This window comes from Hypomesus transpacificus, chromosome 2, assembly GCF_021917145.1.
Source record: "Hypomesus transpacificus isolate Combined female chromosome 2, fHypTra1, whole genome shotgun sequence".
Taxonomy (NCBI): Eukaryota; Metazoa; Chordata; class Actinopteri; order Osmeriformes; family Osmeridae; genus Hypomesus; species Hypomesus transpacificus.
Genome location: NC_061061.1, coordinates 7,344,753 through 7,416,841, shown reverse-complemented (window position 1 = coordinate 7,416,841; position 72,089 = coordinate 7,344,753). Strand labels below are relative to the sequence as shown.

The following is a 72,089-nucleotide window of genomic DNA, read 5'->3' as shown; positions in this document are numbered from 1 at the left end:
TAATTTTGATGTCATCTTAAATTAAGTGTCTGAACAGGACTGGGTGTGCAGGCACGCATGATTAGTTTCCCCTCCGTCTTGAACCTGATACCTAGATTCTTGGTTAGAAATGTTGCCAGTCAGTTACCAATGACCAACGGTTCCTACGTTTTTCCAGCAAATTCAAGTCATTCCAGTGTTGTCCTTTTACCTTCAAATTTGTTCAACCCAGACTTAAGCAACTGGAGTGGGTTGCACCAACTAGTCTTTGCTAAGACTGTCATAAGTCCTAATTCAGTCTTTGATAAAGGAGACATGACATGAAAACTTCATTTTATGAGGTTATTTAACATTAATATGAGTTCCCCTAGCCTGCCTTTGGTCCCCCAGTGGCTAGAATTGTCGATAGGTCTAAACAAAGCCCTGGGTGTTCTTCTCCGCCTTTGACAAAATGAAGGCTCAAACGCTCTGTTTGAAAATCTCCAAGTGACGTAGATACGAGAACGGTTACCTCCCCTCTCTCTGCTTTGCCCGCCCAGATCATCTGGCCCACCCATGAGAAACTGAGCTACCACCGTGCAAGGGCAGTGCGATATCGTTTTTTCCTGGAGAGACATCATGGCGAGCAAACAAACGAAGCACAACAGTTGCTCAGTGCTTGGATGTACAAATGCAAGCACAAATCTTTATTTAATTCCTTCATCCGAGCCTCTGCACAACCAATATCTCAATTTTTTTTTCGCTGGAAATGCGCCGACACAACTTCCTAAAGTTTTGCATGTCTGCGTCAAACATTTCAGCCACTACTGTTTCCTCAACTTGAGTCAACTTAAAGCTGGCCTTGCTGAAATTAAATTCTGGATCATTACTAAATCTCCTTGGTCAAGCTACAAACCTTGGACAAGTAAGATAACTAAAGCTATGTCAGTTTGTTGCTTTACTGTAGCTATATGGTTACCTAGCTTGCTACCCTTAGAATGTGGCTGTAACATTAGCTCTGCAGCTAACATAAAGATAAATGGCATCAAGTGTGTGTGTGAATACAAACGCTGTAACGCCAGTGTTGTACACTTCTTTGTTATTTGGATAACCGTTATGCTGTTGGTGTTATGGTGTGCGCGATATCCGCCTTTCCCCTCATTGAAATTATTATGAGTGTGCACCTCTGCAAACCAGGGTGATCAGATGAGAATGGGCAAATTCAAAGCATTTTACAGCAACGGGGCTACGAGCCAGCTGAGTTACTGTCGCTAATGTAAAGGTAGATGGCATCAAGTGTGTGTGTAATACAAACGCTGTAACGCGAGTGTTGTACACTTCTTTGTTATTTGGATAACCGTTCTGCTGTTGGTGGATAACCGTTCTGCTGTTGGTGTTATGGCTCGCGATATCCGCCTTTCCCCTCATTGAAATTATTATGAGTGTGCACCTCTGCAAACCAGGGTGATCAGATGAGAATGGCTAAATTCGAGGCATCTTACAGCAACGGGGGCTACGAGCCATTGCGATACATCCGTTGTAAACATTAGCGCATGTTGCCGCCCCTCTCCTCCTCATTAGCATTTAAAGCTACAGACACAAACAGCGCGTTGTGAGGAAAGCTGATTGTGGGACTACTTGTAGTGGCTATAATTCTGCACCATGGCTGAATTTCGGGAAAGAGACTTCAGATACAGTATTAGGGGACCACTAAGACCCATATAAAAGCATCCAAAAACAGCATTTCATGTCTCCTTTAAGAACGGTCTTAGGCCCATATCTAACGCCTGTTGCACCAACAGAATTTATGCGCGGTCATGAAAGTGCCCATGGAATTCTAGAATGGAACGTGCGTTGCCATGATACCCATACATTTCTACCATGATGATACCAGGGATGCCAGACGCCTGGCGGAAACGCTGCTTGACAGTGATTGCCTCGGCCTCGTTAGGCAAGTTGACATAATGCGGTAGGCATTACTCAGTGCCAGCGAGACCCTACGAATAACTCTACGAGCTGTAGATTTATGCACGCCGATCATGTCCCCCACGGTGTTTTGAAATGCACCGTTTGCATAAAACCTCAGTGCAATTAAAAGCTGTTACAGCTTGGCGTCAGGGCAGCATTTCGGTCTGCCTGAAAGCGCAAATCGTCGGACAGTTCGTCCACTAGAGAAAAAATCTCAACCCTACTGAAACGAAACCTCTGAAATAACTCCTCATCATTGTACATATCCAGCGGGTTAGTTCTGTCTCGCACTACTCTCTCACGTCTTAAAGTGCGTTCATTATACAATCTATAAATTAGACGCGCCATTGTTATAGGCTACTTGTTGTTTTAGCTGCACTCAACGGTTTTGTGAAAATTAGCCTACTATAGAAACCAACACAGAAAACGTTCAATGTTTTAACATAAGTCTCCTCTCCACAGGTCGTAACATTTAGGACTAGACTTGGGGAAAAAGCAGCTTAAGTCAGCGTGGTGCAACAGGCACAACATCATTTTAGACATAGAACGTTGAGTTACGCCAGTCTTAGCTTAAGACTGGTCCTAAATCCTGTTGGTGCAACCCGCTCCAGGTTTTATGCTCAATTTTCACATTTTCCTGCAGCTCATCTTTCTGAAATTTTCCCCTTTTTGTTTAGGATTTTTCTTCTTCTTGTCTATGTTTTCTGCCTTCATCTTGCTCCAGGTCCTTTCAAAAATACCTTTCACAGCAGTATCTTCCAACTGCCAGTACTTTTGCATTTTTTTCCTCTTTTCTATACCTTTCTGCCTTCATCTTGCTGCAGGTCCTTTCTAACATACATTTCAGGCCTTTTGAAACTCCAGCAAATAATTTTCTGCTAAATTTTCACATTTGTATGCAATTTTTCTCTTCTTTCTGATTGTTTTCAGTTTTGTTTTGCATTTTTCTTTTCTTTTCTGTAGTTTTATGCCTTCGTCCAGCTCCAGCCCCTATATAAAATACCTTTCGGGCACTTTGAAGCTTCAGCTTATAACTTTCTACAAAATTTTCATTATTTTCAGCTTTTTTAGCATGGTCAGCTATCTCCATTCAGGTTTTCAGCATTCTCACTGCTGTTTCGCAGGAACAGCCTTTTCTAGTTATTATTATATCAACTTCTTAGTTCTTCCGCCGTCTTTTTTGCCTTTAACTACTCCTGCATACTTTCACCGATTCCTACATTTTTGGTATCAAAACGTTCAGCTCCTTCAGGAGATGTTGGCTATGACTTGTGGTATTTCTCACTTTTATACCTTTTAAAGAATTAAGGTTTTTGTGCAAATTATTGTCCCATTAAAAGTAATGGTAAATGATTTCAAATCATTAAAAAGCTTCCTCCTCTTTCAACTTTAACTACTTCAGCATACTTTCAGCTAGAGACACCATTCAACCTTTAAAATGTTCACAAGACCTTCAGCTATTCCCAAATGATTCAGCTTTTTCAAATATTCAGCCAATTTTGAATCATGACAGTTTGAAATACATGAAACATTTATTCTTGCTTCTTCTTGATTTTTATGATTGAGCAGCCAGCACACTCTGCTGGCTGCTCTTTTTCTGATATTCAACTAAATTGTCAAACAAATTCCTCTGACGTTCATATAGTTTAACTTGCAGAAACACATTTTACCTTAAAATGTAGGTAGGAAAACTTGTCCTCTTTCAGCCAATTTAACTACTAAAGAGCTCACATTTACAGATTTTTAGCTTTGAGCCTTGAAGCGAGAGCAGCCTTTCAAATTCTCTCACTAACTTCAATGGAGAGGTGGGTAAAATTCGTCAGAGAATTTCGAAAGTAGACGTGTTTTTAAACTGCCGGTAGAGTCGTATTTCTGACCGCACAGACATATTAAGGACATCTCTGGTTTCGGCAGAGTCTTGGGTCTCGTAAAATATCCTCGTTTTTTGTATTGGACGTATAGTTTTGCGTCTAGGTTAACTTTTTTGAGGTGTGGATGCTAGGTAAATGTTGGTTATTCTCTCTGCCCAGCTCATTAGCGAGCACAGCTGCTCCATTGCCATGGCAAACAAACAAACACACACCAGGAAACCAAAAGGAACACGTTTTCGAAACTGCAGGTAGTGTCTATTTCTGACTGCACAGACATATAAAGAATATCTCTGGTTTCGGCAGAGTCTTGGGTCTCGGAAAATATTCTTATTTTTTGGATTGGACGTACAGTTTTGCGTCTAGGTTAACTTGTTTGAGGTGTAGATTCTAGCTTAATTTCTGTTATTCTCTGTCCTCAGCGCGTTGGCAATCATAGCTGCACCATCGCCGTGGCTTTCACACTGCCTCTTTTGTGGGATTCACACATTTTTTTAATTTATTTCAGCTTTCAGCTTGCGGGTATTTTCTCATTTCTGTATTTTCAGCAATAAAAAAAAAATCGTATTTCAAAAGAAGTGTTTTGGTATTTCTCACTTTTATACTTTTTTAAATATTAAGGTTTTTGTGCAAATTATTCTCCCTTTAAAAGTAATGGTAAATCCTTTCAAATCAATAAAAAAGCTTCCTCCTCTTTCAAACTTAACTACTTCCACATACTTTCAGCTAGAGACACCATTCAACCTTTAAAATGTTCACAAGACATTAAGCTTATAACTTTCTACAAAATGTTCACTATTTTCAGCTTTTTTAGCATGGTCAGCTATCCCCATTCAGGTTTTCAGCATTTTCACTGCTGTTTCGCAGGAACAGCCTTTTCTAGTTATTTATTTATTTTCCCACCCCTAAAACTTTGACAATATTTGGACTACATAGGCAACCTTGGTAGCGATTGAGTTGCTTGTATTGGGATTTACGTTCCGTTGCATGGTTTAGTAGAAATTACGTTTTTGTGGCGAAAAGTGAAGCTAACGGTGGCTAACTTGCTAGCCCCAGTCACTGACGCCACTAACGTCACTAACGTCACGAAAACTCGCCTGACTATCTCTAGCAGAACATTAGTTAAGCAGCTCGTTAACTTCTGGGAGATGGCTAGGCTAACTTCTTTACAGCAAGGCAGCTGCAAAAACACCACAAGCAAAGAGGCCTGTATGATAACTATTTGCTCATTTTACTTGTGATGACACACAATTGTGATGTGAAATGTACAATATAAGGTAATATTATTAAGGAAGTACATCTACTTTCGGAAACGGTAGTCTACAATTTCACTGAAGCATTAGCATCATGACATTAGCCTTTGTTGCCCGGGCAGCACATACTACAGCCGTCTATGATGCATCTGTTTTCAGTCGTTAAAATAAACATTCCTCACAAATACATTTTCGTTGTAGGATTTATTATGACATTAGATTACAAGTAAACGATTTGTTGGTAAAATTATCATTACCTGTGGTTTCAAACCATTGTAGCTCACTGCAACGCTGTACTGTAGCCCAGTCTAGTAGCTAAAAAAAGACATCTCCACAGCCCTTAACAGTTCATAGGATGTCAAACGGCGGCAGATAATCGGCAGTACCCTTACTTCAATCAAAAGTCTATCAATAGGTGAACCTATCTGACTAGTGACTATTAACCTGAACTCCATTGCCAGAGCCTAAACGTTGTCAATCTGTTCATGAAAATAATTTATTTCAGCCTAGACCGTACAACAGAAGTAACATTAAATCAAATTCAACCAACACAATCGCTACCAAGACAGTCTAGTAGTAGTAGTAGCCTACAATTTACCGGGGCAACTTCTCCACACAGCAGGGCTATATCGCATTTTGCCTTGTTACTGACAATGATTGCTACCACTGACATTTTTATGAATGAGTGATTTCCCCCTAAATAAATGTCAAGCTTATTTACGTTTTTCGGGGGACATTTTCAGTTAGCAGATGGTACTATTTGAATTGTGATTCCATGTGAGATCGCTACTGCTGGTAGCGTTGTTGTTAAAATTAGGGTGACCAGATTTGAGTTTGTAAAAAAGAGGAAACTTTGTTACGGTGCACTTCGCATCATGACCATGTGAATGCATAAATGTCACAACATGGCTATATGATCATTTATTTATACCTTAACAAAATTGCAAAATACAAATGTAAACAAATCTTTTTTGTGCCATTTAGTCCAGTGCTTCTGTGGCTTTCAGTGGTTGTTTAATGTGTCTTGGCCATATACTAAAGCAATAAATATAACAAATAATACATTATTTATATAACCACATATTAAAATAAGAAAATAAGGACACATTTACATTTCGGCATGGCTGCAGATGTCATGTGCTGTTGTAAACAATGCAACTAGTGGAGGCGTTAAGGTGCTCAGTGTTGCCAGATTGGAAATGCCTAAGTATCGTACCAAAGGCTCAAACTGATCGTATTTGGAGGATAATGGTCCTGCATCTGGCAACACTGAGAAGGCGGTCAACCAATGGCAGTTTTCTCTAGTCAAGAGCTTGCGCAAGAAGGTGGAACGTAAGGGACATACACTTTTCAAAACTTGTAAGGGCGTAATAATTAGTTTGTGAAAGACATGGACATATATGTCTATGGTAAAAGACCCAGAGAAACACAAACATCCGACGAGACGAAATCCCGGACGTTTTTGGAATCCCTGCCGGACGCAGTTTTTAGGTCTTGAAAAGAGGACATGTCCGGGTAAAAGAGGACGTCTGGTCATCCTATTAAAATAAGCTTCAAAGGGGGTTCTTTATTAATGAATGAATGCAATATGAGTAGGCTAAATGCATGAAAATATCACGAGAAGGAAAAAACTTACAATGACATTTAAGTCATAGAGATTAGGTACATTTTTACACCGGTCTGTCAAATGTTTTCGTTTTGATTCAACTATGAGGTTGCTGATCACCTTTCCCTCTTGCAGGGGAAATGAGAAGACAACTATTTCATTCCACTCTTCACTCTTAGTATTTTGAGTTGCAGGGGCGAATCTAGGTTCCCACTTTTGGGTGGGCTAAGCCCCTAGATAAAACCAATTATTTTTCCTGTGACCCAGAAGACATTTTTGAAAAGATACATTTAAATAGTGTCCTCTAGTGGATTTTAGGAGGAGAAATGAACACATTTAGATTTAAAATATGAACAATGAAGTTTTTTATTTTTTATATAAAACATTTGGGGGGGCTAATGAAAGTTTTGGGGGGTGCTCAAGCCCCCCCAAACTAGGGCTAGATACGCCCATGTTGAGTTGTAAATGAGCAGAAAAGAATATGCTTTTAAATCTATGTAATCTTTATAAATAATAAGAAGGCTATACATTTTTTGATAAATTATACAGAAATATCAGTTGTAAAATGTAATTTAAATACGGACCCCTGCAACCAACGCAAGCAAGCACACCCTACAATTTCCCCAGAAATTGTACCCTCTCTAGTTTATATTAATACAATTTTTTTAACTGCTTATCGATCTGAGTGTTAATCAGGTGCGGAGCCATACGTTGTAAACATTCGGGGCTTAGCCCAAACCAACAACGTATTCTGGGTTTGATTTGCTAGAAAGGAATTCCACAATGCGAGCGTGCGAAATGTAGTACATTATTACGCAACGCTGCGCACCTCCACGGTCCTCTTCCACATATTAAAATAGTGCTGCTGCCAACGAATAATGCACATAGTAATATGGTTCCTGCAGTGCCATGGCGGGCCGGACCAAATAATTTTGGGACGTTCCCCACCCCTGAATTAGATCATGGCAAAAGGTTAGAACATTTAGATTATAATTTAGAGCTGGGTCCTCATTACAGGTCTGCGCTTTTCTAAATGCACTTAAACTAACACACCAGTTTACAAAATCATATAGAATGTTTGGTACATATTTGCTGCACTGGAGAAGGGAAAGCTTATCACTGCTTATGTAGAATTGAGGCTCATGCTCAACCTCTTCCATAGTTTTCCTTAATATACCTGCAGCCTGGTATAGGATATGAGTATCATTGAGAGCTTCTGTTCACTGTGGAGGCATTGTCTCCCTGTCTTCTGTTTGTTTTTCTCTGAGGAGGGAGGCTTCTTTCATTGCATGACCAACAGTAATGCCAGCAGAACAGATCAGAACCGATTTTCCAGGACGTGCAATGAAAACAAGCGTCTCTATAATGTTGGATCAACTTTTCTTTGAGTTTCCATGATTTATACATTATTGATTCTTCAGCTATACTTAGCTTTCTTACATAGCTCTCGGTTACAGCGCTCAGTTTTGTGACAGCCATATTCTTCGAAAAAGCAGTCTCATTTAACTCTTGAGTCAGCTCAATGAAAGCTCTTTCGTGTTTGTTTAACTTCTTTTCTGACTGATGCTTATTTCTGTCTGCTGAAATATAGTGTTCAAGGCAGGTGCTGTGATACTTTGCATCATAAGCAAATAGATCTTGATGGATCAGCACACAAAGATGTATTATTTCGTCAAACCTTTCTGAGGCGGTATTGAGGACCTTTGACCTTGTACTTTCACCTGTACCAGTACTTATAGGGTTCAGGTCTTCTCTCCTTGTGGCTTCCTGGCTGCAAATGAAACATTGACATTCTATAATGGTATACCTTTTCTAGCTAGCTTCAGACTAACTATTAATAACATAATGTAACACAGTACAACATGTTCTACAATCTAAGAATATATATAAAATGAAGGAATATCATAGTTAGACATTTGTTTAACCTGTTATCTGTCATTACAGTGGTGGTTTCTTTTTTTTCTTCTTTTGTTCCTGGCACATTTCATATTTCTCCTCATGTGAGCCAGATATGATTTGGAATTAAAAACTGCAACTTTTTTTTGGGCCCCATAAAAAAAAAGACAATTTCTATTAGTTTTTCTATTTTTTGGGGACCCTGTTGAGGATAGATCAATGGGCTGGGAAGGTTCAAATCCAGCCATAGTCTTTTGGCCTGTCATTTTGTTAGTATCTGTTTAGTTAAACAGGATGACATCATTCTGAAGTACCATACTTAATTTCACCTTGATATGTCAAAATATGTTTGAATTACAGCTGTAAGTTGTTTACAGCTCCAAGTTTTTTCCTCTCCAACGTACGTTCACTGTGCAATAAAATGGACGAGCTTCAGCTACTGATGGTGAAAAACAGAGACTTTCTTTCATCTTCGGTTTTGTGCTTCACGGAGAAGTTGACACCGCGTTACAACTGGCAGGCTTTCAACTCGTGAGAGCTGACCGGAACACTGCACTCTCTGGCAAAACGAAAGGCGGTAGTATTTGTTTCTACATCAACAGTGGCGGGTGTGTAGATGTGACAGTGATTCTGCAACCTTGTAGCCTGACGTTGTCATACTCATAATTCTAGTCAGAATATGAGTCTGAAACCGCTCCGTTGGGCTGTGGGTATGGGGCGTGTTTCAACCGAACCCGGAAAAAATGACTCTTCGCTAAATTGGATAGACCTACAACCAATCAGAGCAACGTATTATGTTGTTTGTTGAAAACGATTCAACCAAAGCACTCTTTGATGACATGGTTGATTACGTTGCTGTTGATCATCTGTCCATCATCGTATAAAGCCCGCCCTGACAATTTGATTGGTCCAAACAGCTCCTGTTCGGACAAACTTTTTCCCAAATCTAGCAACCCCAGACCCAACTTCCCGACCAAATTTTTTTGTGGGCGGGGCTAAGTAGGGCTGTCAGCCTGGTGTCAAAGAAAATTCCTAGCGGCACTGTGTAGATTTGAACATAGTCAAAATAGCGGTTTCAATATAATTTATTTACTTTGTACAAACTTAAGATTTAACAAAGTACTTTGTGATCAGTCATTACGAAGGGTGTGCTAGTCACAAATCGTTCGCAAGAGTGATCGCGAACAACCAAAAACACTACATTATATAAACTGTAGATCAAATAGCATTCTATAAGGTCAATCAATCAATGTAGCAAACTCTGTGATTGGCTCACTCAAGTCAGTTTCAGTTTGAAACAATACATCTCCATACCAATTGTCCCACAGTTCTTTGATGTCACAGTTCTCTCCAAAGCAGTAGATAATAAAGCCACAGGGGATGGCCAGCCAAATGGTCAACTGTCTTTTGTGTGGTCATCTTCAAACAATACTTTTAATTAACATAAACAATGAAACAGGACACCAACATCTGTACCACACAGGCTAGCAACATTGTTCTCCGGATCTTGAATCATTTTTTATCATCTGTAAGCCTTTTTACTCACAACGCGAATTCGCGTCGCTCATTTTGGGCGGAGTTTACATGGCGCCGGGTCCACAGTCTAAAGAGGCCCAACGCATGCTCGCTGACCAGATTCTGAGTGTGGAGCAATCAAATCCGGACTCCCTTGTTATTGTACTCAGAGACTTTAACAAAAGTAACCTTAGCCACGAACTGCCTAAATACAGACAATTCATCAGATGCCCCACCAGAGAAGGGAACACTCTGGATCACTGCTACACTACAGTCAGTAGAGCCTACCACGCCGTCCCTCGTGCAGCACTGGGTCACTCTGACCATGCCATGGTCCACCTGATTCCTGCATACAGGCAGAAATTAAAGCTCTGTAGACCTGTTGTGAGGACATCAAAACAGTGGACCAGTGAGGCTATGGAGGATCTGCGGGCGTGCTTGGACTGTACTGACTGGGATATGTTCACGACTGCTACCAATAGTCTGGATGAACTCACAGAGGCTGTGACATACATCAGCTTCTGTGAGGACTGCTGTATTCCAACACGTACCAGGGTGAACTTCAACAATGACAAGCCCTGGTTCTCAGCAAAGCTCAGAAGGTTGAGGTCAGAGATGGAGAAAGCATTTAGGAGTGGGGATAGAGACAGATTCAAGGGGTCGAAGAACAGGTTTAGCAAGGCTGTGAAAGAGGCTAAAACGACTGTACTCAGATACACTGAAGCGCTAGCTCTCTGCTAACAACTCTGCTTCTGTCTGGAGAGGGCTCAGGCAGATTACCAACTACAAGCCCAGAGCCCCCCACTCCACGAACGACTCCCGCCTGGCCAACGACCTGAACGAGTTATACTGCAGATTTGAAATACAATTGGACTGTCTTGATCTACCCACTCCCACCCATGTGGCCTCCCCCCTCCCCCCCTTTACAGTGAAGACTCTCTTCATTCAGGAGGGTGAAGTTAACAGACTTTTCAAGAAGCAGAACCCCCGCAAAGCAGCTGGGCCGGACGCTGTCTCTCCTGCCACCCTCAAGTACTGCGCTGACCAGCTGTCTCCGGTGTTTACCAACATTTCTAACACCTCCCTGGAGACATGCCATGTGCCAGCCTGTCTCAAGTCCTCCACCATCATCCCTGTGCCCAAAAAGCCAACGCCAACAGGACTCAATGACTACAGAACCGTCGCCCTGACCTCTGTGGGAAAGAAGTCTTTTGAGCACCTTATGCTGGCACACCTCAAATCCATCACAGACCCTTTCCTGGACCCCCTGCAGTTTGCCTACAGAGCCAACAGGTCTGTGGATGACGCCGTTAACATGGCACTCCACTTCACCCTACAGCATCTGGACTCTTCAGCATCCTACGCCAGGATCCTGTTAGTGGATTTCAGCTCTGTCTTCAACACCATCTTCCCCGCCCTGCTTCAGGACAAGCTCTCCCAGCTGAATGTGCCCAACTCCACCTGCAGGTGGATCACAGACAGGAAGCAATGCGTTAAACCGGGAACACAAGTCTCTGACTCCCGGTCCATCAGCACTAGATCTCCTTGGGGCTGCGTCCTTTTCCCTCTGCTCTTCTCCCTGTACACCAACAGCTGTTGGTGTCCAGTCATCTGTCTGTCAAACTTCTGAAGTTTGCGGACGACACCACCCTCATTGGGCTCATCTCTGACAGGGACGAGTCTGATTGCAGGTGGGAAGCTGACAACCTGGTGACCTGTGGAGCCAGAACAACTTAGAGCTCAATGCTCTTAAGACAGTGGAGATGGTTGTGGACTTCAGGAAGAATACAGCCCCACTCACCCCCATCACCCTGGGCGACTCCCCAGTCAACACTGTGGAGTCCTTCCGTTTCCTGGGCACTATACTTCCTACGGCAGCTGAAGAAGTTCAACCTGCCAAAGACAATGATGGTGCACTTCTACACAGCCATCATTGAGTCCATCCTCATCTCCTCCATCACCATCTGGTACGAGAGGAATCAATTACTCCAGCAGCAGCCATCTCCCAAACCTTGTCTTCTGCCACCTGTCGCTTGCCGAGGGCCAGCCGGTGAGGCCGCAGGCGGATGGGTTTGGCGGTACCGGTGTCGATGGCATGCTTAACCAACCCCGTCTGCCTACAGTCCTCATAATTTTCTGCAAAGATATCTGCATAGTCCTCTAGGAGGTGCCTCAACTGGCCGCACTGCTGTTGGTCAAGGGCATCACTGCTGCGTCGGCAGAGTTCCCTCAGCCCCTCAGACGTCTCCGCCGATGTATGGTTGGCAGGCTGACCGGGCATGGAGTCACTGGTGGTGGCTATTTGGCGGCTGGCTTGCCGGTCTCTGACCTTCGTGTTCTTGTCCTAGCCGGCCTGGAGCGCAACAGTCTCCCCACCAAAGGTGATGGCTGCCCTCGGGACATCAACATAGGCACCCCAATGGGACAGCAGGTCCAGGCCGATAATGCATGAGTCCTGGATGTTAGCGAACCAGAACTTGTGCTCCGCCTCCTGGTTCCCAGCCTGGATCCGCAGCTGGTTCTTCCGCTTTGGAGTGGCCTTCTCCCCCGTCACCGTCACCAGGCTCGTGTCCGACTTTGCCCATGCTCTGGAGAGCGTTCCCATGGTTCCTGGAAGGACGCCAGGACGCACCAGTGAGACGGTAGACCCTGTGTCAACTAGAGCATAGTTGACACAGAGCAGTCCAAATGCAGTCCCCTAGTGTGGCCTACACGACCAATCAACAGTTCTTGGCTCAAGGGAGGGGCCAACAATTGAAGTCACTGCGCCACCCCCCCCCCGTCGTTTCCCGTCTGCTGTGGTGCCCTGGCGACTGGTGCTGGGCAGTCACGGGCAATGTGACCAGAGGCCTGATCCATAAAGCGAGTTAACCGAATAAGCCAGACTATGTCTAGCCTAGTTTGTGATTTGAAATGTTTAGGCATCAGGCATAGGCCTATCTCAATTTAAATTATCCGAGTATAATTATCATACCTATATAGTTGTTCACAGTAGTCTACAATTGCAAAACAAACCTAAATCCATAGGCTACATGCTCCATTCTCCCGACACAACCATTTTAAAAAGATAGACTACTGGGTTATGTTGTAGCGGGGTCTCGTCGTGTTAAAATAGAAATACTTAATTTATCATAAAGTTCGGGGCACCAACCTAATATTGGTTTAGGACATTAGGGAATCCTATATTTAACATGTAATAATCAGTCTCATCTTTAGGAATGAATTTGTTCTAAGTGTAGAGCCAATCGTAACATCAGTGAACACGCACGTCAAAATATCTTTACAATGAATTTATTCAAGTAAGGTAAACAGATCTTATGAACAAGTTAGATTATGGGTTTGATATGAGTTATTGGTTTCAATGAACAGAATGAAATGGACTAACTTAAAGAAAGACATAAATGGTAAGTCAATGATTACATCCTTACAAATCATAAACAGAGCTCACGCCAATGCCAAGTCGGGGAGGAAAGAGCGTTAGCCATAGTTACGTTTGATCAGGGGTTGATCAATGGGGTTGAAGGCGGTTTGCACCAAAGGTCCATTTGAAGAATCGGAAGTGAAAGCGCGGCTGCGCTGCCGGGTCATGTGGCTGAATCTGCGGGATCTCAGTCAAGTCGCAATGATAAATGCGTTTTTGGTTTATTCTTTTCGTCCAGATAGTGTCGTGATCACTATAAAGTTGAATCTCAGGAGAAGCTTGGGGACGTCCTTTTGAACGCCAATCCCGATGGCGTTCATGCCATGGTTTGTTTCGCTGGAGTCCGAGATTGATGGTCATCTCAGATATTTATCCAGTTCAGAGTTCGAGGGAGGACCTGTCTGGGGTCAGACTGGGTTGTCAACTCCCCCCTCCTTCCTTCACACCTACCAAAGGTGTGATCTGGTCTCTGGCTGGTTCAAAAGATCATTCAAATATTGTTCTGGATATCTTGGTACAGTTACAAAATATAGTTGAATGATTGTTTTATTATGAGAGCTTTGTGTAGATACCAAGAATGACATGGTTATCTTTCAGGAAGAAGGAGTAGTTACTAGAATCAAGATTTCAGTGAACACAACATTAAAACAAAGTAACAAACATGACACAAATATCCCTCTCATAATTCTCCACCTTGTACTCTTTTGGTAAAGGTGAAGTCTGAAGAACTTTCCTCAAAAGTTCTGATTAAGGTATGTTCTTTGTTCAACTGCCGCCAAAACAGATACAAATGGTTGCTGGAGACGTGTTGTCTCAAGCAGGCCCTTTGAAGCTTGCAAGCTGGCAGGAGGGCTGAGATTGGGGAGGTCCCCCCCCCCAATTCTATGGTTCCTTTGCATCAGCGTTTGGTGGGTAATCAGCATACTGAGGGTGTCACAAGGGCTGATTAGGTTTGTCGGATGTGATTGATTCGCTCTTCAGGTGTGGCAAGATGTTGGCTCTGTGTGGTCTTGCTGACCTCACTACAATGTATTGATTAATAGTAGGCTATTTATTTAAAACAATGTCAAAAAAGGAACTGTACATTTAGAGGGTGTCTTTTTTTAATCAACGAAATAACTAAAGGTCTATAAAAGGACCTCGGCCTACGTAGCCTATCGTTCACATCAATCATGGCGTGTCGTTTCATTTTGACAAAGCGATGGATGAGGGAGCTGTGACACAAGGCTTAAAGGGAACGTTCTTTCTGGAAGAAGTCACGTGGCGAGTGGTGGCTTCCTTGCTGCTCCACCACCGTGCCACACTGGCAACTGGAACTGGGCAAGATATGGCTCCAGGAGTGTCTCTCCGTTGTACTTGGGCAACTTCGCTGGTGTTCTGGGCATGGCAGTGGAGCGGGGCAGGTTGGCCCCAACATCCACCTGTGGAGACGCCCCAGGCAGCTCAGGTAGGATGTTTACAGCATCCCATGGAGCATTCCGCGGGACAACGTTTTTCCCCCGGAATGCTCCATCTTTAGCCTACGTTTCTCCAGGTGTAGCCGAGTTCTCTCAATGGTCTCTTTTAGATCTGCGATCTCTTTCTCCATCCTGCGTGGTTACGCCACCCGCAGATAATCCCACTTCTGACACCAGTGTAATGATGGCTCTAGTTGTCTATATAGGAGTGGATGCTTAAAGATCTGATGCAGAGAAGAATACCTTTTTGTCCTGTGTCCCCTAAAGCGCTCGACTACAGGCTTTAAAACTACACCATCAATCAGATTGCCAACAACAAGTGATTAATTCACATACAATTCACAGTTATGGCAACAGAAACAACACAACTTATAGTAACTAACATCATCCATTGACAAACCTAATAGACAGAACGACAACACTCAACTCAAACATGCATACAACATTCATTAAACATGAAACAAAGTATGAGAATTCCACCACCCACAATCCTTTGCGCCAACAGCGTGACTTAACAAGCAACCAACCCTTGGGTCGCTACAATAGGTTGTGCCTTTCCAAAAGGCAACCACACCCAATAAGAAAAGGTAGAAACACAGTAGGTGGCTTTGCAGCTTCGCTGCTTGGCCCTCAATGGGCTCTATCAGCAATTCCCAACCTTTTCCACTTCACGGCCTACTTGCATTGCTCAAATATTTTTGCGTCACCCCAACATATATTTTAAATAATTTGCACTAATTACACATATTTTTAACAACACCACAGGAGCCGAACAGTTTGCATTCACGGCAAAACATTTTTGAGCGATCAAAGAACACAAAGTCCATCAGCGCCACAGTAGGCTAAGCACAAATTGTAAAGAGAGGTAAACTGCGTAACTACTACAACCATTCCTATAGTTCCATATAACATAACGTTAAATAGCAAACTGCTATATTGAAGTGGCCGTAGGCTATGCCCAACTCAATTTTACATTGAAATGTCAGTTGGGCTACCGTCAATGTGCCAAGCTTAAACTTTTCTATTTCATGAGTAAAATAGTCTTGGATTTTCTGTATCGCACTGACATAAATAATATTCACGTTATAACAAGATAACTTATCTGTGTATCCCCTTTGTAATTTTTGCTAGAAAAGAGCAGACAACTCCATATTATCTCAGGTTGTTCCCCAGCCAGCAATGCATGTGACCAACGGGCCACCAGCAGTTTCTGGGTGTCACACCGTTAGTGGCTTACAACAGTCGGGCCTGAAAATAACACATGATGGCAGGACAGATGTTAGGGGAGGGGGTACACTTATATCAGGTGAAAAAAACCGGCTGATATAATGTGTATCCCCTCTGTAACTCTTAACTTCAAACAGAAATCACGTTAGAGGGCAGGGAGGGACGGGTTAGCAAAGGGGCATCCTTGTCAGAACACACCCGCAGATAATGGATGGATGGAGGTAGCTAAGATTGAAGGAAAAATAATTGTTCATAAACCTGCATTTGATGTCGGGTCACACAGATAGGCCTATCAGTCGCCATGTACACTGTAAAAAAAAAACAATGTAAAAAAACTGGAACAATCTGGCAGCTGGGACACCAGATTACACCCATTAAATTACGGTAAAAAAAACGTTTTTTCATTAAACATAAATTAACCGTAAAATAATTTACATTTTCCAGTACCAAATGTACAATATATATCTGTTATATCACATTACAGGCTGTTCTTTGCCGGTAAATATGACTTCTATTAATATAACCTCTCTGTAAAAAAAACGTCATTTTCAATAAATAAAAATTATGAAAAAAGCCTAATTAAGTTACAAAGATTTAACATGTTCATTCAAAGCATCTTGTGTGCACAACAAACAGCATTCAGATGCTGGAATCAGTATCGAAATTTTACAGACATTATCGGAACATCAGATTACAGCTGCAGCGCCGGCTAGTTGTACGAAATGGAAAGAATTAAATTTAATCGTACGTTATTTCATAGAAACAGGTTAGATCGCGATCTAACCAGACAACATTCACACTCAGGGTGAACACTTAATGTATCCAAACTACAGACCATCACATAACACATCAAAACAGAAGGACACAACAACAAAACTCCAAACAATGCTTGCAGACAGACAGACTGCAGAGACTCCTGGTATTATTAGAGTGCCCATGATGCAGACCTTGTAACTTTTTAGGCTTATTTTTATTATTATATTTTGCAAACAGCTCATGCAAACCACGTCACACTTGGCACTGCATATCCTTGGGCCCGGAGCCATATACCTGCCACTTTTCAACTACAAATAGTGCTTGGTTGGCAAGATAATCATGCCACAGATATACAAAGATTCCTGGAATCATAGTAAAATGTTACCCTTTAAAGGAAAAGCACGTGGTGTCATTTCCTATCTGACCTTTTTAGGAATTTCAACATCTAAAACACACTTTTGGCTTATTTTATTCCTTCCAGTTTATTTAACACATAATTATTCAGTCAGATGCTTGCAGAGCGTTAGCCAACCGCAAAAAGCTGCCAGTCTCAACTTGTAAAATGATTATAGTGTAAATACTTGAACTCATAATGATAAACACATGAATAAGCTATGGACCTTTTTCCCACAGACTTCAGTAGCTACTTCAGCAATTTGTTTGTGTTAACTGATAAATTGTTAGACTCTAAAATGTATCAATACAGCTTTAGACAAGAGATGGGAAAGTTATGGGTAACTTGGCGACAGAACTCACAGCCCTGCTGAACTGCTATGACCAGAATACCCAAACAGCCTCAGAGTTGCTACAGGACTGTTGCTCCAGGACTGTTAGCCCTAACTACAACCTAATGTCAGTGGTTACCCTGTCGGATTATGTTGTATGTCAGAGTGGAGTGTGAATGGGGGCCCTGTGGTTTCCAACCATGAGTGTACATGTGTGTGTACAGTATGTGTGTGTGTAAAAGGATTACACACACACACAGGAGTAGCAGTGTTTCCGATCATAGCAAGATTCAGAGGTCTTGCCCAAGCCGCAGAGGAAATTCCCTGGAGACGGAATCCCTGAATCCACACGCACACATCCTACTAACATGCTGAACACACACTCAAACACATGCAATCATGGAGAATGTACCATGATTGTGGAGTGTTACCACATTTTAGTTTCTGTTATTTTGTAGAGTTGTTTGCTTCCCCTCTCTATGCCACCTGTTTGTGATTAGCAAATTCCAGTAAGTTCCAGAACAAGAGAAAAATTTGTAATCTAAGGCAGAGATGGCTGATATCTGGCTGATATCTGGCTTGTTAGCAAAATAAGGTCCCTCACTAGCCTAATACTGACACACACTGAAATGTACACACACACAGAAAAGAGGGGGAGATAAAGAGGAATAAACAGAGACAGATAAAGAAGTACGCCATGTTCATTGTTTACTCCCTGGTGGGCTGTCCACCACCCAATCCATTATTTCACTGTTGAAAGAGACTGTACTGTCTTTAGTGTTTTGTGTGAATAGTGTCTGTGTCTATGTTGTGGCAAGGATCATGGCTGCTCATGTTTGCTGTCAGGGATGTAAGATAACTTGTGATTTTTCCTGCAGTGGAAATATTCTAAAATATTCTTTAAAGCCTTTTCAAACTTTATTTAGAACTGGAGATGGAGTGTTTGGTTTCTCAGCCTTGATCTGGCAATCTAGTGGCATTGGTGGATTTAACTCTTTAAGTAATTCTTGGTTCTGTCAGGCAAATTCACAGAATCACAAAATGTCCTAGACCCAGCAACAAAAGTGTACCAGACGCACTTGTATTATAACATATTTCATGTTTAGGAAATACACCGTCTACATATCAGTTCACTACAGTGAGGTGGTTTTAACAGCCTTACATGATACTGGCCATGATTGTAAAGTGGCTGGTTTTTATAGAGGGGTCATTATAAACTGTCATTAGGGCCCCAGCCTTTGCAAGGCTTTGACGCAAAAATCATACATATTTTACAGGGTTCACATGCTAAACACACGGCTAACATGTGTGCTAGCTAGGCTACTTATAGAGCACTGCTCAGTGCTGGCTAGACTGACTAACTCCACTGTCCACACCAACAAGACCAAACTACTGGTCATTAGCAAGAAAGGCTGGACTTAAAAATTAGTGCCCTGAATCACGGTGTTTTATGGGTCCAAGGTCGTTTTTATGTGACTGGTTCTTAAACGATAAATGGATGCCTGTGGAGGCTAACTAACACCAGTTCACTTTGGAGCCACTATGTTTCCACAAATATCCTATCTTAGATATCTCAATATGAAATGGTTGGGCCTATTTTGAGAAGCTTGACTTTTTTAACACTTCCCCTTTGTTCATGTAAACTTAAACATGTTTTGGGCAAAGACTACAGGCTTAAAACAAACATGTTTTGGCTGACACAGTCCAGAGTCCTTGATTTCCATGTATTTGTTATATATTTCGTGCCACATATTAATATTGTTTCTGTGATAGGCTAATTAGGGTCAGTTAGAGTAGCACTGCGAGTACTCATGTAGCAGGATCTGAACATAGTGCCTCAGAGAGGTGTGTGCTTGCATGTGTGTTATCGGCTTACTTCACAAGAACAGATGTGTCACACAGCAGACTTGTTTGGAAGAGGGCAAGGGGCTGGTTTTATTGAATGGAAAAAGTCTGAATTAATTTGTGTTATAAAGAGGTATTGCACATTTCACCGTTCTGTGCCTGGGGTTGTTCTGCTTCGATAGAAATGAGGAGGTAAATTGTGCTTTCACACGTGTTTTAATTCAGGAACTTTCCATTGGAGTCCCCTAGATAGAAAGGAAATAGGAAATTGTTCACTAGAAAAATAAAGCTCTTACATATGTCTTATGTTGAATTTAGGAAACTTATGGTATCGGATCTCTATCTTTTTGCAAATAGCTTTCTTTGAGAGATGTTGACCAAAGATACACGTTTGCCCTTCTTTAAAGGACAAAACCTGGACTTGTAACTTTTTCAAGGATGTAAGTAAATAAAAATAAAAGTCCTGCCAACACACGATCCCCATCTCTCTTTCTCTCTCTCTCTTTCTCTCTCTCTCTGTCTCTTTCTCTCTCTGTCTGTCTCTCACACACACACACACACACACACATACACACACAAGCTACTGCCCAGGCTGGAGTCCCTGTAGAGAAAACTCATTACTGCCCAGACCGGCCACTCGAGAAAGAGAAAGAATGCCCAGGGCAGGCCATGCAGATTAATATAACCCAAGATGCCTTCTATACATAATCACATCCCTGGAGCTGTCGCACAGGTTTCCCAGCAACGACTGGTGAGAATAAGGCACTGGAGGTTCTGGAGGTTTTGATGAATCTCATTTACTTTGCGAACTGAATGAGGAAATACCTATGAATAGTGAGGAATTTTCAGAAATTGACTTGAATGAATTAGTGTTAGGATAGGATTCACTTGATGTGGAATAAATATTTACATAATATTATTTTAATAGTTTCTAGTTATTTTGTAGTGTTACCCTCCACTTAGTACACATATATTAACCCCAGTAACAATTGAATCCTACTGAATTTCTGCTAGATTTTTACTCACCATAACTTGCCTCAAAATGTCAAATTAACTTTTCATACGTATAAAAAATAAATACATGTATATTTATACTGTATGTTGTGTGTAGAAGCTAAATCAAAATATTGTTTGCGTCCATTGTTATATATTAATACATACATTTAGCTTCTTGCATTAATGTACAAGTAATGTACAATAAGCAACACATTTACATTGAAAGAACATTTTATCTATTGAAAATTCCCATGGAAACTTTCCTGAAACTTTAGGGACATTTTCAACTCCTTTGCAACACTACTCATGGACTACGGGGACTACCCTGGACCAGTGGCAGATCTAAGGGGTGGCAAGGGGTGGCAGCTGCCCCCCTATAAAAAATACTGCCACCCCAATCTTCCTATGGAAAAATATTATTTATACATTACAGAACATTTCAATAAATAATATTAATGTAACTGTATAATTTAAACTACAATGTTATAGAGTAAACATTTACCATAGGGAGTACTGTACCCCCCTACTTTGGGTTTTGATTCGCCTCCAGGAGGCCACCCAACAACTTCCTTCTGCCACCCCATTGCCACCCTGAATGAAAATCTCTAGATCCGCCCCTGCCCTGGACCAGGGGACAACTGCCATATTCTCCTTAATAGAAACCTAAAAAGGAAGGTCTACTCTGCTCTAGTTGTACGTGACTTTTCTCACAGGACTTTCAGACTTCTACACAAGGATTAGGATAGGGATAGTTTTTTTTCTAGTTTTGTTCCACTCATGTCAAGTCTCACAGGCTGACAATTCCAAGTCCAACAGAAGTCACGCTTTGACAGACACGTTAAAATGGAAATACATATATTGAGGTTCTGCCAGCCTCAGATTCCAGGCTCTTTACATCTTGTGTTCCATTTAAATAACATGTCAGGTCACCGGCAAGAAGCGTGCTTCGGAAAGAATCCGTAGTTAATGTCACAATCATGGTGAATTCAGCTCCAGCCATCAAGGAGGATCACATAAGTGTGTTTTCATCATACAACAACGATAAAAACGTCAGAGCAACACTGGGGGAACACCCCAGGAATGTCTGTTAAACAACCCCAGCGCTGCCGAGGGCTCTGCTGAGAGGAGCAGGTGTGGGGCTCAGCCCAGAGACTCCTGGGGGGAACACGTGACACCCCTCTCTCACCCCATCTCGTCCCCCTTGTTGGCGCTCTCTCCAGCCCTGTGAAGCTGACAGCCCCAAACCTTCAATGATCAGTCCTTGTCTAACTCCAGATTTCCCAGGTCAGGCCTGGATCCCATCTCAGTCCTCGTGTATGCATCTGTCACATGTCCTGTGGTTGCATCTAAGCCCTCCTGACACATAAAATAATCTGATGAAGCAAGAGCGATATATAAGACTCGCCATCAGAGAGTAAGATTAATAATAATATTGATGGTATTTTGCCAGATTTACATGGCCAGCACATTTCCCCTGAAATTGCACACTACTCTATTGCGTTATCCTTCTCTGTCTGTTGCAGCTCAGGATAACGTGCAAAGTTGGTGTGGAATTATGATGTGCTTTTGCCACAGGGGGGGAGGGAGAGGGGATGAAGTACGGTGGCCGACATGTGCAAATGCGCTGCAAATTAATAAAAAAAAACACGCAAATAGAGAAAACACAAGCAAATTAAGAAAACATCTTAATTAATTTGAAAACACATGCGCAGCATTCAGCAAACGTGCTGCAAATACACACAACGCAACCAAATACATAAACGCGCTGCAAATACATAAACGCGTTGCAAAAACGAAAGCACACAAACCAAAAACGCTGCATCCAGTTTTCACAACGGAAGTTCTCCAGGCCTCTAGGGGGAGCGCTAAGTGGAACAGCTTGATTTTTGGCCCCACGGAGTGAGAGAGAGAGAGAGAGAGCATGCATGCGTTTGCTGAATGCTGCGCATACGTTGTCAAATTTATGAAGATGTTTTCTTAATTTGCTTGTGTTTTCTGTATTTGCATGTGTTTTCTTAATTTGCAGGTTATCGGCTACCGTAATGTAGTCAGGTGGCTGAGCGGGTAGAGCATCGGGCTAGTAATCTGAAGGTTGCCTGTTCGATTCCCGGCCAGTGCACATGACGTTGTGTCCTTGGGCAAGGCACTTCACCCTAATGTCCCTGTACTTACTGTAAGTCGCTCTGGATAAGAGCGTCTGCTAAATGACTAAATGTAAAATGTAAATGTAATGAAGGGCATGAGAAGGAACAAAACTACAAATTGCAACACAACAGGGCCCATAGCAGACAGACAACATACATAAGACATGAAGAACACGTGACAACTTAGACATCAATCTAGCATAGAATGTAAACTTTTGATTTGGTAAGATGCTTTTGATTTGCTTTAGATTCTACAGCATTAAAGGTTACACCACTCAAGATGAAGAGAAAATCCTGGCACCTAAGAAAACAGTAGTACTACAGGGCAGTGAGTACAGTGGCATGGCAGTAGCACAACAATAAGAGGGACATTAATTGGTACCTGTGGCAACTCTACAATCATAACTATCGAGAGAATGTTACAAGACAAATGTTAACATAATAACAGAACAGCATAGACAACACATAGCAGAAGGATTTTAAAATGCAATATACAGTGCTAGTTATTGGTCCTTAGTGGCATAACTGTCACCGGGTCCTTATAGCAGCTACAACCCTCATGGATGGTAGAAATTATCATGAATAACATTTGAATGTGCAAACTAAGAAAGTGTACAAGAGTATTAATTTTTTCCTTTTTGTGGTCAAAACCTTGAAAACTTTGCTTTACTGTAACTGTTTTTGAAGTCTATTTTTGTGTAACACACACATGCAAGTATAATCGCAGCCCTCTATTTGAAATATCAACATAAACATATCTGAAAACTATTTGAACATTGTGTATGCATAATATATGTATCCACACTCTATTTTATTTGTGCAGCATGGTGATGCAAATAAAATATCTGCCTTGGCAGACAGTGAAGTATAATCTAATCTGACCTAATCGAAAGAACATCTAGTCTAGCATGGGTGAGATGACCATCTGAATCAGGGTTAATTTGTCAGGGGGAGTGAAGAAGAGTCATTTTGAAAGAGAGAGCCAAGCCCGGTTTTAACATTGGCCTGCAGGTTTCTTAGATGCTGATATGATGGCTATGATGACTGAAATAGGTGTTTGATTTGCTCTCCTGGCCCATTCATACAGTCATGTAGTTCTGGGCTTGATTTCTGCACCTGCCAGACTTCATTGGAGAGTACTGACAGATCCTGTCACGGGCGGTCACAGGGAGTGACCAAGCGACCTTACCGACCATCACCCCCCAACTCCACCACACACACACACATTTAAACACACGCACTCCCAGTCAGCATCCCTTTTTGGGACACCAGCAGGATGGACCTGGGAGACACAAAGAGGGTATTGTTTGTATCGCTTTGAGTGCAAAAAAGGGGAATTACAAATACAATATATTATTATTACTATTATTATTAGGGTTCCTCCATTAGGAGGACCCTATTGTAATTGTTGGTATTATTAGGGTTCCTCCGGTAGGAGAAAACCTATTGTTATTGTTGGTATTCTTATTAGGTTATTTGGACTACATAGACAACCTAGGTGTCAAAAGTTTCGTCTTGGTAGTGATTGAGTTGCTTGTATTGGGATTTACGTTCCGTTGCACGGTTTAAGTAGACATTAAGAATTTGTGGCGAAAGGTGAAGCTAATGGTGGCTAACTTGCTAGCCACAGTCACTGACGCCACTAACGTCACTAACGTCACAAAAGTTCGCGTCTACTAACAGTCTACTATTTCACTGAAGCATTAGCATCATGACATTAGCCTCTGTTGCCCGGGAAACACATACTACAGCTGTCTATGATGCATCTGTTTTCAATCGTTAAAATAAACATTCCTCACACGGATATATTATGACATTAGATTACAAGTAAACGATTTGTGGGTGAAATTATCATTACCAGTGGTTTCAAACCAGTATTGCTCACGACACTGCAACTCTGTAGCCTAGTCTACTAACGCTAGCTAACAAAAACATCTCCACAGCTGTTTACAGTAGGAACTCAAACAGCGGCACATCCATTGCCACAACCTAAACTTTGTCAATCGGTTCATGAAAATAATTCATTTCAGCCTAGACCGTACAACGGATGTAACGTTAAATCAAATTCAACCAACGCAATCGCTACAGTACCAAGATGAACAGTCTAGTATGTAGTACAATCTACCGGGGCAGCTTCTCCACACAGGGCTTATCGCATTCTGCCTTGTTACTGACAATGATCGCTACCACTGACATTTTTATGAATGAGGGATTTCCCCCTAAATAAATGTCAAGCTTATTTACGTGTTGGGGGGCATATTTTCAGTTAGCAGATGGTACTATTTGAATCGCGATTCCATCTGAGATAGCTATACTACTGCTGGTACAGTACAGTAACGTTTTTTAAAAGAAGCTTATGAATCAATGCAATGAGTAGGCTACTAATGCCTGAAAATATCACGAGAAGGGAAAAACTTACAATGATGTTTAAATCATAGAGATTAGGTCATTTTTTACACCGGTATATTTAGCCAATTTAAAACCTGCATAAGTAGCCTAATGTGTCACATTAAAGAGTTGTCTTAATATCAAATAGCCAGCTAGACCATATACTAGACGCCCAGCAGAAGTTTGTAGCCATATAAGGCCTATCTATATATATAGGCTACTTGATTTGGCTGCAAGATTCGCTGATTTTGGGTGTCCAAGATATGAAGGATTCTGATCTGTAGCAACAGTCTAGCCATGTAGCTAAGCCTTCTCCGGGAAGAGTGGATTTTCGAAGTCTGGAAGACAAATTTAGGCTAGTGCTACTTGCCCCACTGCACTGGACAAGTTATTAAAACTCAAATAAAATGAAACGCAATGTTAGGCCTACTTCACGTTATTTGCCACTCATTAGGCTACGTCTATCGATTTTATTTGACCGAATTCTGCATCAGTAAAACACCAAAAAAGTGTCTTCGTCCCAAGATCTCTACAAACCGGCTAATTCAATCAAGCAGCGCTGCAAGACCCAGTGAAATGTGTATCCTTGCTAGCGGTTTAGGCTGAAATGAAGTATTTTCATGAACAGACAAAGTTTTGACATTGACAAAGTTGAGGCTGTGGCAATGAAGTTAAGTAACAACTTTGTTGCAGGAGCATTCTTAGTCTACGTTGTGAGCTAACTGTGTCCGGTAGGCTTCTTTGCTATAAATAATAATGTCGCTATAAATAATGATGTTAAACCAAGACCATAAGCCCTCAAAGAAAATGTAAGGTCAAAGAAACAAAAGAAAGGTTTGAGGTTACTCTGAAAATTATCAATACAATAGGCTAATGTAATAATACAACTCCTAAATCCTTTTCTAACTAGACTCCTCTATCTTGCATAATGAAACATAACGTTTTTTAAGTAGTCTAATCAATAAGCCTGCGCTTGCCATCATTACTCAAATGATGCCATTCAGGGCGGTAAAATTACAAAATAGGACGCAAGTGTCTCAGAAATAATAGAGAGCTATTTGTCTTCAAGGCCAACCAATGGGAATATTGTGAATAAAAACAACACATACACAGGGAGCAAATAAACAGGCAGATGTTAGAATTGCATTGTTTGAAAAAGAAGAAGTGGGAAGCCAGCTAGTATATAATAGGCAGATGTTGGATGTTGGATCATATCACACCATGGAAAACCAAAGTCGTCCCCACGTCTGGATCGTTGGCAGCTCGTTGATCTACTGGCTTGCGCGGCACGCGGAGGAGGTCGGACTGTACCCCGACCTTGCACTGGAGTGCCATATTGAATGGGTAGGGGTGAGGGGCATGAGGTGGGCAGACCTTGTGCCTAAGCTCCGTGAGAAGCGTGGCATGCTTCCCAGCCCGGACATAATGGTGCTCCACGTCGGGGGAAACGACCTCAGCCAAGTGACCGGGCTGGACCTGACGAGGCGGATGAAGCGAGACCTGGGGGCCATCATGGAGATGTTCCCAAACACTCTGCTGGTGTTTTCGGATATCCTGGAACGCTGCGTCTGGAGGTATCAGAGGAGCACCAGCGCTTCTGGTATCAACAGGGCAAGACGTCGAGTCAACGCAGCGGTGTCTAGCTTCCTGGCCGACCGTGGGATGGGGAGCATTCAACACCCCCAAATACGACACGGTTTCGTGGGGATGTACCGACCCGACGGTGTCCACCTTGATCACGTTGGAAACAATGTGTTCTTGGGAAACATCCAAGACGGTCTCCGATGACTCCTGTGCTAGCCACAGCACACACAACAACGGCTCTTTTAAGAGCCACCCATAATGTAAAAAAAAGAGCAATTAGACCGTTCAAAGTGCCGTTGTAATTTTACAACCATGGGGTCTTGCAGGCTTAAATGGTACCATCTTTACATCTTTGAAGTGTGTCATAAAAAGCGGCGTCACGTAGGCTAGGCATTGCGAGCTCAGCTCACGGTGTAGGCTATACGGTAGGCTACTCCATATAGCGAGCAACTCTACATTCATACGTCTCTGAGCTTGCTTTAAAATAACAGAAAACATTAATATATTGACGTTGATAGGCTACATTTAGATGCTCTTATGAATCAAAACGTCCTACCACTTGAGAAATACGGTCCTACACATAATTAGACAAATGCAATATTAGATGTCCCATAGCCTACAACCTCATAACCAGGTGCAACAGTTGCCTCGAGAGGATTAAGGAGTTGAAGAAGCAGATGCTGTGTCTTCCTCTTGTTGGGCAACCAACAAGTTGTTTATATCTGATTACAATTTAATAAGGGAGTCAGATGGCTGAGCGGTTAGGGAATCGGGCTAGTAATCAGAAGGACACTGGTTCGATTCCCGGCCGTGCCAAATGACGTTGTGTCCTTGGGCAAGGCACTTCACCCTACTTGCCTCAGGGGGAATGTCCCTGTACTTACTGTAAGTCGCTCTGGATAAGAGCGTCTGCTAAATGACTAAATGTAAATGTAATGTAATAAGTTACCTAGCGCTGCATCTTCATGAGCTACATTTGGCCTCCTCCTTACCAGTATCACCTCTCCTCCATCTGAGTGATACATGTAATTTTTACAAAATTATTATCAAGGGAACACAATGGTCAGAACTGCAGTCATTCATTTAAATGCTTTTTGAAATATTTAAACACCAGGAGACTATGGGCAGCTGGGGCAGCCGCAAGCACACCCTCACAATTTCCCCAGAAATTGTATGCTCTCTAGTTATTAGGGGCCAAGCAGCGAAGCTGCGAGGCACCTATTGTTATTGTTAGTTTTCTTATTATTATTATCATTGTTATTATTATTAGGGGCCAAGCAGCGAAGCTGCGAGGCACCTATTGTTATTGTTAGTATTATTATTATTATTATTAGGGGCCAAGCAGCGAAGCTGCGAGGCACCTATTGTTATTGTTAGTATTATTATTATTATTATTATTAGGGGCCAAGCAGCGAAGCTGCGAGGCACCTATTGTTATTGTTAGTATTATTATTATTATTATTATTATTATTAGGGTTCCTCCGTGAGGAGGAAACCTATTGTTATTGGTGGTTTTATTATTTGTAATTCTTGTACCATGGGAGTCTATGGCAGCCCCTAGACCCCATCGACAACTTTTTGTGAAATTTGGCACACTCATTAAGGACAGTCCCCTGGTCCAACTTACCAAGTTTCATGTGTCCCATTACACCACTCTAGCGCCACCAACGGGTCAAAGTTGGACTTGTGTTTACACATGTAACTTTTGAACCGTATGACCAATTTTCAAAAATGAAGTACCATTGGATTCCCTGGATCAAGCCGAGATCAACGCACACCATGGCGTCAATTTCCGGTTATATAGATTTTCCGCTATTTCCGGTTTTATCAAAAACCTTTGAAAGCCTACTCCTCCTACAATTTTTTTCCAATCTTCCCCAGAAGATTCACACTCACAGAAGTTATCAAAAGATATTTGATTTTCAGAACCGTTTGTCCGGTAGAGCTAATCAAAATCGGCAACAAAGCAACCAAACAGGAAATTGGCTCAAATCTCAGCAAATCTCGGAGATATCAACACCAAACTTGGTATATCGGTGGAAGACACTAAAACATGTTACCATGTGCAAAGGCAAGTTCATATCTCCAAAAATGATTGATATAAAGCAAATCAAATTTATCGCTAACGCTAAAATAATGCTTTACACATCAGCCAGTCAAAAACTGATACTCTGATTCAATCACAAGTTCACATGAAGACTCTTGAGAATGTTTATAACACAAATCTGTGAAAAAGTTGACTGTAAGATCAAAGGTCGATTTTTGGTGAATATTTGAAACATGCTTGCTTGGCTAATTTCTAGCCAAATTTCCAATGAATGTCTCCCCTCCTCCTGCCCGCGCGTGCTCCACATCCTCACACACTCAGCCTTAACTTACACACGCGCGGGCTTGGCAAGACGCACACGCAACATTTCAGGAGAGTGTGGGCTGACCAAGCCCCCACTCATTCCTTAGTCTCTAGCAAAGGCCTTGTGGATCTTGTAATCTTGGATCTCTTAACAAAAGCTGATCTTTTTGGTATTGCATTTCCGATTTTGTATGCAATGGTAAAAAGTTATACAAATCCTGAAACATTGATATATATATATATAAATCTTTATTTCAGACGCCAAGTTCCACATAAAATAACAGACATAGAGCTATAAAAAAGAGAGTAAAACAAAAACATAGATAATACAGTGCATAAAAAGTATGAAGACATTTGTGCCAATGTAGTCTTAAGTTCCAAGTAATCGATAGCAGCTCTTTAGAGGGTTGACCAGAGCCTCTACTTTTCAGTTCTCAGACTTGTCCAGTCGACACATGAAACCATACATCAGTTGTGTCAGGAGTGCCTTACAGGTTGGTACGTGCTTAGACAGAAACAACTGACCAGCACTATGCCACCTAGGCACATTAAGTAGCAATCTAAAAGCATCATTGAAACCATACATCAGTTGTCTCAGGATTGCCTTACAGGTTGGTACGTGCTTAGACACAAACAACTGACTAGCACTATGCCACCTTGGCACATTAAGTAGCAATCTAAAAGCATCATTGTAGGCTACTTTCAGTATCTGTATTCTCCTTTTCCTGTACATAGACCACAAATGAGCAGTGTACAATGGTGTTATGTAGGTTCTAAACAGGGAATATTTAACTGAATCTGAGCACATAGAAAACGTCTTTAATAACATACTGGCCTGAGAATATATTTTACAGCGCTGTTGATACATATCGTTGTCATCTGTGCAATCATCAGAAATGACATGGCCCAGATATTTTATTTCCTCACAAACACCAAGGGGACTGCCAGATAAATAAAAGGTAGGGAAGGTTAATTTCCTGTCCTGATTACTTCTGACTATCATTATGTGGCTTTTCTTTGCATTATATTTTATATCATGATCTAAGCCATACTGAGAGCACACCCATAGCATCTGTTGCAACAGGCTGAGTGGAACCAGATCATCTGCGTACATCAGATGATTGACAATAGATTCACCAACAAGACAGCCTGTATTTGTCTTATTCAGCTGGCTTGATAAGTCGTCCATATCCATATTAAACAAAAGGGGAAATCAAATTCCTCCTTGTCAAACTCCGTTACCAACATGGAAAGGAGCTGATACAACATTGTCCCATTTAACATGAAAAGTTTGATTGGCATACCAGAACACCAAAATCCTCACAAGAGGTTTAGGGACACCTCTCGCTATTAGCTTCATAAACAGTTTTTCATGACAAATTCGATCGAAAGCTTTGTAAGCATCAATAAAGCATAAAAATACAGATGAATTAAGACTTGTGTACCTGAGACAATCTCCTTCAGAGCATAGATACAGAGATCAGTACCATGTTTTCTTTTAAAACCAAACTGATTTTCTGCAGTCAGAATATACATTTCCAATTTCAATTTCAATCAAATAATTCTCTCAAACACTTTAGACAAGATACTGGCCAATGCAATGGGTCGATAGTTGTCTATGCTGTTCAGTTTACCAGCCTTATCTTTAACAACAGGCACTAACAGTACTGACATAATAGAGTTCGGTAGAACACCATGAACCATAATTCCAGTGAGACACATGGCTAGAAATGGACTGAGTCTATAACTGGCATTTTTTAGATGCTCTGCAGAAATGCAATCCATACCACAAGCTTTGTTGTTGTCTAGCATGTGGATGGCATCATAAATATCTACTGATCTAACTATCAAGTCTGCAGAGATACCTTTATATTCATTATCAATTCTCACTGTGTTACTTTTAACACAATTAAATAGTTTACTGTAGTGCTCATGCCATAGATCAGCAATCTTCTCTGGACAACTAATCCCTTTAATATCAGAAGGGAGGGGAGTTCTGTTATTATTTATGATCTTGACCTCCTTCCAGAAGTCAGTAAGATTGTTATTCTGCATCTTTCTGGCCAGCGAGTCTGCTCTCATTGTGTTTTCATTTCTCTTAATGAAACGAGTGCATATTTAAATCTAGCATTTGTGAGGTTTTTGTTATCAAGCAGCACTCCCTGTCTGGGTCTGCCTGCCTCTGACCAGACTCTAAAGGCTTCTCTAGCAGCAGCATGTTGCTCAGACACAAACTCATTCCAGACAGGCCGTGCGTTAGGGACCTTACTCTTGTGATTAATAGAAGGTTCACTGGAAGCATAAAGACATTTGACAATATCATCATACATGGCACAAAGCTTTTCAGCATGATGTTTATCCTTGCAGTTCATATCCGTGCACATTAGGGCATCCCTAGAAAATGCAACATCACTATGTAAGCTGTCAGTTAATAGAGAATATCTGTGCATAACCTCTTTGGTCAATTTTGACCAGTCCAGTTTTCTTGGGGGGCCAGCAACAAGGGTACACTCTCAACATTTAGCAGCATAGCAACTGGTATGTGATCAGTGGTGGCCAGCCCATAACACATCTCTATACTTTCCAGTGAGTCATGAGCATCGGCTGTGGTTACAATATGGTCTAGCCAGGAAGTTGTGTGCCACGTTTCACTTATATAGGTAAAACTTGTATCAGGCAATAACGCTTGATATAATTAATTTAGTTTCATTACAGAACTGCTGCAGATGTTGTGCGAATAAACGCTTATCTGACATGTCAGCATTAAAATCACCCATGACATAGACACAACATGAACTATTGTCCTCTATGAAGGACTGAATAAAAGCTAACCTGTTCTGAAATTCATCCTCATGGTCATAGGATTCATATGGTGTGTACACATTTACAATAGTAAATTTATTTTCATTGTGATTAAACTCCAACCCAATAGCCCAGTCAACGTTAAGCCACACCACCTTTACCTTGGGTCATATTTTATGTTCCACAGTATAGCTACACCACCAGCTATCCTCCCACAAACCATTCTCAAGCTGAGATCGGTAGTGGACTCTCCAGCACCATGAAACATCTTGTGTAGGGAGTTCAATTTGTCCAGATCTTGCTTGGCCATCCAGGTTTCTTGAAGGCAGACAATGTCACTCTCGTCCAGCAATGTGTCCACCACCAAACGTCTTGATCTATCAGCAGCAGTATGTCCTACTTGGAGGCCACGAGCGTTGTAGGATACAACCCGCATTAATGATCTACCACGGACCCATCAGGGCAGCTGGCCAGTGTGTCTGTCTCCCTGGTCTCTACATATAGGCCTACATTCATCCCAGCATCATGACTGAGCTGAAGCTCGGTACCCTGAGAGCGGGGGGTATGCTCTGGTCGAGCTTTTTTGAAAGTATAGACCAAGGGTAATTACCACACCACAACTGTCCCACCATTACCCAAAGGTGGCGCTACATTCCACGCCCTAAAGCACAAAGGCTTTCTGGAATGGATAGGCTAACCAAGCCCCCTCCCTTCACTCCTTGGGTTGAAATAAAGGCCCTTGTGGATCTTGATGGTATTATATTTCAGATTTGGTATCCCATTGGTAATTCTGCAGCATAGATTTTTCTATACAATTCCAATTTGTCAAGAATATACATTTTTCAATGGTTCGCAATGTTTGGAGGAATCCGCCATTACTGCTTGCAGTTATAATTATTAGGGGCCAAGCAGCGAAGCTGCGAGGCACCTATTGTTATTGTTAGTATTATTAGGGGCCAAGCAGCGAAGCTGCGAGGCACCTATTGTTATTGTTAGTATTATTAGGGGCCAAGCAGCGAAGCTGCGAGGCACCTATTGTTATTGTTAGTATTATTAGGGGCCAAGCAGCGAAGCTGTGAGGCACCTATTGTTATTGTTATTATTATTATTATTATTATTCTTAGGACTGGGTGTCTATGGCAGCCCCATTAAGCGCTTGGTCGAAAGTTGTGAAATTTGTGCAACAGGTTGTTGTAACTTAATTGTTGCGCAAGTGCTATGGAGGCCATGTCTTGCTCTGGACTGCTTGGCCCCTCCATTGCTGCTTGCAGCTATATTTATTATTATTATTCTTCCGCCATGGGTGTCTATGGCAGCCCCATTAAGCGCTTGGTCGAAAGTTGTGAAATTTGGCACACTCATTGGGGACAGTCCCCTGGTCCAATTCACAAAGTTTCATGTCCCATACTTGGGCACTCTAGCGCCACCAACGGGTCAAAGTTGGACTTGTGTTTACACACGCAACTTTTGAACCGTATGACCCATTTTCAAAAATGAGGTACCATTGGATTCCCTGGATCAAGCCGAGTGCAATGCACACTATGGCGTCAATTTCCGGTTATATAGATTTTCCGCTATTTCCGGTTTTATCAAAAACCTTTGAAAGCCTACTCCTCCTACAATTTTTGTCAAATCTTCTTCAAAATTACCAGATATGCTCTTCAGACCAAGCCTCACAAAAGTTATGGTAGAGCATTTTGATCCCCACAACCGTTTGTCCGTGACAGCCAATCAAAATCAGCAGAATAGCCACCAAACAGGAAATGAAGTCATATCTCAGCAGTTCTTTGAGGCAGTGACACCAAATTTGATAAGCCTACTCGGAACCATATTTTGAGTATGTCCTCCAAAAATTTTGTCATGTGAGTAAAAGGGGGCGTGGCCGGAAGCATAAACGTGTTTTGGCTAATAACTGTTGAAGTGTTTACCTTAATAAAGTAATTTCTTTGTCTGTTGATGTCCTGTGAGATATCAAGCTTGACCATCGATAATGTTTCATAACAACCGAATTGACGCGGCCGCCATTTTGGATTTCATGTAAAAGTGTAAAAACCTTTTACACTTCCCAAATTTTGTGCAATGTTTACTAAATTTGGCACAGATGATCTTCAGACCAAGCTTCACAAAGGTGTTGCATGGATTTTCCATTTTCAAAACCGTTTGTTCGTTAGAGCTGATCAAAGGCGGCGGCGAAGCCGCAAAAGACACGTGAGAGCATAACTCAGCAAAAATGTGTCCTATCATCACCAAACTTCGGTTCCTTCGTTCCCACGAGGAGCAGAGGAGGCTTGTGGTTTTACACCAGAAAAAAACTATGTGAACACTCAGTACTCTTGAACGCAAACAGATATTTCAACCAAACTTGGTGTGTTGCATCAGTGCAACAGGTTGCTGTGACTTAAGTGTTATGTGAGTGCTATGGAGGCCTTGTCCTGCTCTGGACTGCTTGGCCCCTCCATTGCTGCTTGCAGCTATATTTATTATTACTATTATTATACTTAGGACTAGGAGTCTATGGCAGCCCATAGAACCGATTGGTGCGAAGTTTTGAAATTTGCCACACTGATTTAGAACGGTCTCCTGATTATCGTCAGCAAAGTTTCATGTCGATCCCTGAAACTCTATAGCGCCACCAAGGCGTCAAAGTTGGAGGTGCGTTTACGCCCACAACTTTTGAACCGTGAGACCGTTTTTCTTAATTGAGATATCATTGGATCCCATGGATACAGACGATTCGATTGAACCCTGTGACTGTCGTCATGATGGTTTTTACGTCATTTGTATTTTAAGAAATTGCTACTTTTTCGAACTTGTCCTAGGCCGTTGCTCCGATTGTCATGAAAATTGCAACAGATTATCTTCAGACCATGCCGACAAAAAGTTATCAAAATGTTATCGATGAGTCAAACCGTTCACGAATAACGCGCAAATGATTTTGACAAAGAGGACGCCAAAGCGGACCTGAGGCCTGACTCTGTGACGGTTTACCGTATGGAGTTGAAACTTTGGAAATGTCATCACGAGCATGTAATCTAATCATCTTCTTACCACAATAAACTTGATATGTCAAAATATGACTGAATTACAGCTGTTTATTCTTGGGTCAAATCTGACAAAGCACGCCACGGGAGAAACGGCTACCTTTTTTTTATAAAGTAACCAAACACATAATTTCTTAGCAGACAGAATAGCTCACTGGGATAAGACGTGGTCCTTTGAAACGCAAGGTCGTAGCATCGAATCCAGCTACAGTTATCAATCATGTCGTGACAATGGATTATCTGTTTAGCGAAGCCAGGTATGTCACAATAACTCTCTAGCAGTATATTCATAATAGTAACGATAACGTTTCATTGTCAGGGGATTTATATTTATACTTAGGACTAGGAGTCTATGGCAGCCCATAGAACAGATTGGTTCGAAGTTTTAAAATTTGACACACTGATTTGGAACGGTCTCCTGATTATCGTCAGCAAAGTTTCATGTCGATCCCTGAAGCTGTATAGCGCCACCAAGGCGTCAAAGTTGGAGGTGCGTTTACGCCCACAACTTTTGAACCGTGAGACCGTTTTTCTTAATTGAGGTATCATTGGATTCCGTAGATGCAGACGATTCGACTGAACCCTATGGCGTCATTGTCGTCCCGAAGGTGTTTCCGTCATTTGTATTTTAATAAATTGCTACTTTTTCGAACTCCTCCTAGGTCGTTGCTCCGATTTTCATGAAAATCGTAACACATCATCTTCAGACCATGCCGACAAAAAGTTAATATATTTTTTTCGATGAGTCAAACCGTTCACGAGTAACGCGCAAATGATTTTGACAAAGAGCACGCCAAAGCGGACGTGAGGCCTTGTCTCTGCGACGGTTTACCGTATGGAGACGAAACTTTGATAATGTCATCACGAGCATGTCATCTAATCATCTTCCTACCACAATCACCTTGATATGTCAAAATTGACTGAATTACAGCTGTTTATTCTTGGGTCAAATCTGACAAAGCTCGCCACGGGAGAAACGGCTTCCTTTTTTTTATAAAGTAACCAAACACATCATTTTCCAGCAGTGAGAATAGCTCACTGGGATAAGACAGGCTGCTTTGGAACGCAAGGTCGTAGGATCGAATCCAGCCACAGTCGTCAAGCATGTCGTGACACTGGAGTATCTGTTTAGCGAAGCCAGGTATGCCACAGTAGCGGTCTAGCAGTATAATCAGTTGGTGTCAACTTTCAGATCACACACCACACCATTGCGCATGATCGCAAAGTTTTAAACCTAGCAGGCAAATAAAAAAAGGTATTGTAATAAAGCATTATATAACAATGATTTATTTATTATTTTTAAAATGTCATCATATCAACTCAGACAGACTTATGACACACGTATACTTTAACAAAAAATGTTTTGGAGGGGGCATAGCATTGGGGGGGGGGGGGGGGAGGCCGTCCCAGGACAAGATCATTTGAGTCAACAATTTGTGTCCAGTTCGCGCTCAAAATGGCTGGGAACAAATGTACAGCGAAAACAAAATATGATGATGAAAACAGGACTTTTTTTAACAGAGTGGGAGATTTCATATTTTTTTGTTGCGCGTAATGGCAAGCCATTCTGCCTTATATGTCAGGCGTCATTAGCCCATTTCAAAGCTCCCAATCTTCATCGCCACTTTAGCTCACTCCATGCTAATATCGAGCAGGAATATCCAAAAGGGACTGAACTTCGCAAGCACAAGTTGGTCACTTTGAAAAGTCAGGCAGAAAAACAGAAACAGGTTTTAAAAAATGTTACGAAGCACTCAGAGACCGTAACGCTTGCATCTTATCAACTGGCTTGGAACATTGCACGGGCCAAAAAGCCATACAATGAAGGAGAGTTAATAAAAAAATGCCTCAGTAACGTTGTTGAAATATTGTCTCCTGAAAACGACAAACTAAACGAATGGTATCAGACGTCCAACTGTCCCGCCACACTGTTGAACACAGAATATCGGACATTAACACAGTTATTGAATATTAGTTGCACTCAGACCTTCAAGCATGTGAGTTTTTTAGTGTTGCATTGGATGAGAGCTGTGACATACAAGACAAGCCTCAGTTAGCAATATTTGCACGGTCTGTGTCAAAAGATTGTGTGATCAAAGAAGAACTCCTTGATATTGTGCCATTAAAAGACAGAACCCGTAGCATAGATGTGAAAGAAACAATGATGGCTGCATTTGCGAAAGCAAATCTTCCTATATCGAACCTAACTGCAATAGCCACGGATGGAGCGCCATCCATGATCGGATCTGTGAACGGGCTTGTGGGGCTGTGCAAAGCTGACCAAGCGTTTCCCGAGTTTTGGAATTTCCACTGCATCATCCACAGGGAGCAACTTGTGTCTAAATCATTGAATTTAAACAACGTCATGAAGCCTGTGATGGAAATCGTCAACTACATCCGCACACATGCGCTTAACCACAGGCAATTCAAGAATCTCATCGCTGAGCTGGACCAAGGGCTTTCAGGTGACCTACCACTGCACTGCACTGTGAGGTGGCTGTCAAAAGGCCAGGTACTCTCTCGCTTTTTTGAGCTTTTGGATGCCGTGAAACTGTTCATGGAAGAGAAGGACAAGGACTATCCCGAGCTCTCGGACCTCCAGTGGATTATGGATCTGGCCTTTTTGGTCGACATGCTGTGTCACTTAGACAGACTGAACCTGACCCTGCAGGGTAAATTAAAAATGCTGCCTGACCTGGTGCAAAGTGTGTTTGCGTTTGTTAACAAACTGAAGCTGTTCAAGGCGCATATTCAAAAGGGAGATTTGACGCATTTTCCCACTCTGCTAAAAGCCAGCGGGCAAGTCACCAGCGCCGCCCTGAATAAGCAAATAACGAGATATGCAACACTGATTGAAAACCTACATGAAAGCTTTGTGACCCGGTTCCGTGATCTACAACTGAAAAGGCCACAGATTACGTTCTTGGTCGACCCATTTAATGCGGAGACGGACTGCTTGAAAGCCGCGCAAGTCACAGATGAGGCCGCGGCTGAGTTGGAGATGATCAATCTTCGTGAGGAGGACCAACTGAAAAGTGCTTTAAGGGAAGGGACCATTGAGTTCTGGAAAAGTGTGCCAATGGAAAAATACCCCAATGTCAAACGGGCTGCGCTTAAGATAATGTCAATGTTTGGGTCAACATACGTCTGCGAGTCTGTGTTTTCTACCCTGAAACACGTGAAATCAAAGCATCAATCTGTTCCGACTGACACCCATGTGAAAGAAATGCTTCGATTGGCAACAACGGAATTCAAGCCAGTTTTGAAGAGGATTGTTCAAGGCAAGGAATGCCAGAAGTCCCACTAAGCAACATGCAAGAAAAACGCTATTGTAAATTATTATCTATTATTGAGGGAGGGAGGGAGGGAGGGGATTGAGGTTGGGATGGGTGGAGAGGATAGAAGGCTGGAGGGAGGGATAGAACAGGGGGATGGATGAATGGATTGAGAGGATAGCGAGATGGAAGAATGGATGGGAGGAGGGAAGGGAGGGGTAGAGGAATGGAAAAATGGATAGGTTGAAGGGTAGGAGGGATGAAGGGATGTGAGAATGAATAGGTTGATGGGATGGGGCGAGGGAGGGAGGGAGGGACACAGGAATGTAGGAATTAAGAATATTATGAAATGGATATATTATTTTTGTTTGAACTGAAATTTTCATTGTTGAAAATGACTGGCCTGTGTTCTTAGTACTGTAGGAATCAATTTCTGTCATTATGTTGGTGTGTGACATTTACAATAAATCTGGCTGAGCAGAGGTCTGTGTGTGTGCGTAGGAAAGGATGGGGTGATGTTCATGTGTAACCATGTGTAGGATGTGGCTCTTTGCGGTAACACAGTAAAAAATGTGGCTCTTAGTCTCTGACTGGTTGGCCACCCCTGTTCTACAGTGTACATGTTTATAATATTTTGCCATTTTGCGGAGGAACCCGCATCGCTGCTTGCAGCTATATTTAGGTTCCTCCGGTAGAAGGGAACCTATTGTTATTGTTGGTATTCTTATTCTTATTATTTTTCTTCTCCTTGCGCCCCAATATCTAAAAAAGTCCCTTGTCATAAATTTTCTAATTTGGCACATTGATAGTACATCCAAGTGGGTACCCCCACACCAAATATGGGCCACATCGGACCATAGGGGGCGCCACAGGCCACGCCCAAAATTCCAATTTTCAAAGTAAATGCATTTCCACCTTATTGCTCCAATTCTTCTGAAACTTGGTGTGCATGCCTCATTTGTCATGAGGAACAAAAAAGCCTCAAAGACCCATAAGGTCCGCCATGATGGATTTTCCTGTACAGTGATAATTTTGGAAAACCTTCAAAATTCCTCTTCTCTTGAACCAAAGGTCTAATTGACTTGAAATTTGGTTACTTAAGGCAATTGAATCAAGTACAAAATGGCTGAAAGGGGTGTATTTATGTAAATGTCCACATTGCCTCGATATGTTTGTGTCACTAAATCAAATGTATTTTTGAAGGATGGTTCAAACCTATTAGGCTTTAAGGTGACATGCTTCCGAAGTACCATGCAAAGTTTTACCTTGATATGTCAAAATATGACTGAATTACAGCTGTTTGAACTTGGACCAAATTTAACAATGCTCGCCATTGGAGAAACAGCTTTTTTTATTATCCAGTTATTGAACTTTGTGTATTCCATGCCTGGGCATTGCTCAATTGGCTGAGATTTTGTGCCGGTAAGTAAAGGGTTGTAGGTTCAAAACCAGTCAGAGGCATAGTTTTTTATTTTTTATTCTGACAAAACGGTTTCTAGTCTTCCGATAAATCCTCCGGTTGTAAAACATAGCAATTTGTGTTTATTTGAGCCCATCACAACACTCCAATCGTCTGTTTAGCGAGACTGTGTAAACCACTGCATAACAAGCCAGGTTCACCACAGTAGCTAGCTACTGGAGGTCAGATGGCTGAGCCGTTGGGCTATTAATCAGAAGGTTGTTGGTTCGATTCCCGCCCGTGCCAAATGACGTTGTGTCCTTGGGCAAGGCACTTCATCCTACTTGCCTCGGGGAGAATATCCCTGTACTTACTGTAAGTCGCTCTGGATAAGAGCGTCTGCTAAAATGACTAAATGTACTTGTAGTCTACGCATGGTAGAGATAACGCTAATGCTTATCTCTAATGAAGTAAATTGATTGTTCAGGTGGATCCCTTGTCTGTTGCACAAATTCATTTCAGTAACCTAAGCCAGGACACATCCCCACTGATGCTAGGCATGATTTGAAATTCCCTTCAATAACAAGTTATGGCACTCCAAACAACCTTTTATAAAAACTATAAGTTATTTTTTACAGCAGCAACCCAGTCATCCTGTTGTCCCATTTTAATAGGAAATTTATAAGCAGTTTCAACTTTGGCTGAATCTAACAACGCTTACCACAGGAGAAACAGCTTACTTTTTAATACAGTAACTGAACATGACAATATTCAACACTGAGAATAGCTCAATGGGCTGGGATGGTGACCTGTAAAGTATAAGGTTGTAGGTTGGAATCCAGCCATTATCTTTTGGCCTGTCATCATTTTGATTATCTGTTTAGTTCAATAGGATGACATCATTCTGAAGTGCCACAAACAATTTCACCTTGGTATGTCAAAATATGATTGAATTGGATCAGTTTCAACGTTGGCTGAATCTAACAACGCTCACCACAGGAGAAACAACTTACTTTTTAACACAGTAACCGAACATGACAATATTCAACACGAGAATAGCTCAATGGGCTGTGATGGTGACCTGTAAAGTATAAAGTATTAGGTTGGAATCCAGCCATTATATTTTGGCCTGTCATAATTTTTATTATATGTTTAGTCAAACAGGACTACATCATTCTGAAATACCCTGCACAAATTCATCCAATTTCACCTTGAAATTCCTAACCTTTGTCGCAAAGCTGACCAAAGCTAATACTCTGCCCTTTCTATTCATACAATCTCAACAGTTGGTGTGTAGCAGAGAGGATAGAGACTGACTTGTAACCTTATGCTCATGAGTTCAAATCCCCATTCAGCCTATTGTTGTTGGCCAAACATGAAGTAATCTTGCTCTTTTGTTGTCCAACTCTCAAAAAGTGTAAATGTTTATAATATTTTGCGGAGGAACCTGCATCGCTGCTTGCAGCTATATTTATACTTAGTTGTTGTAGTTGTCTAGGTTATGTTTAGGTCCTGGAAGAATGTTGTTTTGTTTATTCTGTAATGTAAGTATATGATGACAATAAATGCCAGTTGACTTGTCAAGACAACAGACCCATAAATCCCAAGCCCGTCATGATCCTGGATGTCCATAGTGGATCCTGTGTAAAGGATCATGTCCTAAAAATAGCCAGTACATCACACAACTCAAACATGATATACATCTTTGATGCAATATTGACAGAAGCCTTGCCTACCCCTACACAGCATCAAGGTTTTAAATTATTTTGATGTGATATGTTTTATGGTTCAATGTTTGCTAATGATATTCCTTGATAAGTAACGTGAGAGTGATGTGATTGTACCCTTTCCTGGGCATGTATCTGAAACGAGTTCAAGGATACTGTGTATAACTTATTACTGTCAATACTGTTCCAGATTTTAAATATTCACATAAGTGAATCCATAGTGATCGGATACGGTATAGTATCATAGTGTAGCTGTCAACAAGCTAACTTGGCTATAACCGATCATGTGGGCTGCCATGTTTTTTGTTTTGATCAGTACTCAATGCATTGTGGGTGTCAAAGGGTCAACGAGATAACCTACTCTTCTCACGAGAAAATTGTACGGGAAAAGGTGTACGGGGTCAAGTGGGACATCATCAAAGTTCATCTTTGTTGCCGGAACACAAACAAATCCAAGATGGCTGCATGTAAACAAGACGAAAGACAAAACGATTGTCGGATGTTTTAGATGCATATTTGTAAATGTATATCTATTATTTCGATCTCTGGTTGGTTATACAATAGTAAAATGTGTTGAAAGTGATAGCCAAGTCAAGGAAAACTGATAATATTATGGTTTACTAGGTGACGTGAGTAAAGCGTGAGTTATTTTTGGTTAGCTGTTAGCTTACATTAGCTAAACTAAATTGTCTGAACGTTTTCATATAGATAACAAAGGTAAACTTTCTAAAAATATACAGTAAATTGAGACTTATGTTCATAATATACACGTAGGCTAATGTTGAACTCTCTATCGTGACGTAATAAAGAAAACTGGACATTCTAAGGACGCGTTCCTGTCACACCGGTGTGACAGTACGCTCTGGGGCCCAGCCAGAAGCCGTCACACCGGTGTTTTCGGTCAAAGGGTAAAAAAAATATTTATTTTAAACTAAACTTTTTCCCAGAAATAGAAATTGTAGGTTAAGCTACCCCTCCCTTGTATTTATTTCCATCTCATAATTTGACGTAAACTTTGAATGCTATTTGTAGTTATATAAGGCTATAGGCCTAGAACATGCTTGGATAATAGGCCTACAAATGTTGTTTGAATAAATACAGAAAGCGCAACATGTTTAGTTTTCACAGAGATATCAATGGATATTCTCCTGTATCTACTTGCATATCAGAATCAGAGCTAGCTAACAGAAAATTATATTCTTATATTTTTTCTCTCATTTTTAAAAAAAACAGGAACCAAGATTCGATAAGAACCAGATTTTAAAAAACGGAATCCGAACCGGAATCGGAATCAATAACATTTTAACGATACCCAACCCTACTTGTGACATATAATTTCTAACAACTAAACAGTTAAGTAGTATGAGTGGGGGTTTAGGCATATCATAAACAGACAACCGGACAAGAAGTAATGATCAACCCTCGAGTGTGGCACTGCTGGCATATTTCTGGATGGTGGTGAGGAGAGGTCTGGTGGCTTGTGTGTGTGTGTTCCTTTCTCACTTAAGAAAGGAGACCACACAATGTTTGCATTTCTTTCCAGATCAGAGTGACTGATGTTGCAGCTGCAGATGAGAAAGACGCATTGGCCTGCATTATGCTCTTATAAACATCAACACACTGGTTAGAGAAAGCAGCAGGCCACTGTTCAATGTTGCCAGACAAGTAAATAACCCCTTATCTGGAAATTAGGAATACCACTGGCATACAGGACCTAGATACATTGCAAAGGGCTGAAGCCTCTCTCTTGATTTTTTTGTTTTCTATTCTTTCTTTCTTTTCTTTTTTTGTTTCTTTCTCTCTCTCTTGCTCTATTGTTGGAGGCTTCGAAAGTGGTTGCCCACAACACTATCGCTTGATATTTCTCCACCACACACACACACACTGCAATAATTTCTCCCAGTGCTGCAGAAATAAATAGTATGTTAGTGCCCATCCTGGGTAAGTAGATCCCTATAACAGTATTCCCTAAACAGTTAGATTCTTCTATGTGGGTCACATAGGCTTATACAGCACTGACTCCCTCTAGAGGTGATGGAACAAACTAGGGAACTCGTCCTTCCCTTCTGTGGCCCACATAATGGCCGTCAAAAAAAATTCTAATGGGGTGTTCATATTGAAATAATACTACAATTAAAAAAATGCACAAATTACAGGAATTGTATTTTGCCATTCATCATGCTAGAATGACAACTGTATTTTCTTTATTTTCACAGGTACTAATCTTGTCCATGACAAATGAGGTTGCAAAACAACATGAGTAGCTACAAAAGACATGTTGTTCACTTTTGGCAAATGGAAATTGGCCAAAAAAGAAATAGGTATAGAGTAAAACGGTGCGTGCGCTGTACAAGCACAACTCACAACTAACCAAGGAGCGATGAGCCTCCAGAGATGTACTTAACACTTCGTGCTGACGAATTGTCGGAGCTCTTTTTCTATCTCTGAACTCCAACAATTTATAAACAAACTCGAGAACCATAATTGCTGTTGATAATATTTCCAACAGGACGGTAGGGCCTTAATCCAGGCTTCAAAAACGCGTGCTCAGTACCGATGTTAATTGTAAAAGAGACAACTGAGAAATTAGAGGCCACAAGACCCCTTTGCCTATCTCTCCCGTTTTAAACACGATTAGCCTACATACAGGAACTTTCCTAAGGTTAGAACCGCAAGTCCCCGGAGACTCATCTCCGCTGCGCTTTATAAACCAAGCCGCGTGTTATGAACCTACAATGTGGTTTTAATTTTTGTAAATTGCATTCTTGTGGATCCACATTAGAAACAACAGAAGCATAAACAATTTTCAAATTTAATACAACTTTTCATGGTAAAGTCTGTCTTAATTGCTCTCATTTTGTAAATTGACAATACATTATACATTAAGTTAACTGTTGATAATTAGGCCTATCAATAAAAACTATTAAAGCTCTATTTAAATGACAGTTATCGCAGTCGGCTACCTGTTATTCTGTTGACATGAGATTAAAACTCACTGTAGATTTCTAAACGCCTTGCGTGAACTGCCTTTCTAAAATAACTTTAGGAGTCAAAGCGAGGGGGTCTCTGACGTGGGGGGCTTGCCCTCTAAATAAACTTTGGAGCGCGTGGAGTGGAGAGAGAAAGAGACACGACACCGGGCTGAAGTCATCAGAGAGCAAGCCGAAGTGAGTGAATGGGTACTGCACGCGAAGCAGAAAAGAGCTGAAACTATAGCGGAGATTCGTTCGAGTTTCGTTTCGAAGGCAATAGCAGGCGTGCATCAACAAAACACACATTTCCAAACCCATCGAAACTTGGCACTCTGTATGACACTTAAATGTCCTGCTGTGTTGGCCTTCGAGTTTTAGTGTTGGCTTCTTAGTTAGATGCTGAGATGACGCGATGACCTCTTCCTCGCAGGGCACAATAAAGTAGCCCTCACACCTGGACGCCCGGAGTACCTTCACACGGAATCGGTGTGGACCACTGAAGAGGACAAATTAAATTTTTTTTATCACTATGTCAGTTCCATTTCTGCTCTGCGTTTTTCCTTAGTTCCGTGCCGGTGGAGGATAAAAATAACGGGTAATGTTGTGGGAATACGTTCTATCACAGTGGATACCTGCTTTGGTCGAGCATTGTGGCACGTATGAGGATTCTATCCAGAATGTTACTGTCTGAGCGGCCCAGGTACCATTGGGCCATTGTACATCACATATCTCTCACTTCTGCACAAGGGTGCAGGAGATTCAGCTCATTCTAGGAATTATACCCCAATCTCCCTCTGAAAAACACCGGATTTTAAATAAAAAAATCGCGGACATTGACATTGGCGTATCATCTCCGGGTTACTATGCAATTACAACTGCTCTCCATTGTGTTAATCTTGCACTGCATAGAATACACTGGTTGTCAGCAACACACCTCCAGGCACCGGCAACATAAACGTGAGTATACTGAATGCAGACAGTGGACTTGAAGCGCACCGCGCGCATTGCAATGATCTCTTGCATGGTCCACGTCCCCAACGATGTGTCATGGACAGTAATTCATTATTTGTCGTAAGTGTCATTTCACTCTTGGGTTTATAACATGTTGTCTTTTAACTGTTTAGGGCATACTATATTTGGTGATATGGATAGCTTGGTTTAATTTGGACCGGTAAAAACAGCAGGGTGTGCGACTAAGTTTTGTTTTCCTAAACCCAGTTGTAGTTAAGCTATTTGTTTTATTAGCATTCGTATACGAAGATTGCTTGAGGTACACTGCACTGTTATTAGGTTTCTTAAAATTATTTGACGATTTCTCGCGGGTAAAAGCGGCATCTGCGCCGTGCGCACTTATTCTGTCCGCTAGCTCCTATCGCTCTCTGGCGGTCAGTAGGTTTACGGCTCACTTTACGCAAAGCGTTTTAGAAGTCGGTGTCCCTAATTTGTTGTTTTGAACTAGTCAAAATGATCACACCTGAGCGACTCTTTCTTACGTGCCGGGATTGTTGTTCACAAAAAGGGGGCTTAATTATGTGTCGTTAGGAATTGGCAATTTAGAAGTGTCTTTAAACCATTCAAATCTCCAATTAAAATATATCCTAAATTGTTTCAGTATCCCTTCAAATAAACAGTCAGACAAACCTGTTTTGTGAAGCCCTCCAGCTGTTTTTACCACATTTTCCATTCTTTTGATTGAGATGCCCCAAAGATAACCTCATTGGTTAATTAATCTGCTATCAGAGTGGTACTGCTTCAACTGGTACCTCAGAAAGCCTGACAGTGTCCCTAAGGCAAAAATTAGTTACCCTAAGGTGAAATTTGAAATAGTCATAGTAGGTGATGGCAACTTTCACCTGTGCATTTAAAAGAATAACTAGTGATACTAATACTGAAATCAAAATGCAGAGGGATTTCATCTCGTAGGAGAAATTAACTCTTTCTAGTCATTGTTTACTCTGAGCTGATGCTTTTGAAGGCACAATTCGTTAGGAATTGGCAATTTAGAAGTGTCTTTAAACCATTCAAATCTCCAATTAATATATATCCTAAATTGTTTCAGTGTCCTTTCAAATAAACAGTCAGACAAACCTGTTTTGTGAAGCCCTCCAGCTGTTTTTACCAAATGTTCCATTCTTTTGATTGAGATGCCCCAAAGATAAGCTCATTGGTTAATTAATCTGCTATCAGAGTGGTACTGCTTTAAATGGTACCTCAGAAAGCCTGACAGTGTCCCTAAGGCAAAAATGTGTTACCCTAAGGTGACATTTGAAATAGTCATAGTAGGTGATGGCAACTTTCACCTGTGCATTTAAAAGAATAACTAGTGATACTAATACTGAAATCAAAATGCAGAGGGATTTCATCTCGTAGGAGAAATGAACTCTTTCTAGTCATTGTTTACTCTGAGCTGATGCTTTTGAAGGCACAAGTAAGTGTGTCTGCATGTGCTTTGTGGGAAGGGGGGAGAGGTGAATGAGTACACTACTCAGGACACAGGGCAACAGGGAAATTAAAAGGGAAAAGGAAATGGGAGAGAAGAGGAAAGGATCGCGAGTCAATGACCATGCGGTCAACTGGTCTGAAGCATCTTCTTCCATCCTGCTTGATGATACATTTAAATGTCAGAATGTTGTTGTAAATGACAATGCATTCACAAAGACCTACCTGGTTTAGGGACAAACACAGTATAGATGAAAGATAGATTAGGAGAAGTCCTTCTGTAAACTACAGTCCAGGGGCTCTTGGGTGGTATAATAGTTGTCTCTCCTGCCTCTCACTACTGCTTGTAACTGTGATTGCTGTGTTCAAATTCAGACCTGTTAAATTCCTGTTCATACCTCTTCATGCCCTCCAATTATTTTTTGTTGCCTATCCTATAAAGAGACAAAGGGAAATATTGAAATGTCTTTGACAGAATTATTGTCAAACCTTATATAATTTATATAATTCCATGTAAATTATTGAAATTTTACCAATGCCGTAGAGGCCTTAATTTTGGAGCTGTCAACATTGCAGCTTCCTGCAGACTATTGAAAGGTTTCAACATAGGCTCATGGTTATTTTAAATTAGCATCTGATTATTAGATTGGAGAAATGTACATATGCAGGAAAGTTTGTGGTGTGATTGGTTATGCAAGCTGCTGCCCAACCAATGTTGTGTCAGTGCAAGGGCAGGCTAAATTCCTCTGAGTTAGAGCTTGTGTGAATCAGCCGGGCTTGGCAGGAGCAAATGTGGGCAAATGGACAGCAGTTGTAAAGATTGCTAAGATATGTCAAACAGAATCTTGGTGATCTATTGCAATCTGGCAGCAAAAGCTGATGGGATACAGAGGAAAAATTCAAACTCAATAGCACGATATGCCAGAGCTGGAGGGGGAAACGTCTTGTAACCCACTACTCATCCATCTGCCTGTGATAAACACTGCTAATGCTTCTTAACTGGATCCAAACCCCAGCTTGCTGTGTAGTGGAGATGGCTTTTACCACAGTCTTGAGATCAGGCCTAGCTAATGAGATATGGATCTATTACTTGCATCAAAAGGATGTGATCTATGGTGTAAGAGACAAAGAGTAGGCCTAAAGATTTGAGTTTAACAACAGAACACAAAAGAATCAGGGCCAGGGTTCACTACCGTTACCTTCCTTCCCAAGCACCTTCTGCAAAGCAATAATCTTTTAACGGACATTGTGCTAAGTGTGTTTACATCAGAAGGGTATCTTGGCTTACACATTTGCACTTCAGATTTGACTCGGCACACATTAGCTCTCTATGAAGCACATTCATACACACTGGTGGTCCTTCAGTGTCAATAAATGGCAGGCATGACACACCGTGAAGAGAGAGTAGAGGTGACAGGGTGGCGTGCAAAGCAGACGCGTTTACTTGAGACCTCCTTTGATTATTTTTCCCGCCGAGAGATTCCACAGACAAGCCCCAAATGCTTTTCTGTCTTGTTTATTATAGGGTTCTTCTAATCTACGGTCACTGTCGCTGGAAACAGCATTTGTTGATGATGCTAAATAAACGATGGCCTCCATTTCAGCATGCTGTTGAACTCAATTAGCTGTGATAATTTCATGCTGTCTACATGAGAAGTCCGATCTGCCATCTTAAAAATCAAACTTGACTTGTCTGATAGTGAAGGTTAGAGTTTGAGCTGAGTACATTCATCCTAGGTCTCCCCCCCAAAAAATATTGAACATCTGCAGATTCATTCAAATATTCAAAAGTTGAATTCTGTGGTGCTTTCATTGACTGTGTCCCCTGTGTTTTGTGTAGTGTTACCGGGGGTTTGCCAGGGCGGCTGTTTGACCTGCTCTGATTACAATGGCTGCCTGTCCTGCAAGCCTCGCTTCTTCATCTTCCTGGAGAGGAATGGGATGAGGCAGATCGGAGTGTGTCTGCTCTCTTGTCCCAGTGGCTTCTACGGCACACGCTCACCTGACAGGAACATATGCACCAGTAAGTACCAACATTTGTACTAGTACCTCATTACTTTATTATCATTTAATACCACAGTACCTTTCAGAGGGTTCGACAACTGGAAGTGATTTGATGTTCGCGCTACCCTCTGGTTTTATTGAGATAACCAACATATTGACTCTATTGTTTTTAAGATATCCGAAAGGTCATAATGACTTGGGTTCAGCCTCAATTTGGGAATGGCCCCTCAATGGTGATATTAACATGAGCCCCCTTTGAACCTCCCTGTCCCTCAGTATATCCTCATCAAGTTGTGTACAGCATTGTCAGAACATGATATTGTAACCTGGGGTCTCTCCTTGAGAGGTGCCGACATAATCCCTGTATGGTAGTAACCTATATTCCTGCTGAGCAGTCTTGCAGAGGCTGCTCTCTCTGACATACGGGACTGCCCTGCTTGTATGTTTAACGTTCAGTACACACACAATAACTCCCACTTTTAAATAAACGCTGGCGGTGGGTCTGTCTTTCAGAGTGTGGGCCCGAGTGTGATTCCTGCTTCAACAAGAACTTTTGCATGCGCTGTCGAGCAGGCTACTATCTGCACCAGGGGAAATGCCAGGAGAACTGTCCAGAAGGACTGTTCCGCAGTGACACACAAAGGGAGTGTGTTTCCAGTAAGTAAGCAGAGGACTTATAAAAACACACCCACACAACCATTCACACCACACACACACACTCACACAAATAGGAAGGTGCCCCCATAAACAGATACAAATAAACAACTGTGCGACTATGAGAAACTGTGTTTGTGTGATAGTGTGGGAATGTGTTGATGTTCCAGGTTGTCCTGCAGAGTGTGACACGTGCGTGAACAGTGACACCTGTACCAGATGCAGGTCCAGCTTTTACTTACAGCAGGGTCAGTGCAACCAAGTCTGTCCTGAGGGGTTTGAGCCTAATGACAAACTAATGGAGTGCACCCATCAAGGTGAGATTTATAACCATACCCTGATGCAGGTTTTCTCTGTGCATTCTCTAGATCCTTACCAATGTAGACCTACTAGTATCCACTATTTCCCCAACCCCAGCTCCTAGTCTTCCTTTGTATAATGACAAACATCATCATCATGTCAACATCATTCGGACAAAAGTGCAAGCCACATCCCATAAGATTTAATGGAATATCTCTCTCTCTCTCCCTCTCAGTGCATTGTGAGATGAGTGAATGGAGCGAATGGAGCCCTTGCTCCAACTCTGGGAGAACCTGTGGATTTAAATGGGGGGAGGAAACAAGGACCAGGAAGGTCATCCTACACCCCTCCCACTTAGGCCAACCCTGCCCTCCCATCTCTGAGACAAAAGAATGCATCGTCAAAAAGAGAAGATGTCCAGGTAATGATGCAGCTGTCAATGAGTCGAGGTTACAAAGTACTTCACACAAAAAGGGAAGAAGAATTTAAAACTTCATTCAGCTTCTGTGACAACAAATGCAATAATACAATTGGTTGGTAAGGTCATGAGTTTGAATCCCAGGTGGGTTGCATAGTTGCACGTCCCTGCTACGTATGATAGTCATCTGCTCTCATATGGATGCCAGACTTTAACTCGTTTATCTGTGTGTGTGAAAGGACTGGTCAACATCGGCCCCTCCTTCTGTAGGAAACAGAGCTGTTTACATAGATGATTACCATCACAGTTGCTAGACACTAGCAGAATGCATCTGCTGTGTTGCAAGGCTGCAAGACCTTTCGGCTTTGGAAATATCCAAAACAACAACAGTTTCTTGTAAACATTGACTCGCGTGATTCCTAATGAATGGAACTCCACTACTTCCAAACCAAAACAACGCAGAAACAGAGGGTTGTGGAGGGGAAAAATTTCCATAAAGGATTAGTATATTAGTATATTTGTGTTTTTGTTTGTTAACTGTGGTTTTTAAAAACAGTTTAACACACACTGTTTTTCATGCTGGTTGGCAGCTAGTTTAGCGACATCCGTACAGCCAAGTGAGAGATAACAGAGAAAGACTTGGAGGTCTCCAAGGCCTCACACTTACTACACAGACGGTGTGTGATGCAGCCGGGAGTGGTCCACTGCAGTAGACAGGCTGTCGTCGATCCTCCCTGGGGAGCCACGAGGCAGCGGGAGACTGAAGAGTTAGTTTAGTTACTAATCCCAACAGCTTCCAATGCACACAAACACATGCATACATATCCATACACACACATATACTGTATACCCACACAAATTGATACACCCAAACTTGTTCCTCTAAAATAACTACATGTTCCCTAATGTGGTAATTTGTGAAGAGTGTCAACTGGACGGGGATGGACTAATTTGGGCCATGAAATGTGCCCTCTGCCCCGCCCTTTGTTTCCTCTTGGCTGCCCCTGACACTCCTTTCACTCTCTCTGTCTGTATCTCTTTCTCTCGCACGCAAGTTGTCGATCTTACACTGTCTCTCCTGTTCCTTGTTCCCTTCGTTCCCCTTCTCCTCACACCAAAGTAAACACCTCCAGCCCTCCCCATGTGTGGGGGCTTCTGAGGCGGGTGTGGGCTTAGTGTGGAGTCGGCTCCACGTTGATCCTCTGATGGGTCACAGGACACAGCTGTGGGTGCGTGTTACACACTGCAGGCTCGGTTATCGACCTTGCCCCTGCCCTGCTTGTTTGTGTGTGTATGTGTGATTACTCAGCTGCCCCAGCTCTTAGAACATCCAGTGAGTGCTAATTATCTGCTCTGGTGCGTCCCCTGCGTGTCAGTGTTTATGTTCCGTATGCACCAGGGGGTCAGAGCCTGACCTCCGCCAACGTTCTATAATCCCCAACAGTCTTCAGACAGTGATACGTCCTCCTCCTCCCCCTGGCCATCTCTCCCTCCATCTCCAAGAGCCCCACTGACCACGCCAGGTTTATTTGTTGTTTCTCCTGCCAAGTCCCAAATATTTCTGTCACTCTATCTGTCCCTCCGTGTCTCTCTCTCTCTCTCTAGCCCTTTCTCCCTCTGTCTTTCTTGCTCTCTCTACCCTCCGACTTTAATCGCTGCTGTTTTCAAAAAAGGCTGCTTTGAACTCATCCATGGTGTCTCGCTGTTTTTAAACAGAACTGAGTGATCCCACTGGCCTCACTCAATTCTCCCAGATATTCCTCTGTCTTCCAATACAGTGTGAGTCACCGTCCCGGAACTTAGTTTCTTCAAACTCAGCCCTGCTGGCTGGTCAACCCCTCTCAGGGTGGCTTGGGTCTTGGCCTTGGGACAGACCTGCCACTCATTCCAGCATGCAGTCTCTCTCTCTCTCTCTCTCTCTCCTCTCTCTCTCTCTCTCTCTCTCTCTCTCTCTCTCTCTCTCCTCTCTCTCTCTCTCTCTCTCTCTCTCTCTCTCTCTCTCTCTCTCTCTCTCTCTCTCTCTCTCTCTCTCTCTCTCTCTCTCTCTCTCTCTCTCTCTCTCTCTCTCTCTCTCTCTCTCTCTCTCTCTCTCTCTCTCTCTCTCTCTCTCTCTCTCTCTCTCTCTCTCTCTCTCCTTATTGAATAATGATGACATTAAAAGCTCTTGCATGATGCACACATGCATGCCTATGGTATGTCTCTCTCGTCGCTCTGGATTAGAGCGTCTGCTAAATGACTAAATGTCATAGAATAAAGCAAAGACGCTGTGAAAATAGATTAATTATCGTCCATTCTACATAGATATTATAAAATGGCCTTGACACGTGTTGGTACCCCTTCCAAAAGATGATAACGAATTGGATTATAGGTATTTTTTTACCGATTGGTTTCTTTACTTAGTATCACACGTCTCCAATTTTGTAATCAGTCATTCAGCCTATTTACATGGAGGAAAGTAGTCACTGCCATTGGGCATCATTGTGGGCACCAATGAATAGACAAAACAAGCAAAAGAGATACTTTTCTGAGGAGATCAGAAAGAAAATAATAGAAAAGCATGGTAAATTGAAAATTAAGGTCCATTGAACTGTAACCAAATTCCCTGGGCGTGGCCACAAAAGGAAAATCAACATAGGATAGTGCAAATGGTAGGAAAAGTGTTGCAGTGATTGCCTCTAAAGGTTGTGGAACTAAATATTAGGCTGAGGGTCCCAAAATGTTTGTCCATGCTATTTTAAGTAGTTTTATTATTGACAATACTATGTTGGAAAACAAAATCAAAAATAAAGTCTTCTATTAAACATGCAATAAATAATGGTGGATGACATTACTTTAGTCAGTTTCAAGTTATCTCAGAGGAAATTGTACCTTCTTAGTTATTGTAGAGGGGTACCAACAAATTAGAGCACATCTGTACATTCACGTCCTTGCACATGTGACAACGACTACTTTGTCCTTCAAACTATCACCCATCTATCCATTCGCCTCCCTCCCCATCACCGGTGTCCCCCTCCACTTCTCAGCCCCCCCAAGACCTCCAGCCCTCAGGCCAGGCGGTTGGTGCTGAACGAGGGGGAGCAAGCGGACATCCCGTGCCTTCAAAGCAGCGGGCATTCTTCCCCTGGGACAGCCCAGAGCTCTTAATCCCTGCCTGGCTCCCGCCAAAAGCCCCCGGACGACCGCACGCCTGCCATGGAGGATGTTGCCCCCTCTGCGTCATTATCCTAATTGTGCTTCTCCACATACACACAGCAACACAAACACATCCAGACGCACCCACACATACACATACAAATCCTCTCTGCCTCTCAGGCCCCAGCCCCACCCGGCTTCCAGTATGTTGGGTAGGGTGTAGATCAGTTCTATTCTGGTAATAGAAAATGTGTGTGCAGATACATTTGCAAAGATTTAAAAGTTAGCCATTAATTGACATATTTTTAAGTCATGTAGCATGTATGTTCATGTCAGCACATCAGACAAGGGGTAATGTGATAATTGTAGGAATAAAGGCTTGAGTGAATCCCAGCTGTTTACATACTCCAGCCACTTTCCTCTTTCTCTCTCTCTCCATTGACACTCCATTTTCCCCACTCTTTTTGGAAATTCTTGTGCTAAGCAAGATAAGCAAACTCCAAGCACTTTAGGCAAAACTCTTATGAAGTTGTTTAACTTTTGAAAGCTGTCTTTAGCTAATCCACAGCCTCATTCTTTTTTGACGTTACTTGTTGTCTCATGATAGCTTCACAGCAGGTTGTACACCTCAATCCATACAGTTTCAGTTAACCCCTCCATGCGTGCCACCTTTGACTGCAAAAACAACTGGTAGGAAGTTCCTGAGAATGTGTTATATGTTTGTGGAGAGATTTGCTAACTCAAATGTCTCATTTTGGTCCAGCATATTGTAGGACAGTTTACAAAACTCATAGACAGAGCTTCCACTGGCAAAGAGTCCAAATAAACACTCCTTGTCATCATCTTAACACCTTCTAGGTCAGCTTAGATCTCAGGTTTTGGGAAATACCTTTAAATGACTAATCTGCTGGAGCTTCAAAATCTTCAGACAGAGAAAGCAATTGGACAGAATTAGAGAACTTCTTTTAAATATAGAATATGGGTGGTGTGTGATCTTTAGTCATACTTCCAATGGGGACAGAGTGGGTCAGTCTTGCAGAATGCTCATCTGTTTGTCCTGTTGTTTCTCTGTCTCTGCCAGGATGGATGGCACACAACAGCACAATTCACACCACAGCAATGAAACTCTCTCTCTCTTTCGTTCTCTCTGTAAGCCCCCTACATTGTTTGGACTGTACTCCCGCAGCAAGAGAAACACCCAACCCCCTCGTTCAATAATTTGTCACACACACAATACAAACACACACACATCACCTCAGCCACCCCCCAGACACACCCAAACACACAATTACTTACTCATACTACCTACTCCCCCCCTCCAACACACACACCCACACACATACATACACACACTTGGGTAGATAATTACAGGCAGAGAGAGCTCCAGGTTGAGTATCCTCCACACCTATAAGGCTGATGCTTTCATTAGTTCTGCAGGGGAGACTAAACACAGTTTGCTGGTAGGGCTCTATATCGCTCTGGCTGGACCCCAGGAATGTGTGGGTCAGCTATGGTCGATAGCGGAGACCCCTTCTCTCCCGGTCAGAACGGAGAGCTTGGCTGATTAATGGACACAGACAGAAGTGGGGGCATTTGTGTTGAGAGAGAGTGTGTATGGGTGTGTGTGTGTGTGGTGGTGGTGGTGGTGGGGGGGCTACGGTTGACAGGGAGAGAGGGCCTCAGTGCCTACCTCAGCGGTTTCGCAATCCCGCTCGTGGACACATGGATGGCACAACAGGAAAGGCTCAGTTTCAGTAGATTTGTCTCTACTCTCTATCTCTCTATTTATTTTATCTTCTCTCTTTTTGTCTCCCTCCATCTCTATATGTGTAGTCATCTCTTAGTCACATTCCCTTTATCTCCCTGCCTCCCTCTCTCCCTCCCATCTCTCTTCTTGTTATTACTAATGGCCTTCTGAGTTTCAGTGAGAAACTCTCAACATTCCAATACATTGATTTGTTTATATGATGGTTCAACAAGCAGATAAACTAACATTTATTTAAAGGCATTCTATTTTTATCAAAACTATCAGTGGAGTATTGCAACAGATGAAATAAATGTTGGCTAGGTTCTGGCTGTCATCTTTGGTCTCAGGCTGACCCCTTGTGGTTGACTAGTGATTTGCCTTACCAACAACTGAATAATAAGTTTAAATGGATGGAAAGAAAATAAATGCATGGATACGGCATGCAAGACGGCAAGACGGACAAGAGATAGAGGAGTTGCCTAAAATTGTTTGTTCTCTCTCTCTAGGAGACAAGAGAAAGGGAGAGCGGCGGGGAGAGAGAAGGAACCGGAACAACAGGAGAGACAAAGAAGGCCGGAGAGAGAGGAAAAAAGAGAAAGAGCAAGAACGTGAAAGGGACACGGGTGATCGAGAGGACTCTGAAAAAAGGAACAAGACAGAGCACAGGCGCCGGCGAGGCCAGAACATAGACCCTGTTTCTCCCAGCCCAGCACAGTAGCAAGCGCTCTGAGGCCCAGTCTCCTTCTATCTCCACCTCCTCTGCCCCCCTCTTTCTCCCCTCTCGCCCCCCTCAACCCCCTTCTGGAGGGGTGCTGCTGCTACCTGTATAATTTAACTATAATACTGTATATGCACAAGAGAGACGGGGCACATGGTACTAGGGCCACTACTGACTTTGAGGATACACACACAAACACACAACTCAACAACTACCCTAACACAAACACAGACATACACACACATACACAATGCAAAGGAAGGAAGGGTATCTCCTATTTCTGTTTCTTTGTAGTTCAAACAGCGACAAATTTTGTGTCTTGTTTCTAATGTATGTTTGTGACATTAATTAGAATTGTTGTTGTGGTTGTTGCTGTTCTTTAGATGTCATTGTGTTTTTTTTTTTTTTGCTGAGTAAATTAAAAGTGAACTTTCCTACAGAGAGAGAAGAAATGCGGATACTGCATGCAGATATGAGGCAAATAGACTCACGTTTATTTTGATTCCGAGAACACTCATCCTAGCTTACATGGCCATGTTTATTATGTGTCTCCTAAACAAAGTACTAGTTTGCCTATCAGTGTGAGCAGGATCTGTGCTTTCAATAAACCCACCTAAACAGAACTCAAAAGTACCTGTATGTCCAATAAACTATAATGGGTTTGCAAAAGTCTGTGTGTTTCTTGTTATTGTATGGTATTTAAGTATTGCACTTGTAACATACCTGGGGGGTATTCCAAGTAGCAGGTTTAGTGAAAACCTTGAGTTGTTTAACCCTGAAAAGAGGCATACTCCCAGTTCCACGTTCCAGAAAGAGGTAACGAAACCTTTTGGTAAGTTTCCATGGTAACTTACTACTTGAAACTAACCTGCTCGCTAGCAGGTTTTCCATGCCAAGCTCTGGGTTTCTACCGATGCCCTCACACTTTCTCACCCTGATAGCTTTGGCAGACACGGCATATCGTTTCCTGGTTCAGCCGAGCGATCTCGAACAAAATTTAATTCGCTTAGTTATACGCCGGGAGACGATTTTAAGATTGCGGTTTTATGTACTTTAATTCTCTGATGAATACCTAAGTTAACGTTACCGTTTCCTGTCACAATCTGTAATTTATTTTAGCAACATTCTCAGCCCTTGGGTCTTTATCTATAGTGTTACTCGCCGTGGATTTGCACTCAGAATTGACCAAATGCCTTTTGGCACTGAAATAAATACAAATAATTGAAATTGTATTTGGTTTTCTTTATTGCCTACAAATAGAAATCTAACAATGAGTAGCCTATTTCTATCGGTTATTGTTCTTACAATTTACATGATTCATATGATTCCTACAATGATGTAGGCTACCGTCCTGTAACTGTTGTTTCAGCAAATCTATTTCAACATTGTTGGCGGTCAATATATTGGCCAAACAACCGAAACTAATTCCCCTACGGTTTGAAGAAAGATGGGAAACTGAACAATGTATTAACATTAACCAAATAATGCCAATACCAATGGAATTACAGTTATTTGACTCTTTGGGTTAAATCAGAGCAAGAATGGTCAAATTAAGGTTAAATAATATAATCATTTCATCATATTGCAAATGAATGCAATCAATGAAGTTAACTCTTATGAGGTGAGGAAGAAGGAGTAGGCCTAGGACAAGCCAGAGCTGAGGAGAAGGTCTCAGGAGATCAAGAATCCACAGAACAATGCTTCACAATTCCGTTTATACCCAAGAACAACTACAATCACACCAGAATCTTGACCCTTACTTATCAACATGTCTAGCAATGTACAGTAAGTTACAAAGATGTGAGAGCCATCCAGTTGAGACTCCATCCAGTAACTCCATATTTTACCATAAGAGAGGTGGGGGCAGGTGGATAGCCTTAAAAGATCAGCCTTTATTCTTCTGCCCTATGTACAACATCTCTTGGTCAAAATAGAAATTCAGCAAATTCAACAATTAATATGAATGTAGGTTATTGTTCCTACAATTAACATCACCTGTGACCATGCATCCTCCCGTAACTGGTGTTCCAGTAAATCTTTTTGGAGATTAGCCTTTATTCTCCTACCTTAAGTAGGCTTACACCTCTTGGTCAGTTTTTGGCACTTTCTTCACAAGGTGCAATTTGTACAACTCATTTACTTGTAACTGGGTATACATGAGATGACATTAGCTACATTTCACAGTTCCACATGCAAAATTCACTTGCCATTAAATGAAAATCTCACTGTATACAGCATCCATGCTCTGTTCAACAGGATCAGAATGTGCAAATCGTTTTTTTAATATTAATTATTCTCACAATGTCAGTGTAACTGACAATTCCCCACAAGCCTGTAAATAAAAGTAGATGGGGAGAGAACTACCAGTAGCTACCATTCATAATTCTCTGCATCCATTTCTGCGGCAGCAGTCAATGTCTCTTTGTCATCTTAATCATCATCATCATCATCATCTTTTCAAGAAAAGCATTCTGTTGGGGGAAACTGCTACTACAAATTGAAATAGGCACCAATTGATATTTACTTAGTATTATGTCGAATATGATTAAAACTAAGGTGACGTAGAGGCTACAATCACAAGCGTAGGCTATAGCCTAAGCAAAATATGCGTTACCTGTTCGTAGTATGTTTTTACATTTAATAAAACATTGAACACTTTTCTCCTGTAATATTAACAGACAGTGGGGTTAAATGTTCAATAAATGGACTGGCTATTGCCTTCAAATTATGCATTGACTCGGCAGCAATTGTCTCCCACGCCACTTGTATACGCTGCTACAGCCGTGTTGCTTTTTTCCTGGAATATGTGCTCGACCATAAACACGAAATAAAACTTGTATCTGAACTTTGGTGGAGTATGCAACGTTTTTTGTCGCCGTGTGCCATGGTGGATCCTGGTATCGGGGCTCCATTGATGTTGGCTTTTAATAGTTCTCATGCCCGCGCTTAACTCTGAGTTGACGTACTCCGAGTTGAGTTAACAAACTCATATCAGCTTTTCTGGAACCGAATTTCCGGAGTTTCCCATGTTAGACTAACTCAACTCAGAGTTCAGGGTTAATCTCAGAGTTTGTTAAACCCGCTACCTGGAATACCCCCCAGGAGTCTGTACTACGAATCAAGATCAACATGCTCAACATGATTACTTTCAGTTACCCGGCTACGCGAAGCCTAACAATCCCAATCACGATAAGCAGTACTACGACGGCAGTTATCAACTCTCTAACTCAACCCATATCTTTCCAGTCTAGAGACGTGCGCGTTCACATAAAGGGGCGGTGTTTGCATCGTATGTCCAATCGCAAACATGGACAAAAGAAGAGCCGTTTATTTCACACAGGAAGAGCAGACAATAATCTTACAAACTTTGTCTACTCCTCCTGCGTGAAATATTGTAATTTAAGCATATCAGGGATACAGACATATAATACAGGCAAAATTCAACAAAGTCGCTGCTGCCAAGCTGGCAGAAAACCGCATACGCTGTAAATGCGTAAGCTACATGATTTATTGAAGATGTGACCATAATTACACGTGTGCATTCCACAACGTTAAACTTTTGTTGCTGTATTATTTTAGTTGCAACCCTGCAGTGGCAAACGATCGTGGGAGCAAATACAATATAATATATATAATTGCTAATATATACATATATAATATAAAATCATAATTCAAAACGGTAAGTAGCAGTAGGCAATACTTGCACATATTTTAAGGCCAACAAGTACATGGCTGAATTGCCTGAATTAGTCCCTTTTGTAGGATATTGTATAGCTACAAAAGGCCTATAGAACAATGAAATTGCCTGCAGCCAACAGGAAGAAAAATTACGCAACTGGGGGGGAGGGGGGGGGGACTTCATGGACTTCATTCCTTCAGGACTTCATTCCTCCTGAGGAGCTGGCCCTCTCCAGCTATCAGGGTCACCCCATGATGGAAGTAGTGGAAGGGGGCATTTCTTCAGACCCTGGTGGCAGCAGGTTGGAAGCCCAGGCATATGTATGTTTCAAGTAATCTATGTGACCACGTTCATTCAACAATTATTTATGAATATTGTAGGAGTGAAATGTAGCCTATTACTGTTCTCTGCAATGACAGGAAATACAGTGGTGTTAATGCCACCACCCATACCCACTGTGCCATACAGAGGTAACAGTGAAACTAATAGTCATACGCCAGTATGTATGCCATATGTGGTTGCTGAATATTGATCAAATATACCATTTACTTTCTCAAGTTGAGGTCCTAGATGATCAGGAAACTGTCTGCCTGCTCAGAGAGCATTTCTTGCAACACAGATGGTGAGAGTGTGTGAACGTGTGGCTGTGATTGAAGTGTCTGTAATGACTTACTAATGGTGGTGGTCTCAACATAAGACACAAGTCCTAAAGTGCTCATTTCAAATATCACTCAACTGATTAAATTGCTATGGTGACTCAGCAGGAAGAGGAACTTCTTCCTCCCCCTGAGCCTCCTAGCAATGAACCTTGTAGTAGTCAAATGGACACCTTCAACTTTGTCCAAGTGTGCCTTGGAAAGGGACAATATTCTTTGTCTGCTCCAACCTGAAACAGATAATGTGAGGCAAAAAAAAAACCCTGGAGCTCGATTACAAGAGGCTTTTAATAAATAAATAAAACATGGCTGGAGACAGAAAAAAATTGAATATGAGAAGAGATAGTACATGACTGAATGAATGACACTAAACTTAGTTACACTGACATATTTGTCTGTGTTCCTAGGGAAGGGAGAACACATGAGGGTGTATTTGTTAAACTTTTTTCTACGTTTTGGTCTTTTCATACCTTTTTGTGGCTTTCCTGTTGTGCCTTTTGAATCTTTTCTGGGGGTTTTACGGTGGCCCTAAAGTGCAGATCACACCCCCTAATATGAGTGCATCCCCCAAATGAAAACGCTCCCCCCCAATGCGAGTCAACTCCCCCCAAATCGGATGACTTGTTCACCTCCCCCCAATACAAAAACACGCTCCCCCAAATGGAAAACGACATTACATTAACTCAAAAACACATTACATTAACTCTGAACGGAAAGGGTAAGTACTACACTTTAGCGCTGATTGGATGCAGTAGGCTAACTAACAAGAAATAAGAAATTGGTCGACAGAAGTACAAAATGCAATAGCCTGACAGAGTTAAGTGCACCAGGACATTTATTTGGGTATCAAAGCATGTAGCATAGGCTACGTATGCAAAAGCAGAAATTGCGTAAACATTGATAGCCAAACAATTCACGTAACTCTTTCATTATCATGAACTTGATCGTTTTGGTTGGAAGGAAAGAGGAAACATTAATGTTTACAATTCAGAGTCATGACACTACTCTTTAATTTTATCAGGGTCATTTCTATGAAATAATCTCAGATAGGCAGTTAACGTTTCACAATATAAGTAGCCTATGCGCACGCTAAAAACGCAGTTGAAGGAAGCAGGACTTTTCAGAAGAAAAAACGAATAGTCCACTACAGAAGAACGAAATGCCAAAATGACATAGTAACGTGGACCAGGATAGTTGTTTGGCTATCGATTTTTACATTTAACACAAAATACTTTTGCCTAAGTAGCCTACTATTTGCTACATTCTTCGATACCCAAATAATTGCCCTGGTGCACGTAACTCTGTCAGGGTATTGCATTTTGTACTTCTGTCGATCAATTTCTTATTTCTTGTTAGTTAGCCTACTGCATCCAATCAGCGCTAAAGTGTAGTACTTACCCTTTCCATTCAGAGTTAATGTAATGTGTTTTTGAGTTAATGTAATGTAGTTTTCCATTTGGGGGAGCGTGTTTTTGTATTGGGGGGAGGTGAACAAGTCATCCGATTTGGGGGGAGTTGACTCGTATTGGGGGGAATGTTTTCAATTGGGGGATGCACTCATATTAGGGGGTGTGATCTGCACTTCAGGGCCACCGTAGGGGTTTTTGATCACTTCTCTCTTTCAATCTCCTATTTACTAATTTTGAAAAATGCTATAAAAGTGAGTGAAACATCAAAATTCAATGAAAGTAGTGAAATGATCATTTATGTATCACTTGTGAAGAGCTTTGTACAGATACCCATTGTTCTTTTTGGTTTGAAAGGTTTTGGTTGGGAAAAAAAAACAAATTTCTGATATGGAAATTATTAGAAAATGTGTCAAAGCAACCCAAGGACAACAGAATGGGTTGAGGGAAGACACCCCAGTGAATAGGTATCATATATCAACATGAAACCTCCAGTTGATAACTAATAGTAGGTCAAATATTGTTTTCATAACTAGTTTCCTGTAAATGTATGTTTAAATGAGCAAATGATTAAGTTGTAAAACATGATATCATTTGCATACATTTCCAGAACGGATATCAGAACATTGAGTGAAAACCTTGTTTAATTTTGTCAACATATTAGAGTCCAAAGTTTTTACAAAGGGCACTTTGGATATCTCTTTTTCATCACTCCATTAATCAGAATATGGTGGCAACAGCCATTATAGAAAATCCATTGCAAATTGCACGGCAGACCGAGTTCTTGCTCAGGTTCTCTGCATCACCCACACTATAAAAGTACCCATGGCGAAATAACGAAACGCTATGCGTACAGTCTGTGGGACTGTGAGTGCACAGCGTCAATGTGTCGCATTGGCAACATACGGCTCAAGAAGCTGGCAATATACGTAATTCCCTCTGCTAAGAACCTATATATTTCAGAAAGATACTCATGAGGGAATGCGAAAGGGTTTTGTCAGTCTCTAAATGTTCTGTTTCTTCTGAGCGCACCTCTGACTATCCGCGCACCAAGCTCCACAGGATCTTCTATGAACGGTGACGACATTATCGTCAAGAATGAGTTAGTGGGCGGGGTTTTTATACCGGTTGATCTCTGATCTCCAACTTAACCTGCTCCCGACAAGGTTAGCCGTTCAGCATGTGTTACCATGGCGATCTACCCCGGTAACAAGTAATCCACCGTCGTAGTACAGAAAACCCTGGGTTGAACCTGAAGTTACCTCGCTAACGCCAAAATCTTGATTCGTAGTACAGGCCTCTGAACCGCCCAAACAAGGTGAACCATTTACTGGATCGCTTAGCAGGTTACGCTGCCACCACCTTTATATTTAACTGGTATGGTCTGGCATCAGAGGTCAGCATTGACACCACACCACACAGTATTTTAGAAAATATCAAAGCACTTTTATTAATTTCCTGATGGCATGATTCAGGTCAGTGTGAGGAATAACAGAATCACTACCTGAGCCCACTGTGGACTCAGCCGCCAATAAGTATAGGGCCTAAGAAAGGCCTGCTCGCTACACGTCATAACTTAAGGTAAACCACCTCTGGTTAGTCCTTTCATGTTGAAAAAGTGTGGAGGGACGTAATGGACGTAACATTGCATTTTATTTTAATGAATAAATCATTAACTATGCATTCCCTCTCTTAACGAGTCAAAGTGAATCAGTGAATTTTGTTACATGAATGTATGTGTTTACTGATGTCAAAACTGCCTGCAGGTTTCAAATGTGCTATGTCATTATAATCACCAGCTGCATCACAGACATGGGCACTATTTGTTATGACCCCGGCTGCCCGGGGAGTGACAGGTGAACCCAAATGCAACACTCAGATGCTGATGTGATATGAACTAGGTTTATTGGAGCCACCAGAGGGTGATGATGGTGATGTCTGTGGATGCCAGACAGGAGGGAGTGAGGATGGAGCCGTAGGTTTGTAGTTTGTCACACAGGGACAGAGGCGGACTAGTAATCTTTAAGGCAAGGCAACGACCAACTATCGTCAGAGTAGCAATGATGAATGTGGGAAGCCAGGGTAGATGAACTGTTCAGGTAATGATGGGTGGGTAACAGGTGTGTCTGGTTGGGTGGTGAACTGGAAGATGTGGACCGGCGTATGGGGGTATGTGACCTGGAACATAGACTGGACAGACACACACAAAACCAGGACTGGACAAGACAGAAACATGGCACTATTCCTCCCACTTAAGCCTCCTTGGTCGTTTTCTTGAGGCATAGATATAGCAATCCACAAACGGGCATACAACAGGAACAATGTTCGTACAAATCCTCAGTCAGTTGTTGTGTCTTATTTATGGGAATGCAATACTGAAAATCCAAGACTATTTTACAGCATTGCATAACACAAACTATTTCATTCTACACTTCACTCTTAGTATTTTGAGTTGTAAATGAGCAGCACAAAAATTATGCTTTTAAATCTATGTAATCTTTATAAATAATAAGTATGCTATGCATTTTTATATAAAATATACACAAATATCAGTTGTAAAAATGTCAAGCACACCCTACAATTTCCCCAGAAATTGTACCCTCTCTAGTTACTCTTGTTGGTTAGTGGTAACTGATTTAAACTGTTGTATTCGCTGCAAAATACTCTATTTTAGTTAATCTTATTTTTATTTTTACTGTTGCTTGCTTTTTCTACAGGTACACTTGCACTTAGAGATTCATGTTGTTTAATTGTAACTTGCTTAACTACATGCTCTTATGGTTCTTCCCTTTGGCACTTATTTTTGGGTTGTTCACAATGTGTGCTTCTTGTTTTGGCTACCCGCAATGCTTTGGGGCTCTCTCTTGGAAGTCGCTTTGGATAAAAGCGTCTGCTAAATGAATAAATGTTAATGTACATTTCTGTACAAGATTGAAAGTAAATGGCAGAGATGCTGAAAAATTCATGGTGAACACAAAAACAAGATTGAAACCAAACGTATTATTTTACTGTAAGCATTTGTGGTTGTGAATACAGTATTACACAGTACGAAAGAAAGAGTGTAGTAGGACAGAAAGCAAACGTAATTTGGAAAAGGTGAGTATGGAATGGTGTGTGTGTGTGTGTGCAATGAACTGTAGCGTACAGGAATATATACTATTTTCTACAATATTGTCAGAATGTCTTCTTACAGTCACTGTACTGTTGCACAGTATGATACAGGTATCCACCAGACTGTGACCAATCTTGCAGTGCACTGCAGTCAAAGGATGCATGGGTGCTAAAATATATGTTTGTATATAGTAAAACCGTAAGTGGTGCTGAAACAGCTATTATGTGTACATTAGAACATGTGTACATTACAGTAGATTGTTACATACCTGTTATCATTTCTACAGTAAAGGTTCAAATTATACCCACCACTGTAAATCAACTCAAATTAGGCTATTTATAGGCCTATTCTAAAGCCATGATTGGTTGGTGTTGAGTAAAGCAATGACTCTTTGCACGTGAGGAGTTAGTGTGAGGCACTGATGAATTAGTGTGGCATTTTGATTGGTTGTGTTTGAAAAAGGAAATCAAGATGCTTCCTGTTAGAATTGAATGTGTTATGTGGAGAATTGTGTGTTGTGTTTTGCAAAGTGTTTTACGAAATTGAAAACTGAGTCAAAAGGCCCAAAATGTGCGTATTGTTTTGCTCACTTATGCTTCTAAACTTGCTGACTTCCATCAAAACAATCATTCTGAAACCTGAAGCTTTCAAGGGACAAACTTGACGAAGAAAAATTCTAGAATGTTCATCAAAAAAGGTAAATAAATCTGTGTGTGTGTTTGTGCGCCACAAATTTTATCAAAAGCACTGTGCACTATAGTTCAAGTAATCTGTATTTGTGTGTTTCACTGATCTCAATCACTGACTGCAAATATATATAACTTCATAAAAGGCAAAAGGCAGCCGAGTGCTGTCTGTTTAAAAGTCCCAAGCCCTAACCACCCAGCCCAACTGAACCCCTTATTAAAATAGACAAAGTTTGTTCGCCGATACCAACCCCAATGATCATAGTCCAGAGTCAATACGGTTCCTTATTTCCATGGTTTCTCTACCAACAATGGGGGCAGTGGACATGTGGTGACCACTTAACTGGAGAAAAAGAGGGAGGTCGGAAAGTGAGGCGTTAGTTAGGAGTGTCCCGATGAAGTACGGTCTAACTCAAGACCACGAAGTTCGTAGCAATGAAGTCCTCTTTGCCATTTGCCGTCCGCTGCTCGTTCTCAGCTCCAAGTCCCCTGGCACCCCTGGTGCTCTCACACTAGCAAAGGTTCCCTCTTGGGTGCCCCTATGGTAGATTTAACATGATAAAGGGTCCTGTACGGTGGCCCAGTGTGCAAAACTATGTGAAGAGTAGCTCTAGTGAGGGGCCTGTGCCCCAGTAGAGCTTTATATCTAGCAACGCCCCTGTGCCCCACCATATGCAGCTGGTGCCCTTTAAAATGTTTTCTCCCCTGCCCCTCTGCCTGAGTCTACCACTGGTCCTACAAGTGTGCCAATCAGTCCTCAATCATCAGTGCCAAAGGTCTTTATTTGGGCAGATAGACTCTGTTTATCACAGAGTGATTACACTGATGCGAGTGAGGGGGGACTGTAATTGGATGATGACAGGTGTTGGTGATCATTCTCAAGTGGTGATCAGCACTGCTGCTGTTGTTGTTGTATCAGTCAGTGGTTAGATCAGTGTAGCAGTCAATAAACCGGAGAAGGGAGGTCACGTATGGGACAAATCAATTAGGCCCAATATAAGGGACGTCCCGGCTGTTACGGGACAGTTGGCAACCCTATCTGATCACCCACTTGACTCCGCCCCGTGCAGGTTCACCTCACACTTTCAAAATAAATCGAAGTGGAATCGAAACTTACGTATTTTTAGGACGATAGTGTGGGACGTTGACTTGATCGGAGACAAAATATACACATCTAATCTATTTAATGACTATTCAGCGAAACATGTAGCGTAATGCGTAGTGCGTAATACCTGCAAAAAGAGTCTAACACGTCATCACGTAATTGAACAGTTTTTTTGGTGAGGAGAAGGAAAATAGACAAGACAAATCGCAACATCGTCAGTCGCTACATCTATCCGAGTGATTTGGACACCATTACATGAATTCGTGTCGTATAACAAATTGACATAACAACCAGGGACGGTAAGGTAGCTTAGCAAGTAATGATTGCAGTGTTGGACCAAATAAATATGTTATTTTGCATGACTATAGCAAAACAGTGCGAAAACAACACACTGACTGACGTTGTTAGGCTAGCTGCCTAGTCTACTGGGCTTTTTTAGCTTGACAGGCTGACCTCCGTAGTTAGCTAGTTGCTATTGGCTACAACAACAGGTCTCGTTGTTCGCTATGGTTTCTTTCTTACTTTGCTGGAGATGGATACATTTCGTCGTCACCAATTATTCATGTGCAAACGTTAGCATAGATGTGGTTTTGCTAGCTAGAGATGAAGCTGGCTAACTTCTCGTTTCATGTGCGCATTGTCTAATATGACACAAAGTTAGCTAGCAAAATACGATTGCTAGCTCATTACAGTATGTCTTATTGTTTTCACGAAGCTAAGACCCACTGTTTAGCTGCTAGTCGTAGTTAGCACCAGCTAACTAAAACAGCTTGCAATCGTATTTATTTACGGTCTGGGTGTAACATCTTGGCTACGAGCTAGCTAACTGATTTACAGGAACGCTTGCTAGTGCTAGCAAATTGTATTCCATCCGGCGGTTCCGTATATTTCGGATACTACGAATACCACGAATGTGTGTATATATAGCTAGACTTATGAATATTACATTTGAGATATATTTGTAGGTCGTTCTAGCCACTAGGTAGTTGAAATGAACCACATTCGTAACTTCTGTTTTCTTATGCTTACAGTGAGAAGAACCAACAGTACTCCCGATGAGAAAGCAGTATTAGCAGAATCGACAGTAAGTACCTCCTTGGAATTACTAGTTGTATCCACCTTCAAGTGCAATGTTGTTTCTTGCAAATTACCACTTTCTGGTAACTTCCTTTGTGATCCACAGTAGTTCCAAGGATGGCTAGCTGTGGCGAAGTTGACCACACCGTGAGCTCACTCCCATCAAGTAAGAAAGGTGGAGGCAGCGGAGAGTCCTGCTCCGGCTCCGGCGGCTCCTCTCCGGCCCTACCTGTGCCGGAGTGTGCCATCTGTCTCCAGAGCTGTGTCCACCCCGTCCAGCTGCCCTGCCGACACGTGTTCTGCTTCCTGTGTGTGAAGGGTGCATCCTGGCAGAGCAAGAGATGCGCCCTCTGCAGGCAGGAGGTCCCGGAGGACTTTCTGGAGCGTCCCACACTGCTGTCACCTGAGGAGCTAAAGGCATCCGCGGGGGGGAGAGGAGTAGCTGGGGACCACGCCTGGTACTACGAAGGCAGAAACGGCTGGTGGCAGTATGATGAGCGCACCAGTCGTGAGCTGGAGGATGCCTTCTCCAAAGGCAAAAAGACAGCGGAAATGCTGATCGCTGGCTTCCTGTACGTGGCCGACCTGGAAAACATGGTGCAGTACCGCCGCAATGAGCACGGCCGCCGTCGCAAGATCAAGAGGGACGTTATGGACATACCAAAGAAGGGAGTTGCGGGACTGCGTCTGGACACAGAAGCCGGGGCGGCCGGGGGGCGAGATAACTCTGCGGATGGGACTGATGCTGGGGGGCAGCAGGGCCCGTCCACCGCCCCTGCTCCTGCCCGGCCCCCTACTTCACTGGGGGGTCAGCCCGGAAGCCCCAGCTCCTCCCTGGAGGATGCCTTTGCCCAGTTACACCTCAGCCCCACCGAGGCACCCGAGAGGGCCGAGGCGGGGGAGGGAGAGGAGGAAGAGGAGGAAGCCTCTCCCTCTAGGTCTTCAGGCCCTCTCACCTCCGTAGATGAATCTGGTTCCGGGGGCTGGAGTGATGATGAGGAAGAGGAAGGGGATGGGGAATGTGTGGAGCCCAGGGAAGAGAGGCAGACCAGGCAAAGACTGAACCCAGAAGACAGGGCTCCTCCTGGGGCAGAGGCCCCTTCTTCATCCTCCAGTGTGAGGTCCAGGAGGCCTGATGGACAGTGTACAGTGACTGAAGTGTGAACTGACTCTGCACTGGGTTGACTTTAATGCTCACTCAGCAAACCTAGGAACTCAAAAACAGGTTCCCTTAGTGCAAGCCGTAAAATTAACAAACTCTTAAAATGCTCCCTTTTGTCTTTGATTTGTTATAATAAACACCAACTCCCAGTTGATCTCTATAAGTAAGTATACTGATGGGCTTTGGATTGAAGTAAAGTCTCCCATAGTTGAACTTATTAATTATTTGCCCATCTGAATTATTGTTATTAGGTGTAAGTTGTTGGTTTGTAAACATCCATCATGGCCCTGTATGTGATTCCCTCATAATAGAAAAGGAGATTTGGTGTACATCAGTGACAAAAAGAAGGAATCAGGTAGTTGATTCTGGTGATGAGTCACTTTCCCATTTTATATTATGCTTGGTTCAGTATTTTCCGTTACAGCTGTTGAGCTTTAGGCATATCCCACATGACTAGCACTATAGTACCGCCCCAGATTAGAGTCCAGACTAGGCTAATTTGCTTAATTTGTATTTTTCTTAATTTAGGGGTGTGCGGATTCATGACTCATCTTCAAAACACTGGATTAGTTGATAATTTGTGCATGTTTGGCTAGAAACAGGACTGGTGGAAAGGGCTGATGGTTTAGACTTTCATTTGAGTCTGTTTGCTTTGTTTTTTTGTTCTCTGGTTGTGAGTTCTGTCATGTGATGATAATAATAAGACAATAAAAGGAGAGCATCTATAGCTAGTTGCTGTCTCCCACGGATCTTTGAAGTTTTAAATATTATTTTTATACTTCTTAACTGTTCATTGTCTTTTGTCCAAGTTAATTTTAGACTCTTTATTCTGAAAAAAATAAAGGTAATATAACTCTTGACTAATTTCTTTTCATTGTAATCTTTTGCTACGCGTAACTTAAATAAAACATGTCATTTATCAACTTCAAAATGGGAATTCTCTTGTTCTGGGGGGGATGGGGTTCACAGAAAACAACTAAGCTCTTATGGTGTGATATTTGTATGATGAGTAAGCCAGAACTTAGATGTGGGTCTAATAACTTTTCAAGGTTTTACAGGTTATCAAACCAATGTACACAAAAGACTAGACAACCAGATAGAAATCGAAGAACATGCCTTTCCTCATGTCAGCCTGTTATTGCTATTCCTGCTAGCTGCAAACTACAGTTTTTCTATTGATTTTTTACAATCAATGACAATTTTTTAAAATACCTTTTACGTCGTCGTCGTCATCTGCCGCTTGTCCGGGGATCGGGTCGCGGGGGCAGCGACCTAAGCAGGGAGGCCCAGACTTCCCTCCCCCCGGCCACTTCTGCCAGCTCTTCCTGGGGGACCCCAAGGCGTTCCCAGGCCAGCTGAGAGACATAGTCCCTCCAGCGTGTCCTGGGTCTTCCCCGGGGCCTCTTCCCAGTGGGACGTGCCCGGAACACCTCACCAGGGAGGCGTCCAGGAGGCATCCTAATCAGATGCCCGAGCCACCTCAGCTGGCTCCTCTCGACGCGGAGGAGCAGCGGTTCTACTCTGAGCCCCTCCCGGATGACCGAGCTTCTCACCCTATCTCTAAGGGAGAGCCCGGACACCCTACGGAGAAAGCTCATTTCGGCCGCTTGTATTCGCGATCTCGTTCTTTCGGTCACTACCCATAGTTCGTGACCATAGGTGAGGGTAGGAACGTAGATCGACTGGTAAATAGAGAGCTTCGCCTTTCGACTCAGCTCCTTCTTCACCACGACGGACCGATGCAGAGCCCGCATCACTGCGGACGCCGCACCGATCCGCCTGTCGACCTCGCGCTCCATTCTTCCCTCACTCGTGAACAAGACCCCGAGATACTTGAACTCCTCCGCTTGGTTCAGGATCTCCTCCCCGACCCGGAGATGGCACTCCACCCTTTTCCGGTCGATTACCATGGCCTCAGATTTGGAGGTGCTGATTCGCATCCCAGCCGCTTCACATTCGGTTGCGAACCGCTCCAGTGAGAGCTGAAGGTCACGGCCCGATGAAGCCAACAGGACCACATCATCCGCAAAAAGCAGCGACCCGATCCTGAGGTCACCAAACCGGACCCCCTCAACACCCTGGCTGCGCCTAGAAATTCTGTCCATATAGGTAATGAACAGAATCGGTGACATAGGGCAGCCCTGGCGGAGTCCAACCCTCACCGGAAACAAGTTCGACTTACTACCGGCAATGCGGACCAAACTCTGGCACCGGTCGTACAGGGACCGGACAGCCCCGATCAGGAAATCCGGTACCCCGTACTCTCGGAGCACCCCCCACATGAGCCCCCGAGGGACACGGTCGAACGCCTTTTCCAAATCCACAAAACATGTGTAGACTGGTTGGGCGAACTCCCATGTACCCTCCAGGACTCCGCGGAGGGTATAAAGCTGGTCCACTGTTCCACGGCCAGGACGAAAACCACATTGCTCCTCCTGAATCCGAGGTTCGACAATCCGACGGACCCTCCTCTCCAGGACCCCTGAATAGACTTTCCCAGGGAGGCTGAGGAGTGTGATCCCCCTAAAGTTGGAGCACACCCTCCGGTCCCCCGGGGTGGAGGGGAACCACCACCCCGGTCTGCCAGTCCAGAGGCACTGTCCCCGATGTCCACGCGATGTTGCAGAGTCGTGTCAACCAAGACAGCCCTACAACATCCAGAGCCTTAAGGAACTCCGGGCGGACCTCATCCACCCCAGGGGCCCTGCCACCGCGGAGCTTTTCAACCACCTCGGCGACCTCAGCCCCAGAGATAGAAGGGCCCCCCCCGATGTCCCCAGACTCTGCCTCCACGTCGGAAAGCGTGTTGGTGGAATTAAGGAGGTCTTCGAAGTATTCCTTCCACCGATCCAGGACGTCCCCCGTCGAGGTCAGCAGCGCACCATCCCCACCGTATACAGTGTTGACAGAGCACTGCTTCCCCCTCCTGAGCCGCCGGATGGTGGTCCAGAACCTTTTTGAAGCCGTTCGGAAGTCATTCTCCATGGCCTCGCCGAACTCCTCCCATGCCCGGGTTTTTGCCTCCGCGACCGCCAAAGCCGCGTTCCGCTTGGCCTGCCGGTACACATCAGCTGCCTCTGGAGTCCTACCAGCCAATAAAGTCCGATAGGCCTCCTTCTTCAGCTTGACGGCATCCCTCACCTCCGGAGTCCACCACCGGGTCCGAGGGTTACCGCCGCGACATGCACCGACCGCCCTGCGGCCGCAGCTCCGGTCAGCCGCCTCAACAATGGAGGCCCGGAACATGGCCCATTCGGACTCAATGTCCCCGGCCCCCCCCGAGACATGATCGAAGCTCTCCCGGAGGTGGGAGTTGAAGCTCCTTCTGACAGAGGGTTCCGCCAGACGTTCCCAGCAGACCCTCACATTACGTTTGGGCCTGCCAGGCCTGACCGGCGTCCTCCCCCACCATCGAAGCCAACTCACCACCAGGTGGTGATCAGTTGACAGCTCCGCCCCTCTCCTCACCCGAGTGTCCAAGACATGCGGCCCCAAGTCCGATGACACGACTACAAAGTCGATCATCGAACTGAGACCTCGGGTGTCCTGGTGCCAGGTGCACATATGGACACCCTTATGCTTGAACATGGTGTTCGTTATGGACAAACCGTGTCTAGCACA

General features: G+C 42.6%; 2 protein-coding genes across 4 annotated transcripts; both read left to right on the top strand.

Moving 5' to 3' along the window:
• Positions 1–44,149: 44,149 nt before the first annotated feature.
• On the top strand, positions 44,150–56,271 carry rspo3 (R-spondin 3). 2 transcript variants are annotated; one of them, XM_047042189.1, is made up of 6 exons: positions 44,150–45,130; positions 48,453–48,635; positions 49,130–49,273; positions 49,441–49,587; positions 49,806–49,991; positions 55,374–56,271. In XM_047042189.1, exons 1-6 carry the CDS (start codon positions 45,037–45,039, stop codon positions 55,583–55,585), a joined length of 966 nt encoding a protein of 321 aa, XP_046898145.1. In that variant the 5' UTR covers positions 44,150–45,036; the 3' UTR covers positions 55,586–56,271. The 2 variants fall into 2 exon arrangements, with proteins under 2 accessions (XP_046898145.1, XP_046898153.1); XM_047042197.1 differs by lacking the exon at positions 44,150–45,130 and adding an exon at positions 45,145–45,244.
• A 9,966-nt stretch (positions 56,272–66,237) lies between these two features.
• On the top strand, positions 66,238–69,399 carry LOC124475113 (E3 ubiquitin-protein ligase rnf146-like). 2 transcript variants are annotated; one of them, XM_047031610.1, is made up of 3 exons: positions 66,238–66,528; positions 67,261–67,313; positions 67,413–69,399. In XM_047031610.1, exon 3 carries the CDS (start codon positions 67,424–67,426, stop codon positions 68,468–68,470), a length of 1,047 nt encoding a protein of 348 aa, XP_046887566.1. In that variant the 5' UTR covers positions 66,238–66,528; positions 67,261–67,313; positions 67,413–67,423; the 3' UTR covers positions 68,471–69,399. The 2 variants fall into 2 exon arrangements, with proteins under 2 accessions (XP_046887566.1, XP_046887567.1); XM_047031611.1 differs by having other exon boundaries at positions 66,238–66,533.
• The last annotated feature ends 2,690 nt before the right edge of the window (positions 69,400–72,089 follow it).

Bases quoted from the DNA above. Each gene is read 5' to 3' on its own strand.
- rspo3 (XM_047042189.1), top strand. From the start codon at position 45,037: ATGCAATTACAACTGCTCTCCATTGTGTTAATCTTGCACTGCATAGAA. The intron at 49,274-49,440 runs GTAAGTAAGCAG...TTGATGTTCCAG, and splicing joins ACAAAGGGAGTGTGTTTCCA to GTTGTCCTGCAGAGTGTGAC. The intron at 49,588-49,805 runs GTGAGATTTATA...TCTCCCTCTCAG, and splicing joins AATGGAGTGCACCCATCAAG to TGCATTGTGAGATGAGTGAA.
- LOC124475113 (XM_047031610.1), top strand. From the start codon at position 67,424: ATGGCTAGCTGTGGCGAAGTTGACCACACCGTGAGCTCACTCCCATCA.